The 72,089-nt window shown below is 38.0% G+C and overlaps 2 annotated features.

The window, feature by feature from the left end:
- Window positions 17,620-18,119: an enhancer, noted in NCBI's record as "NANOG-H3K27ac hESC enhancer chr18:39324863-39325362 (GRCh37/hg19 assembly coordinates)". NCBI's record gives its function as "activates a minimal SCP1, AML or CMV promoter by ChIP-STARR-seq in primed H9 embryonic stem cells {active_cell/tissue: H9 hESC(primed)}" and the evidence as "EXISTENCE:reporter gene assay evidence [ECO:0000049][PMID:30033119]".
- Window positions 18,120-18,621: an enhancer, noted in NCBI's record as "NANOG-H3K27ac hESC enhancer chr18:39324361-39324862 (GRCh37/hg19 assembly coordinates)". NCBI's record gives its function as "activates a minimal SCP1, AML or CMV promoter by ChIP-STARR-seq in primed H9 embryonic stem cells {active_cell/tissue: H9 hESC(primed)}" and the evidence as "EXISTENCE:reporter gene assay evidence [ECO:0000049][PMID:30033119]".

Below are 72,089 nucleotides of genomic sequence, written 5' to 3'. Positions count from 1 at the left end.
AGACACATCTCTCATATTCAGGGGGTGAGCCAAAGAGAGGAAGTGGAAGTCCTCAGCATTCCCAGGTGAGCTTTTCTTCTTCAAATCCTGTTCTTGCTCTTTAAGTTGGAGTTGCAGTTGTACCCAGCAGGCACACTGGACTGCAACATTGCTGATCTGATTCCAGCTGTCTTCTTGATCGATCTCAACTAGATCAATACAGAATACTCATACCAGAGGTCATTTCTTAAAGGTATACATTGAAGTCAAATAAAAGAAAACACTATTATACATAAAAATTGAAAAGGTTACATATTTTTAGACACAATGCCATCATTGTAGAGGTAAAACACATGAATAACTTCAAGTAGTGAAATGTATTTATAGGGACATGTAAATCCATAGATAGTTACTATCAATTTCTTCTAGGGAATATTATCCAAAGATGTAACTAATTTGCTGATTTTAGACCAAGGTCAGGTGTGATGTTGTTCTTACATTTGGGTATTAGGTATCCAGGTATCAATGATTACACATCCACAGAGCTATATGGTTACAGGACTTTCCACAGAGAGATGGCGGAGGGGGAGGGACAAGCCAGGATCAAAATCACTTAACCCATTTCAAGTTTATTGTTGTTCTAGTGGTGTGGCTCTTGGTAATTTATGAGACTGTCTGTGGGGTTCAGGAGCTCTTGAGACCTCCCGTCTAATAAAATAGCCATGTCGTTTTTCCTGAGTGAAGGGACCAACATATATCAAGAAGTGCAATTTGTTTGATATCCTTTTATATGGGAAAAGGAAAGGTTGTGGCATTTGTAGGTTAGTAAAAAGAGGGAGGAAGTGAAGGTATATAGGTATGCTGAGAGAGACCTCACAGTTGAAAGTACATGAAGGTCCTTTTGTGTTTAACATCTTGAGGGCATAGGACATTATATTAAGAATACTGAAGTTTCAAGTTGGAGCTGTCAGTTTAAAGACTTAAATGCAGCCCACCACATATTCTTTCAAGTTTTAAAGATACCAAAAAATCTCTTTCAAAGATACACAGAACAGTTCTTTCTTTTTAATAATTGGTCAAGCTACTCTTTACTTGAAGAGGTAAGCCACTCTGCTTTTCCTGAGCAATAAAAAGCCATGACCCTGATTATGAGAGAAAGCATTCTGAAGAGTCTGCATTCCCAGTGAGTGAGTTGCCCTTTTACAATAAAATTCTGCAAAGAGAGATTTTGTAATTGCATATTAGGTAATTTTGTCCAGAGGCTATGTCCCTGAGTGAGCATTCTGACTCATCACTCAGCTACCCGAGGAAGTAAAGAATCATTTAGGCTCTTGTTAAAGTCATAAAATTATAATTTTTACTGAATAAAGGTAAAGCTGTTCTACATGAATTAAGGATTCACATATTGAAGTATCCATGATCATAGGCAACAGCTAGACCTGGATAATTTGATACAGAATATATAACTAGTAATCATTTCTGTATATGTGCATGAGATATGAGTGTGCTCGTGTGTATGTGTACTTGTGAGTGTGTGTGTGAGATACTGAGATTATAAAGCTGAGGATTCTAGGGAATATGGGCCTAACTGGGGCTGTCAGTTGGCATACAGGATTCTAATGAGGAAAATTGAGATTATATGACTAAAAACTGGGAGTTTCTTGTCAACAGGACATAAATGTACAAATGCATGGGTATTGAACCATGGGCTCTTGTAACAGCTTATTGATGACAATGGTGTCATGCATTCAATACGTGGAAAGTTACAGAATAGTTTTATTCAAAAGGTATTTCTTCTCTGGCCGGAACATTTCTCAACATTGCTGGGAGTTTTGTTAATGCACAATTCAGAGTAAAAAGGTCTAATTCTTTACAACTCTGGTCTTTTCAGCCAATTCCTTCTGGGGTCCCTACTGAGAGCAGTGTGGAATCACTGGAGAGTGATTATACGAACAGCCCCAAATTACATTCTTCTCGAGGGTCCCTAGAAATGGATACCCCTGGCTTTGGGCTAAGTACTAGCCAGTAACTTACATGAAGCTCAGACAACTTTGTAGTAATTCTTCCACCTGTCTGACTCAATAGCAGTCTTCAGAGGATATTTTTTATCTATGACAGTTGCAGCTTTCAATCCTAGATTGGATTTCTCCCTCTCCTCCCAGAAGATGTTTTAGTGATGTTCCAGCTTTAGCATATGATTGGTAAGGCCTTGAAATAAATCCCCAGCTAACAGAAAGGCATGGTAGGGCAGGTGTAGAAAAGGACGTTAACATTCACTACTAAATCTAATATCCTGCTAACACTGTTTTTCGGAAAACAGGCATTTGTTCTTCATTTCTTCATTCTTTCTAAGTTTCTTAACTCTCTTCTCTTTTTATTGTCATTTCTTTATGGAAATAATTAATCAGGTCTTCTATCACTATTCTGAAGTTTGTGATGTCTGGTTGCTGTCTGTCAGAGAATTGATTTTTACATCCGAGGTAGTACAGTCGGTGCCATGAACTTCACGGGGTGTGGTTGTCCTCATTGACAAGAACTTACTGTGACCTTGAGCAAATGCCTCTCCTGCCAGGGCCTTAGTTTTCATCATCATAAAAAAACCTAGTTTGTCCTTCAGCCATCTAACAGGTAAATAAGAGACTGGTAAATCAAACTTGAGAATTTTGAACAAATGAGAACACATAGAGTGAAAAAAAAACACAATTATATTCAAAGCAATGATCAATGAGTGAAAGTTTATAGAGAAAAGCAAAGGCAATGCAGAACCAGAAATGTTAGGGAAATGGGAAAGCAGACAGAAGAGATGAGATGCATTGAGAAAGGAGGAAAAAGAAAGGAGAAAGAAAACAAGTGGGTGAGAGTATGCATAGGAGAGGAACAGACAAGAATGAGAAGCAAGACTTTCTGCAGCAGAAACTTTTGGAGCTCCTTGGGCTGGTGGAAACTCTCTTGGTCACAGAGTGACAGATAGCTTGGCCAATGTGCCACATATGACCAGATAACACCAATTCTTCTGGTGCTTCAATTAACTGGCTTCTTTAGGGCTATGCACGAGTGAGAGTTGCCAGGCCAATTGTACCAATTTAAAATGCCTCCTTAGGGACCACCCTGAATTTCTGATATTCTGAAGAGAGGCATTAGATAAAGGCAGGGGTGGTATCTTCTGAAGATTCCATAAAAATTCTGATCACTTGCCTGAGAGTTCTCAAAGTTTTTCATTAACTTTAGTGCAGATCCAACAATAAGTCTGGGCAGTAAGATTGGAGATGCTGAGTATACGATGGGCCTTGCCTTTTTCCAAAATCACAACCTGGGAAGCAAGTTTAGATGTATGACAAAGGTAGAAGACTTTGTGTATGCATGTGTGTGTGAATATGCATGCATGCACACTCATAAACGTGTTTTTAATTAAAAACTAAAAGAAGAGAGCATTATGCATTTGAGAAATCCGGGGTATCTTCAGGGAGGAGGCATAACATTAGAAGAATACGGACAGCTGAAACAGATGCAGAGACATGAGGTGGGACATTCCTCCAGATGAGAAAGGTAGGAATAAGCTCAAAGGCATGAAAAGCCATGGTATGCACAGATGACAGTTGGGAAACCTTAATTATATCAAAATTGAGTAAAAAGTTTCAGATAAGGAAAGGCTTTACATATCAGGATGAAAGATTGGAGTCCTGAGCACACAGGCTAAAAGCAGCCTGTGATTTGATGCTGGATCCAAAGCTGGAGAGCATGCCTCTTCTTTCTTAGTACAGTTTGCTTTGCTGTACTAAGCTGGAGTATTCAAAGTTGGAGAGCATGCATTTTCTCTCAGTATAGTTTGCTTTGCATTTCACAAACAGTTTGCAATTCATTTCTGCTTTAATTGTAGAAAAGGTCCTTTCTTTGAGTATAGATTAACATTATGTGTTCAACTCTATTGATTTTGAAATCTGTGGGTGACAGCTACTCAGACTCTAAGTTGTGAATTTTTTAGATTTAGTCAATTATACTCTATCAGCGAGGACTGTATTCAGCTGCAAGTAATACAAAACTTGATTATGGATGCTTATTATGCAAATATAGTTGAATTTTTCTCACACAACAAAATATCTAGAGTTAAACAGGTACAGAGTCGGTGGTTTAGTGATGTCGGGATTGAATTCTCGTGATTCTCTTAGCTTTTCCATTATTGTTTCAAGCTGGCATTAGCCATTATATCTGCATTCAAGTCAGAAAGAAAAGAGAAAGGAGAATGCCAAGATTGGGCCAAGAAGTCTTGCTTCCTCCTTAGTCAAAGAGAAAGCTGGAAAAGGTGGCTTTTGGCTTCCTGCCAATTCAAATTATAAACCTTTCATCTAAGGTTTATAATTTCAAATAACTTTATAAATATTCACATTTTCCGTTGTGTATCTATTTTTTGGTGAAGCACTGTAATGCCAAATATAAGATTTCTTCCAAGTAGCTGACCAGTTTTCCTATACCCTGTCTTCCCAGCAGTTTTCTGTTTTCAGTCATGATGGTGATTATCATCATCTTTCTAATTGTCAACATTTAATTGTGCTGTTGACACATGGGGTCTCTATATCTATCTCTCATTTTTACAATACTTCAAAGTAGTTATTGTTATCCCCTTTTTTACAAATAAGGAAGCTAAGGCTCAGATAAAAGTAAAATGACTTGTACAAGGCCACTTAGCTGGAAGGTGGCAGAATGAATTCAAACCTACTTTTGTCCATTCCAAAGCCTGTTTTGTTTTGCTTTGTTTTCAGAAGACTGTGCTGATTTTCCTGTGCCATTTAAGGAAGTTTGTATTTGTTTACTTCCCAGATCCTGTTTGGGAAAACTATAACCATGAATTCAGGTATCATTCATACACTAACTCAAATTTGGGTAATGACTATAAAGGGCCAACTCCAAAGATTGCAAAAATTGAAGCTATGCTAGATGAGTCTTTCCTCAATCATTAGGCAGATGATAATGACTAGAGTTTTAATAACTTTAACTATTCTCCCTATCCTCTGTTCCTAGCTGCTTTGTTCTAAAGGTACAGTTTTTATTCATGACAAGATTCTCCATGTCCACCTTTGATTTGCCTCTTGTTTTGAAAGGACTGGCCAAATGTGTTTCTGTCAGTGAACTGCCATGGTATAGCTGAAGCAGTGGTGCTCAACACTGATTATGCATTTGAATGACCTTGGAAGCTTGAAAAACTATGAAAACCTGTGCCAATCCACAGAGATTCTGGTTTAATTGGTGTGGAGTGCGACTGAGGCATCAATGTTTTCCTTTTTGTTGTTGTTGTGGTCGTTGTTTTGCTTATTATTTTTTTTAGCTCCCTGCGTGATTTTAATGCTCAGCTTGAGTAGAAAACCACTGGCCTGGATGATTAATAAGGGTACTAATGGAGGGAAGGAAAGAGAGAGAGCTCCAGAGTGAGTGGCCCTCAAACCTTTTGGTCTATAGACCATTTTATGGGGGTGTTGAAGGAAATAGGTATCTTCAGAATTAGTAGAGATAATTGTATTGCTGTTGATGAGACACCAGTGAGTGAAAGGATAAGTAAATGAGTAATCAGAGGGAAGTTTTGTGCAGAGAGTAACTTCACTGTGTGTTTCCATGACACTTTTATGGTTTTTAAAGTACCATCATCAAAATTTACCAATGGGAAAAAAATGAAGACCCTTTGGGAATAAAAACCTTAAAAAGACTATGTTTTAGTTAGTGGCAAACTTGAATTAGACCTTCAGTCTGCTAGGATCTAGTCCCGGTTCTTTCTCTTTTATTCTGGAAATCCTGGAGGACACCCCCATGTGGTGACCACCCTCTATGGACATTTCTGAGAGATCTCACTGAATGCACAGGTTTGTATTCTGGGGGAAGAATAATCAATTTGACTTGGTCCCCAGATTTCATTCTGCATGCTCTCTGTTCTGCATATTTTTCTCAGAGCATTGAGAGAAGGCAGTTGTGTGCTTTAACACAACGCTGTGCTAGTGTAGATGCTTGCTGTGGCTACTTCCAATGCTCTAGGCCTGATGCATTTCCTTTTTGTTTGGTGGCAGATGCCCCTTTGTTTCCCAAAACTCATTTCTTACACTTTGTTTTTCCGTTTTAAAGTTTGATCCATCTGAAATCTATACATTATTTCACAGACATCGGTGGCTTTTTTCCATGTTAAATTATTTAATGGCATTGTTTTATTGAAGGCTTCAGATTAGGTGCTGATACTTATTGGCAGAAAGAAACAGGTCTTCCCATTGGGATAAAACATATTTTTTTATTAGAGAAAAGAACAACTAAATTGAATTTCTGTCTTTTAAATCTTAGCTGTGGCAAATGAAAACATCTGGTGCTTTCAATGACAACTTACCTTTGTATCAAATTAAGCATCATTCACCCAACATATTTCCCCTGCTTTTCCCCCTCCTTCTCCTTGTTTCCTTTAGCTTTCTCCTCCTCCTCCACTTCTTCTGCTTTCATTCCTTTATCATTTCCCTCTCTCCTGCATTTGATCTCTCTCCCACATCTTTCCCTCCAACTCTCTTCCTCTTTCTTTCCGTAGCTCCACCCCTCCTCTCTTATTTCATTCATTGTTTTCTTTTTTCTCTACCCTGACTTCCCCCTCCTTTGCCTTTTCTAACTTACTCTATTTTGGTTGACTTATCTTCTCATCTTCCTAGCCGTTATTCCTCTAGGCTTGAAAGTTTAAATTCCAAATGCCACTTGTCTTCTGGAGTGAATAAATCAGGGGATCTGAGAGGAAGGAGGAAAAAAAAATTGAGGTTTGATTTTAGCTGTCTTTCTTCCTTTGCCAAGTACTTTCCTTGGGAATTTTACAGACACGAATGGAAAGAATATAAACTTTGCCTTGTTTTACTACGTGGGTGAGGAAATGGAGGCGGGGAGGCCAGCAGCTATCTGGGTGCTCCTTGCCTCTCCAAGGCTGTGGTGTAGAAGTATGTAAGTGCATTTGGGCACTTGTTCACCTAGGGTCCTTTCTAGAGATCTGATCTGCCTGGAATTCCATGCATTGCATTGCTATAGCACACCTTTATGTATTTGCCAAAATAATTTCATAGCTACAATTTGATATTTGTCTTCATGATAATTCCTCTTCATAGCACATTCCCATTTTTTTTAGTTTTGGTCATTGGCCTAAGCATTGGATGAAGCGATTCTCAGCTGTTTGAAAGGAGAGAAGTGCTATGTACTGAAGAGCCTGGAAACTGGGAATAAAAATTAGCAGTGATATCCAGAGACTGAAAATTGGGGGTAAAAATTGGCAGTCTGGAATAGCATCTTTTTGATGCCAAGTTTAAATGGGGCCAGATGAGTCGGGGCAAAGCTGAGGGGTCTGCAACATGCTGCCCAGCAAAGAGGGGAGGAGGAGTGGAAAGGAGAGATCAGGAAGAATTTTCTCAAATATCATTATAATACCAGAGGCTCCTAGAGCCACCTGGGTGTACTTGAAGTTGTGAAAGGATAGCTTGGGCCAGGCACTTTGGGAGGCCAAGGCAGGTGGATCACGTGGTCGGGAGTTCAAGACCAGCCTGGCCAACATAGTGAAACCCCATTGCTATTAAAAATACAAAAATTAGTTGGGTGTGGTGGTGCATGCCTGCAGTCCCAGCTACTTGGGAGGCTGAGGCAGGAGAATTGCTTGAACCTGGGAGGCAGACGTCACAGTGAGCCAAGATCGTGCCACTGTACTCCAGCCTGGGCAACAGGACGAGACTGTCTCAAAAATTAAATTAAATTAAAGAAAAAGGGGAGCTTGGTGAAGGACAACCAGGCAAGGCTACCTCCTATTGTGGGGGTGTGTGTATCCTGAGCAAAGGTGCCTGGCAGCGGCTAAGCAGGGACTGAATGCCAGACACTATGGCTCTCTAAGGTGGGCTACAGCCCTGGAAGCGGAGGGTCTTTGTCTTGGCAAAAGGGTCATATGGGCTTCCCTATCCAGGCCCATTTTGAACAACCAGGGTCTCCTAATTAGTAAGAGCGAGGCTCAAGGCCAGGGACCAAGATCCCAGACTCTGAGATCACCCTCAAGTGTTTCTTCCACCTGCTACTGCCCACTAGGCATCATAGAGTAATTATAAAAAGGATGAAAGGCCAAGAACCTATGTTCTTCTTTCAAAACTGTTTGAAGAGACTTCCTCAGAAATTTCTTTTAGATAAAGCAGGCGTTTTCTCTACCTGATTTAGCCAAATCGTTTTTGACCACACTGTGCTAAAGACAGCGCTTGACTGCTAGGCTACAAGTGTTTCACTAGGATTGCTCAGAATTTGCTTAGCCAGGGGTGTAGTAATTGGACTCAATTATTCATTCCCAACAAATGAGCCGAGTGACTGGGAGTACATGGGGTAGACTTGGTGGGTCACTGCCTCAGAATTGACAGGCAAGACAACTGAAAAGATTCTTGGATGTAAGGAGAAATAGGAGTATTTCAGGGAAGGATGTGTGGTGTTTGTTTTGAAACCCTCATCTATCTAGACTTAGAGGAAAAAAGAGGAACTGGGAAGAGATGAGCTGAGAACATTCCACATGGTATGTCTGTTTAGCACAATGAATTGTAGTCAGATTTACAGCTGAAAAATAAGCTTACTTCAAATATTGATTTGGATGCTGGAATTAGGAGATCTGTGACCCACTAGCTGGATCCTCTCTGTAAATATTAGGTTTCTCATCTGTAATATAACATGTACTGTGTGCATGGAGCTACAGTGGTGAGGTGGGGATGATACCTACTCTGGCTCCTTGCTGAGGCATCAAGAAGCCCAATCGAGAAAATGCATACGAAAGATCATTGCAAAATGTAGCAAATTGCTGTGCAAATAGAGGCATTTTTATAGCTTTTTAATTTTTTTTGTTCCTTGTCTCTTTTCTAAGCCTTCTCCTCCTGTGTCCTCTCTTCTATGTTCAACATTTTCCCGTTTCATGTAGAGCTACATCTGTCTGTGAGAAGTGAGTCACAAACAGATCATAGAGCTCTCATAGACCTCTTAGCTCATCAGGAGAAAGAAATGTTAGGACCATTTGGACCAGCATCATTTATGTGAGGGACTGCAGAGGAACGTTGTGCATTCATTTATATGTAAACTCATTTATCAGATATTTACAGAGGACCCATTGTATTATAGGAATTGCACTAGAGATGCAGGATGTGGTAAATAATATATAGTCATCCTCATGGAGATGTCAGTCCACCACTTTCTGGAAAGTCTTCCTGGAAAAAAAAGTAGTCATATATCCTCCAAAAGTCTAGAAATTTGGGAAACTATAAGGCATCTTCTAAGCAGAATAAGTGTGTTGTTTTGAAGGGATAGATTTCACCTCCCTGGATGTAAAAATGACTACCTGTGTTGGAAGTGCTTTTTGTATTTTTTGCCTTTGTTTTCCTTTCTCTGCCAGGAAGCAGAAGACTGATAACTTATGCATCTTGGGAGTGAACTTATAATTTAAAAAATTTTCTTTGGAAGTCAGTCAGCCACTGGGTTGGGTAAAATTGTTGCCAAAAAGCTAACCAGGTTATAAGCTACTTAATTACATGGTCAACCAAAAAAGGAAAAGGTTAGAGTATGTGTGAGGCCAGACAGGAAGGAAGTTGGGTGAATGGCATGAAGAAGGAAAAACTATGAAATACCAGGTGAGGCAGGACGTGTAAAAAATGAGAGGAGTGTGCATTAGGATATAAATATGTCTGCTGCGGCTAGGATGAGTCTTTAAAGTTACTAAACACAGTATTGAGTAAATGCCTCCTGAGCTAAATTACCATTCATAACAACTCAGAATGTGATTGTAATAATTTGTATCAAAGGGAAGAGATCATTTTTATTTACTTCATCAGAATTTCTACCCAGATTTTTCCTTCTTCTATAAATAAATTAATCAACAGCAAATTAATTCAGCAAATATCTACTGGGAACCTCTCTGTGTTAAGGGCCTTAGGGGTTTCAAAGATGCTAAAAGCCTAGGGATTTTCGAAGATGAATCAAACTTTTGGAGATCTTATTCTCAGAGAATTTATGGAATGGCAGAGTAAATATGACAAGCACAAGCATGACTCTATGGAATGTGCAAATCCATATGAGAGACATGTCTAATATTCTACGGAGGTTCAAGGAAGGCGGCGATTGCTTCAATTTGGAAGTCTCAGGGAGAAACAGGGAAGGGCGCACGAAGGAACTAACATTTGGCCAGGGAAAATATGAAATGATGAGAAAAGGAATATTTCATATAAAGAAAGCAAACTGAACCAAGCAATGCAAGGAATTGCGGCACATAAATAGCAAACTGTGAGCTGTATGGGGGCATAGGGGGAAATTAAAGTTGGAAAGGTCAGTTTGGGCTCAGTTACAAGGTGTGGAATAAGCTCAAAGTCTTAGACTGTATTTTACAGCTAATAGGGAGTCAGTGACAATTTGTGTGTGTGTGTGTATGTGTGTATGTGTGTGTGTGTATGGTAATGTTATAATAATCAGAGCCCTGTGTCGAGAATACTAGTGAAGCTATCAATGAACAGAAATTTATTGAGTATCTACGCATTGCAATGCACTGTGCTAAATACTGGTTTGGTACAAAAGAAATATATCACATAATCCCTGATTTAAAGATCCTACATTCGGATTAAGGAAACAAATGCCATATTCAAAGAAAGATAATGAACTATTGAGTTATTTTATAATTAATTAAATAGTGGCACTGTTAATCCTTATTTTGGTTTCTATTGAGTGAAATCTTGAGTCTTCTATGTTGAAATGGCTTGTTACCAGATTGTCTCTTTGCTCTCAGTGTGTAATCTATTAGCTGATTCTAAGTTGTTGTTTCTAAAAGAGGTATTATATAGTAAATTAGAGTGCTTCAAACCCACTACCCTGAGTGGATTTGTGAAGTGGATTTAAAATTTTCCGGTCTCCCTCTCTCCTCACCTGTGCCGTACATCTAGCTGAATGGAGATTCTTTGTTTTTCTCAATGATTAATTGTATCTTGTACTGTCCTAGAACCTGATATTTAATTATCCCAAAATGCTTTATGAATATAGATTATGTGTCTCCAGAATCATGTGAGTTGGCCAGGGATGTTTGTTGAGTGATTGCTTCTCTAATCAATGTAAATTTTGCCAGAGACAGGCAGTGACTTTATTGTCTGACTTTCAGCCACAGCTACATCATGAAAGTGGAACACTACCACAATGTGCCATTTATCTCAGGCCACAGCTGATGCTTTGACCAATGTCAGCTGTTAATTTTGTTTAGTTCCTTATCAGCAGGCACACATATGTGTGTGCATGCACATAAACAAACACATTGACAATACAGACGACATAAAAGAAGCTTTCTGTTTTTGTTTTTTGTTTTGTTTGTTTTATTTTATTTTTGGGCAGGACCACAAATAAATTGCTTGCCTTTTGCTGGTGGGAACCTTGAAAAAATATCTTCATCTTTGTTTTCATTAATACCATCATCACTACTATCATTATCAACATCATTATCAAAACTTTACTAAGTACTACCCATGAGTAGTGTTTGTGTTAGGACACTTTGTTCTCTATAAAAGGGAGACATTTAGAATCTGTTATGGACAGGAGATGCCATCTCTGTATCAATAGACTATTCTGACAGCAGAAGTGGCTTGCACTCCTGCCCAGCTAACTTTGCAAGATGACTAACTGGGATAAGGAGCTTAGCCTGAGGCCACAGGATATAACACGTGTAAAGTTGGGACCTATACTTTTATATGGGTTAGATCTTGTTCGCTCTGTACATGAATCCACTGGGCTAATTGCCTAGAGGCAAATAAGGACCTGAGAGTTTATGTATTAGGTGCTGATGAAGGCACTGGACATCTCAAAATAGCTTGCTCCCTTGAAACCTTTCTTCATGTATTTCCTCCTTATAGGAAGTCCTCCTCTGTCTTTTTCAGCCATAGACTAAACCAGCCTTAAAATTGGCACAGACACAGGCCCACACCTGGACATTATTAGTCTGCCCAAAAGAACTCGGTCTGTGAACCGATAAGAATTTAAATAAAATGGTTGAAAATCATATTTCTTCCCTTGCTCTAATGTTTCTACAGGTCTTTATGTTTTCTGGGTTAGCAGCCGTATTGCTTAGTATTGTTGAGTATGGAAAGGGTTTGTGAAAATGTTGTGGGCTGACAGATGTTTTGAACCTCTCTATCTCCCCAGCTGCACCAGATCTAACAGCCTGAAAGTGATTTCCCTTTATGATATTTCATACCACATTGCAAATCTAAATTGAGGCCTGTTTCCTAAATACATTTAAATATTAGCTGAATATAAAAATGTGAATACAGCCAACAATCCATGAATACGCAAATGTATTTCAAAACATTCTGCACCCTGAGAATCAGAAAATGGCATATCTGGGACAAGTGAAGATGGATACAAAAGACCAAAACAGCAACATGCCTATCTGTGTATCTAAGCGTTACTATTGTGTCTATCGCCATAGTACCTGGGCCTTTTGTTGAGAAACATTTCTGCTCCTTAATGATGATAAACTCAGGAATATGCAGAACAAGAGAGCTAATTTATAAATAACGTGAATCTCATTTATAACGGCCAGTATCAGGAGGCCATTATGTAGATGCATCCAGATCATTAAGTGGCAAGGTTGGCAACATTACAAATTCTTTATCCAGTGTGCAAAGGTTGGAAGAGAGTGGGAGAAGAGAAAAGGCATAAGAGTCAGGTGTTCTTTTTTGTTTTGGAGATCCAAAATGTGATGAGAACACCTCAGTTTCAGATTTTAGCATCTTGGTTCCTATAATGCATTGCAACACTTTGTAATCGAGGTCTTGATTTGCAGACCCGCTGATCACAGGTATACTTTCTTTCAGAAATTCATTTCTGGCAGTGAAAGAGGTATGGATAGATTGAAAAGAAAGCACATTACTATATCATGGCTTTGTCTTTATTGTGGGTTACATAAAATTTCTCATTTACATAGTTACCAAAGATGCAACAAAATCCATGCCAATACGCTTTGTAAGACATATGTTGAAAGCCATCACGGTTGTTGACTGGGACAAAGTTGAGCCCAATTTCAGAGTATTTCCTTCAACTTTTTCATAAAAAAAATTCTTGTCCTCACCCCTTTTTTTCCCGCTGAGGCTATTCTCAGTGTACGTTACAAAGAATATGAATTTTATAATCAGTCCCCAGTATAGGATAGGTGCCATAAACAGTGATTAGTTGAAAGAGTAATTTTTAGTGGGTTATGAACTACTATTTCACTTAAAAAAATAAACACCTGGCTGGGCACGGTGGCTCATGCCTGTAATCCCAGCACTTTGGGAGGCTGAGCCGGGTAGATCACCTGAGGTCGGGAGCACAAGACCAGCCTGACCAACATGGAGAAACCCCGTCTCTACTAAAAATGCAAAATTAGCCGGGCGTGGTGGTGCATGCCTGTAATCCCAGCTACTCGGGAGGCTGAGGCAGGAGAACCGCTTGAACCTGGGAGGCAGAGGTTGTGGTGAGCGGAGATTGCACCATTGCACTCTGGCCTGGGCAACAAGAGTGAAACTCTGTCTCAAGAAAAAAAGACAAACAAACAAAAACAAAAACAAAAATAAAAAAAACTACCCCCAAATCAAATGCAATTATTGAATAAATCTCACAACTTGAACTATTTTTAATTTTATGTTTCTGTATTATTTTTGATTTTTATCTCTATATTTCATTGGAGATTGTTAGCCAAATAGAAATTCACCGTAAGAGGGCTTATAATGTTTGTTTTTCTCTTTAAAGGATGAATGGGATTTTCTTTTTTAACATATTTAAAATAACTTGTAGATACTTCCATTCTCCTGACATTTATCTAACGTGGTCTGTACATGTACAGAGTCAAGAGGAGCAGATGTTCTTCGTATCTGAGAAATCCAAAAGGAAAAGTGCTGCTTTCCTTTCCGCAGCTCGCTAGATTCTATGCCAAGGTCTAGGAATATAGTAGTGAACACATGACCTGATTCTTGACCTTGCTGTGCATCAAGTCTAGGGCAGGCACAGTACCAGATTCTGTAAAAAGGTGAAAGTTTTAAAACACAGGTGTGATCTTATGAAATTGTCATTTAGAAAGGGAGAAAGGCCTATTCATAGAAACAGATAATTAGCCATGTAATGTAGTGTGTGACATGGCAGTGGAGATATCAAGCACTACCAGTCCTCAGAAGAAGATATTTCATAATGAGACTTTCAAAGAAGACTCTATGGGAGAGGAAGGGACCGACTTGGATGTTGGGGAAGATTTTGTTTGATGAATAAAATGCTGTTATTTTTTGTTGTTACAATTTTTTATGGTAAAATGTTGTAGTGGATGGCCAATCTCGTGCAATGGATGGGGGCAAGTTTCAGTAATGTGTATTCAGAGGGTATTATGCAGCTCAACGCAAATGGAACAGAATTTATGTGGGAGGACAGTGTGAAAAAAGTTTGCCTGACTAGTTTGAGCTAGATGATCAAGGGCTTTGAATCTCCTGTTAAGAAGTTTATACCATGCAGACTATAGGAGTCCATTAAAAGTTTGTCTGAGTAAAATAAAATTAAATGATTCAGGCTTATGTATTGAAGAGCTAATAGGAATCTTGTGAGACCATCACCTTCTAGCCTATGTCCTCATATAACAAAGTATTATACCAACCAGGATAGATAGCATTTCTTCTGGAGCATTCTAATTCCCTAGCCAAGTAGATTACTATGTTCTTTCAATTAAGATGTGGACTCTTTGCAATCCCACTTGAACAGATCACATTTTCAAGAATCAGGGCCTAGCCATGTTTATCTTGGACCATTTATGGGGTATCTTTGATTACCTCAGACACTTGAAAGCCTGGCGTTTGTCAGAGGTTGATATACTGGTCACCCTGCTGAATTTCAGCACATTTTATAATTGCAATACAGGAAGATGAAATGAAGTAATAACACTCCACTTTCTCACATGACACTCTTTCTTACCCATCTGCTCTGATGTCTCTGTAACAATATTATGAAGTTCTATTTGACATGATGATCCAATGATGATCAGGGTGATTCTTACTGCAGTGATTTTAGTCTTATCTCCTGCATGCCTTTTTCCTTCCAGACACTGTGCAAGTTAAAGCAAGGTAAGCATTATTTCCTTTTTAAAGTACATTAAGGATGGGTAGTGGGCAGCCAAGGGGATAAATTAATTGTCTGCTTAATGCAGCTGAGTGCATTATCTTACTCACAAGTGGAAATCTTTAACTCTCAGGTAGCAGCACAATGGGAAAAACCAACCATGTACTTCTTCGAGATTCAACATATGCAGAAGTGGGGCAATCAGGGAGGCCTTGGACAAAAGGGAAATGTGGACATTTGTTGAGACAGAACATGGACCATGTTTGAGACTGTTTGGTACTTACTTCTTTTTATTTCGATAGCTATATCTTTGGCTATTTTCTGGCTCAGAGGTGAGCTGCACTCACTGTTCTCCAAGATACTCATTCAGTTTTACCAGGCAGGTCTCTGTGATCCTTAGAATTTGCAGCATATTTTCCAGCAGAAGCGCTGATATCCTCACCTAGAATACCTTCTCCTAAGTTCTTGCTCTATGTATGTCCCACCCATTCTTGAAGCTCTGCCCTCTCCAGGACACTTTTCTGTGTCTGTGCTAACCCCCTCGCTCATTGGTTTCTCCCCTTAACCACCCACAGTGGCTAAGGTCCTGCCGCGCCATCTGCAATTGCATTTTATATGCTTGTTCTCATTTCTGGCTGCTCAAAAGAATCACCCATGCAAGAATCTTTTTATTTTTTATTTTTATTTTTTAATTTTGAGTCATTGGCTTTCAACTTCACTCCACATCAGAATTAGCTGTGGAATTTGCAAAAATAGAGAAGCTGCACCTAGAGATTGGGATTGTCGGTGGCCTGATCTGCACTTGTATGAAGTCTTGCAGGTGATTCAAAGGCATAGTTAAGGTTCAGAAATTTTGTTTTGATATGTTTTGCATCATTGCCTATTTTTGTTTTATGTGAGTCAATCTCTTTTTTTGTAACTAGATTAGGAGGCACTGCAGTGATGGTGGAGAATTTTCTCTCACAGCATTTGCATTATCAATAGTATAGTATATTGCTTTGGTTAATACATTTTTGCAGAGATTCTGGGAGAAGATATGGCTCTGACCCCAGAAATGCTTCTCTAGGGTGGTTATCAAGCAATTCTTATCAGGACAGACATGCAAAGACGCCCCCTTTTCCCCCAGCTCTCTCAGGACACACACAAGCTCGTGTGCGCGCACACACACACACACATCAAGAGAACATTGTTTTATTAGCAGCAGAAGCCTGAAGGCATTTTTAGATATTTTTATTTGAGAATACAGAATTTATACGCATGACAATAACTCCTGATGAAAATTAAAATCTAGGATGATCTGATCTTTGAATCTACATCTAGCCCTGGTTGTTTGAGATTTACTTCAGAAAAAGGTGGAATTTCAGATTCTTACCTGAATCTCGGAATAGACCAAAAGGAGGCAAACAGCAATGGGTGTAGCCTGTTCTTCAAGCGCTTCTACCCCTATGGATTCTGAAAAGAATTGAAATCAGGTGGCGGAAAATTTCACCTTCCCCCACACGCGCCTTGGTCTTCCCTTTCTATTGCTGTGGGTTGTTTTGTTTCTTCTCATAGTGGGAGAGCATTGCTGTGTACTTCTGTATATGATCTGGAAACCCACTGATTTAGGGAGTGGCGATAAAGATGCAGCCACCTTTGGAATAAGGGCAGGGGACCGTTCTTACAATCTCTTCTGCAACCAGGCTGGTCAGGTGAGCATGGACATGCCACCTCCTGGTCAGAAAGAGGAGCCCTTATTTTCCTGTAACAGGATCCCTTTCGCCCTAGAAAGTGGAACCAGGTGTTTTTCCAAACACTGCCTTCTGATAACAGTGCCCCCTGACCTCCTCCTAGACTCCCAAGAGTCCATCCACTATCCCCTCCTCTTTGAGCTTTGCTGTTCTGAGGATTTGTTAGTCTGGGCTCCAAGAAGTGAGAAGGGCAAAGCAGCAGCATTTGAAAGGCTTTGCCCTTGACTTGCTTTTAGGTCAGAGAGTCTGCTTGTTTGGCTAAGCTACTTTTAGGCCTCCTTCCTTCTTCCCCCTTGGCATGGAGGGTAGGCCTATTTTCACATATGCGCTCAGACATGCAGAAACAAACGCCAAAATGAATTAACTGGAATAGCCCTATTAATTTATGCTTTGACAGTAATGACCTTAAGACACAGAAGAATTATATATTAATTTGTTTCTAGTATATAGCACTGCTAAGTTAACACATTTAGGAGAATCCACTTCCCTGTCTCCAGCTGTGAGGGTAAATGAGGCCGACTGTGGCTGGAAGAGGTGTTCATTTGGGCAGTGCCCCACTAGATGGCAGGGTGGCTTCAGGGATGGACCCACTGCTGGCGGCTGCAAAACACCTTGTTTGCAGTCATTATTTGACACACTCAAAAATCGACAATTTTTCTCATGTTGTTCATTTGGAAATTATATTTAAACTTATTTATTTACATGAGCACATACATAACATGTATATTTACAAACAAATATGCCTACACTGTCCAAGATAAGGGTGTTTAAGAAACAATGCTTTCCCTCCACCAGCCTGGCTGACTTCTCTGAGACTGCATCCTTCTGCAGACCCCCAGTGGCTCCACACCAGGGCACACACCACCACCCAGCCTTATTGAGGCTGGGAAGGGGAGGGATGATTTTTGAAAGTCAAAGGGCATAATCCCTTCCAGGAGGGAAACTGTTTTTAACACATGGTTTGGTCAGTTAGGGGAACTCAGGAAAAAAAAAAATAAAGTGGAACAATAAGCATTTTACATTCATGCCCTCCCTCAGAGGGAAGATTAAAAGTAAAACCAGATTAGAGACTTGAATTTTATTCAAATCCTTTCTCCTCTTTCCTCTCCCTTGTTCTCTAATCTCTCCTATTCTTTTGCCTTCCTGTCTCTCCTGTCTTTGTTCCTATTTCTGTCAAATCTCCCTCCTCTTTCTTTTCCCTTTTCTCCTCAGTCTGAATTTCCACATCTCCCCTTTCTCGGTCTTCATTCTCTCGGAATTTGATGCTGTTGAGCTGCCTCTGATCCTGCATCCCTTTATGCAGCCCTTTCCTGTTAATGAATTGTTAAAATTTCATAGGGTTCAGTGACTGTGCTTTTCTCTGCTCCTGGACACTGCAGCTCGCAAGCTGCTTTCCCTCGGAACAGAAAAGTCACAGCTATGAGCTGGCTGACTACTCCTTGTCTGTAAACAGTTTTCCAGGATTTACACATTCAGTATGCAGGAAGGTCTTTCATTTGTTTGTTTGTTTGTTTTCCTTATTCAAGTTTAAGCAGGATTAGAATTTCAGTTAATGAAGGCTTCTGAAAAATGGTGACTCCATTCATGGCAGAGAAAAGTGAGATTCTAGCAGTCTTCCAAGATGCCTGGATTCTGCAGTTTTCTGCAGTGGAAAGATCTTAGGAAATCAGTGCAAGCCGAGGACTGTTTGACTACATTTTCAGAACGAGATTCTTTGTAGCACCTTCTGCCTCAGTTGCCTAGCAGGCAATCCTGTACCAAAAATTGTAGCTTTTAATGTATTTTCTTTTCAGATAAAATTAAAGTTACCTTCTTGATTGTTCTTTAGTCTAATTACACCCACAGGTTTTTGTGGTTGAATGTGCCATCTTCTCTTTTGGTTGGAGGATTCTTGCCTTAGGAATAATGTGTGGGTAGAAAAAAATAAAACACAAAACTCCCCAATAAATTGCAATCTAGATTAAAAGTGATCTTCTGCCTTAAAATCTACATATAAAATATGTAGGCAATTATATGCAGTTCCGTATCATGTGCAAATATGGTTATGACCCACTTCGATATTTTACATAAAGGTGTGTATTCTTCCGGAAAATTATGTTGTCTTCACATCTCTGACCCACTACAAGTTTTACATTTTACTAATAATATCAACTAAATGTTATTCCTCCCTTTATTACTTTGCAAAATTGTTGTTGATAGTCATTAATATATCTCAGGCACTTGAGATTCCGAAGTTCTTTCAAAAATTTCTGGCAAAGTTATATTAATTGGAGTTTCTTTGTTAAATATCTTAAATTTCTAATAATAGGAAAGCTATACATAGTATGCACATTATTTTCATTCGTAAAGAAATACTGCTTACACAGAACATCCTATTCTTTAAAGATGTTGGGTAACTCGATATTTAATATCCTCCCATCTCTTTTATTTTCCATTCTTTAACTTCCTTTTGTCCTGACTTTTCTCTTTACGTCTTTTCTATTCGTCACTGTGGTTCTTAATGAGAAATTTATGTCAGCAGTTTATCAAATAAAAAAGGAGAACCAGTGAATTTCCTTTTTCATCTTAGCATTTTCTTCAAACTAGAGATGCTGACCATTTGGAAACTGGTAGATAGGTGCTGACATTTTGTAAATTTGTGCCCTTACCATAAACCTCAACGAAGTCCTCTAGATTATTCCAGGGAAATCTTTCTTCTAAGCCAATACTGGACACATTTAGAGATCTAAGAAAAAATAAATTGTTCTCCTTCTGGTCTACTGTGGCACGCTTCCTGTTAGGAGAATAATTGAGCAGTTTATTTTAATCAGGAGCTCTTTTCAGAGCGGGGTGCTGGAGAGGGTTAATTGCTAGGGTGAAACAACTATGGGAGTTCAGCTTACTGGGGTGCTAATTGGGTAATAGGTGAACATAAATAGTGTGGAGAAACAGGAAATCAGAACATAGGAGGGAAAATGTAGATGTTAAGTTCCACAACCCTTATAAATGTAGTTAAGTCATAGGTGCTGCAAACCAGGTAGCAAGCTGTTTTCCTTTTGAAAATTTCAGGCTGCACGGCTTTGGCCACAATAGGCTAGGGAGGGAAAGGGAGGTGAGTTTCCTATTGAGTAAATAACCTTAGCTGGATCAGACAGTGTGGTTTTGGGTCTTCAGCATCATTGACGTGTGTTCAGGTAAAGCAGCTGTCTGTGAAGCTGGGCTTACTCTCAGTTATGGCATGACCGGAAGGCTCCAAGATGACCCCTTTCTGTATCTACTGAGAGTTTGTGCATCTTTTAATGGGCTTCAAAGCTGTTCAACTCGCAAATGAAAGTTAGGTTGAAATCATGAACATTTTTGGAAAAAAAAAACGTGGTGAATTGTTTCCACTTTTAAGTGTACTGAATTGAGAGCAAATCTCTTCAAGACCAGTTTAGAAGGAAAAAAGAAACTAGAATAGTGATCCGCAATCTTGGCTCCAAGCGAGAATCACCTAGGGAATGTTTATAACTCCCTGTGCTTAGGCCAGGCGTGGTGGCTCACGCCTGTAATTCCAGCACTTTGGGAGGCCGAGGCGGGTGGATCACGAGGTCAGCAGATCCAGACCATCCTGGCTAACACAGTGAAACCCCGTCTCTACTAAAAATACAAAAAATTACCTGGGCGCGGTGGCGGGCGCCTGTAGTCCCAACTACTCAGGAGGCTGAGGCAGGAGAATGGCGTGAACCCAGGAGGCGGAGCTTGCAGTGAGCCGAGATCACGCCACTGCACTCCAGCCTGGGCTACAGAGCAAGACTCCATCTGGAAAAAAAAAAAAAAAAAAAAAAAACTCCCTATGCTTCTAATAAAAGTCAGGGCCAGGTGTGGTGGCTAACGCCTGTAATCCCAACAATTCTGGAGGCCAAGGCAGGCAGATCACTTGAGCTCAGGAGTTTGAAACCTGCCTGGGCAACATGGCAGCACCTTGTCTCTATCAAAAATACAAAAAAATAAGAAATTAGCTGAGCGTGGTGGCACGTATCTGTAGTCCCAGGTACTTGGGAGGCTGGGGTGGGAGGACCGCTTTAGCCTGGGTGGCAGAGTGAGACACCGTCTCAGAAAAAAAAAAAAAAAGAATAATGGCTATCTCTTGAGAGGTTAGGTACCATCTGATCTGGGAAGGATGTCAGATGACCTACAAGATTAGTTTTGCCTGTTCTTGAACTTCATATAAATAGAATGACAAAGTATGCATATCTTTATGTGAAGCTTCTTTTGTTCAACATAATGGTTGTGAGATTTTTCCATGTGGGTCCATATCAGTAGGGATTTTATTGTTGTTGCTGCTGTCTATACATTATCCCATTTGTTCATCTATTCTCCTGTTGGTGGACATTTAGGTTGTTTCTAGTTTTTAGTTATTGTTAATGAAACTGCTGTAAATATTATTGTACATCATGTTTCTGATGGTCATATGCATTGGTCTTCCTTGGATATATAAGTGTAATTGGTGGACCATAGAGTTCTAAGACGTGTACCAATAAAGTAATATACCCAAAAGCTCATATTATATATATATTTAAAAAAACACTCCCTGTGCTCCGGCTGTGCTCATCCCAATTAAATTAGAATCTCTGAGGGTGGGACTCACACATCAGTAAACTGTAAAATACTCTGGGTGATTCTGATGTGCAGTCAAGGTTGAGAAGGATGGACTAGAGAGAAAAGCAGAGTTTAGAAGAGAGCATCTCTCCTGTAACTGTATGTGAGATATCTTGGAGGCATATCTTGGAGATATTGCACGTTTGGTTCTAGATCATCATAATAATATGAGTCACACAACTTTTGGTTTTTCAGTGCATATAAAAGTTATGTTTGGCCAGTTGCGGTGGCTCACACCTGTAACCCCAGCACTTTGGGAGGCTGAGGTAGGTGGATCACTGGAGGTTAGGAGTTCAAAATCAGCCTGACTAACATGTTGAAACCCTACCTCTACTAAAAATAAAAAAAAAAAAATTAGCCAGGTGTGGTGGCACATGCCTGTAATCCCAGCTACTCGGGATGCTGAGGCAGGAGAATCGCTTGAACTTGGGAGGTGGAGTTTGCAGTGAGCCGAGGTCACGCCATTTCACTCCAACCTGGGCATCAAAAGCAAAACTACATCAAAAAAAAAAAAGTTACGTTTACACTATACTGAAGTCTACAAAGTGGGCAATAGCATTACACCTAAAGAAACAATGTACATACCTCAATTAAAAATACTTAATTGCTAAAAAATGCTAATAATTATCTCCCTATTGCTTGTTTACCAATTAAATTCAAGTCATATTCTAAATTCTTTGCTGTCATTTCCACAATGTTCATAGCATCTTCACCAAGAGTAGATTTTATCTCAAGAAACTACTTTTTTTTTGCTCATTCATAAGAAGTAATCTTCTCTGCTCAAGATTTACCAAGAGATTTTAGCAATTCAGTCACATCTTCAAGATCCACTTTTAATTCTAGTTCTCTTGCTATTTCCCTCACATCTGTAGTTGCTTCCTTTGTTGAAGTCTTGAACCCTCAACGTCATCCATGAGGGTTGGAAGCAACTTCTTCCAAACTCCTGTTAATAACATTTTGACCTTCTCTCATAATTCATGGAGGTTCTTAATGGCATCTAGAATGCTGAATTTTTTCCAGAAGGTTTTCCATTTGCTTTGCCTATATCCATCAGAAGAAAGATTATCCATGACAACTATAGTCTTATAAAATATATTTCTTAAATAATAAGACTTGAAAGTCTTCTTGATCTTTGGGGTATAGAATAAACACGTTAACAGGCATGAAAACAACATTAATCCCCTTGTACATATCCATCAGAGTTCTTGAATGGCAAGGTGCCCTGTGACTGAAAAGTAATACTTTGAAAGGAATCTTTTATTTTAAGCAGTAGATTTCAACAGTAGGCTTGAAATATTCAGTAAACCATGGCATAAACTGAGCAGCTGTCATTCAGGCTTTGTTCCATTTACAGGGCACGAGCTGGGTAGATTTAGCATAATTCTTAAGGGCCCTAGGATTTTTGCAATGGTAAAAAAGCACCAACTTCAACTTAGGTTACCAGCTACATTAGCCCCTACTACTAGAGTTAGCCTGTTCTTTGAAACTTTGGAGCCAGCCATTGACTTCTTTTCTTTTCTTTCTTTTTTTTTCTCTCACTCCATCGTCCAGGCTGGAGTACAATGGTGCGATCTTGGCTCACTGCAACCTCCGCCTCCTGGGTTTAAGCAATTCTCTGTCTCAGCTTCCCGAGTAGCTGTGATTACAGGTGCCTGCCACCAAGCCTGGCTCTTTTTTTTTTTTTTTTTTTTTTGTATTTTTAGTAGAGAAGGGGTTTCACCATCTTGGCCAGGCTGGTCTTGAACTCCTGACCTCATGATCCACCTGCCTCGACCTCCCAAAGTGCTGGGATTACAGGCGTGAGCCACCATGCCCGGTCAACTTTTTCTTTATAACCGTGAAAATCCTAGACAGAGTCTTCTTCCCACAGAATGCTGTTTTGTCTACACTGAAAATATGTTGTTTGGTGTAGCCACCTTCATTAATTTAGCTAGATCTTCTGGATAACTTGTTGCAGCTTCTACATCAGCACTTACTGCTTCATCTTGCACTTTTATGTTATGGAGATGGCTTCTTTCCTTAAACCTCATGAACCAACCTCCGCTAGTTTCAGACACTTTTTTTCTGCAGCTTTCTCACCTCTCACGGCCTTCATAGAATTGAAGAGAGTTAAGGCCTTGCTCTGGATTAGGCTTCAGTTTTTGGAAATATTCTGGCTGGTTTGATCTTCTATCCAGACCACTAATACATTCTCCATGTCGGTTGTTTCTCTTTCTTATCATTTGTGTGTTCACTGGCATAGCACTTTTAATATCTTTCAATAATTTTTCTTTTTCATTCAGAACTTGGCTAACTACTTGGTGTGAAAGGTGTAACTTTCAACCTATATTGGTTTGACATGCCTTCTTCACTAAGCTTAATCATTTCTAGCTTCTGATTTTAAGTGAGAGACTTGCAACTCTTTCTTTCACTTGAATACTTAGAAGACATTGTAGGGTTATTAATTGGCCTATTTTCAATATTGCTGTGTCTCAGGGGAGAGGGAGTGAGATGGGGGAATGGCTGGTTGGTCGAACAGTCAGAATACACACACACTTATTGATTGATTATGTTTATTTTCTTGAATGGGCACAGTTCGTGGTAACATCAAAGATTACTGATCACAGATCACCATAACAGATATAATAATAATAATAAAGTTTGCCAAAATGTGACACAGAGACATAAAGTGAGCACATGCTGTTGACAAAAATAACTCTAGTAGAGGTGCTTTACACAGGGTTGCCATAAACCTTCAATTTTTTTTTAAAAAAAAAAACGCAGTATCTGTGAAGTATAATAAAGTAAAGCACAGTAAAATGAGGTATGTCTATAGTATAATTGTTTTGTGCTTTAATGTCATACTTTTGAACTCCTCTAAGGGATAAAGAGTTTGCAGGGAATGCAGACTTATTAGAAAGCAATGTAATTATTGTGCTAGTGGCTTAGGGAAAGAGTTATTTTTTAGACTAGAGTTAAGAACTGAGTAAGAAGAATCCTGGATGAGTGAGAGAGGGGACTCAGTCTCTCTTTGTTTAGAGTGAGAAGGGTGAAAATATATGAAAATGTTCTGTATTCTATACCACTGTACCTCTGAAATGTCTAATATGATCACTGGGTAATATCTCTTTACTACTCCTTCTCACCAGGAAATGCCACCCCGATTAATAAGCTCACGTCTTAGACCAGTCTGGGGTAGGTGCATTTGAACTTCAGAAAATCCATTAATTTCTCAAGGTCTCCTTCGTTTTATCTTGGGAGATTGTATTAATTTCCTATGTCTGCCAGTCACAATTTGTTTTCTTAGAAACAGTAAATTTGTTTTCTTACAATTCTGGAAGCCAAAGCCTAAAGTAAGTATCACTGGACAGAAATAAAGGTGTTGGCAAGACCATGCTCCTTCCAGTGGCTTTAGAGAGAATCTGTTCCTTGCTTCTTCCAGTTTCTTGTGGCTGCTGGCCTTCCTTGGCTTATGGCCCCATCACTTCAATCTTCTAGGCCAGCATTTTCAAATCTCTTCCTACTCAGTCTTCACACTGCTTTCTTCTCTGGGTGTGTGTCACATCTCTTTCTGCCTATTCTTATAAGTATACATGTGATTGCCATTATGTCCCATGTGAATAGTCCAGGATAATTTTCTTTACCACAGGATAATTTAATCACATAAGGGAAGACTCTACCATATACAGTAATATTTATGAACCCCAGGGAGTAGGACCTAATATTTTTTGGGCCATTATGCAGTCCACCACAGAGGTCTATGAGTTCTCCTTGCTGCTATGCCATATAAGGCTAATGTATTTGATCATTTAGCTCAGAATTTCCTCATCTGTTAAGCAGATGCCTCCTCAGACTCTGAAACTCACCTGAACCATTTTCTTCCTCCAATTTTGCCTAAGTAATGGGAACGGAGCTTCTGGAAAGTACTGGATGTTGGGATAGTAGGGATCTTCATACCTATTAGGGGAGAGAGTAGAATGTGTGCAGGAAGAAAGGAAGGAGGGAAGGAAGGAAGGGAGGGAGAGAAGGAGGGAAAGATGAAGAAAAGGAGGGTGGGATAAAGGAAGAAGGGGAAGGAGGAAAGAAAGTAGGGAGGGAAGGGGAAGGAAATAAATTTGTACCAATGAATTTTGACAGTTAGTGGTAGTCTAAAGACTATGATTATTGCAGTCACCTGAACTTGAGGTCCCCCAAATTTATTTCTGTAACCCAGTGCATTTTTTTTTGTGGTAATTTGTGACAGCAGCCATGGAAACGAATACAATCTCTCAAGGTAAAATGAAAGAAAAAGAATAAAGTAATAATAGCTGTTTATGAACCTTCTTTTGCCAATAGTTTTAACCTAATTTCTTCTAATCCTCTTCATCTGGGCTTCCAAATAGTATTTATCATTCACTAATCTATTCATCAGCCATCCATCCATCCATCCATCCATCCATCCATCCACCCACCCACCAGAAGTCACTCGTCAAGCACTAACTCTGTGTAAAGTATGAACATACAGTATTGTGTAAGCACTGGAATACAAACATAAATTTTAGGGACCTCAAATTCAGAAGACTGCAATAAACACAGTATTTAGTGTATTATTAACTGTCATAATTCATCGTCACAAATTTCTTTTCTTCCTCTTCCTTCCCTCCTTCCCTCCTGCCTTCCAACTGTCCTCATTTTCATATTATTCCCTTGCCTAGGCAACCATGAAAAAGCATTTATTAAATATTCTTAAATTTGCATCTTTGTAGAATATACATTGTTGATTTGCATATGCAATTTTACTTTTCAAAAATGTTGTGCTATGGAATTGATAATGTTTCTCAGTTTTTAAGCTCAACATGGTGTTAAAAGATTCATCTCTTTTGCTTATATGTCCTTTTGTTGTCATTGCTTCTAATGGCACTGTAATATTCCATAATATGCCTTAACCACATTTTACTTTTTTCTACCTCTAGCTATGAAAACCTAAGTTGTCTCCTTTTCTATGCTACAATGAATATCCTTATAGGTGCCATAGACATTATGCTGAATCATAGACTATAAGTTTACTTAACTTAACGTCTCTCTGCATTCACAGTGCAAGAGGGTACTTCTTTCTCTATAGTCCCAGTAACTCTTGGTATTATCAAACATTCTAGTTTTTTTATGCAGGTAAGTGTACAGTATCTCATCATTATGATTTATATTTATTTGATTATTATTGAGCTTGAATATCCGTTCATATATTTGATAATCAGTTAGAACTAACTTCTGTAAATTATCTGTACATTTTTTGGCCACTTTTATTTAACTTTCCTGTCTTTTTATTGTTGATTTGCAGGAATATCATTCATATATACAGCTATACTATCCATTGTAGTAGCAACTAGCCATTTGTGACTATTTAAATTTAAATTAACTAAAAGTTGAATAAGATTAAAATTCAGTGCCTTACTAACATTAGCTACACTTCAAATTCTCAATAGCCACGTGTTTACTACATGGCTACCATATTGGATAGTGCAGAATATTTCCATTACCATACAAAGTTGCTTTGGACAGTGCTCTTCTAGAGATATTAGTTTCTTATTAGTTTTAGACGTGATTAATATTTTCTCCAAATCTATCAACTGCTTCTGTGATGTGGCAGATTAAAGATGGTTGCCCATTCTTTGACAATCCTCATAATAAGTATAGTGTATATCCCCTCTCCTTGGATCTGGGACTCTTTTTACCAATAGAATAGCATAGAAGTGACATTGTGCAAGTTTCTTGGTGAAAGATACACTCAACTGGCAGCTTCTACTTTCTGTCTCTTGGAGCAATCTCTCTGGGAGCCCTGGGCCTTTATGTCTGACTACTCTGAAACAACAGTGCTGGAGAAGTCACATGCAAGTGCTCTGGTTAACAGTACCAGCTGAGCCCAGTCTACCAGCAATCTCTATTCAGGCACCAGACAATTTAGAGAAGTTCTCTTGGCCAGCCTATATGCTGAGTATGACCAAATAAATTCATCCAATTAATGTGAAATCGAAGAATTATCCAGCTGAGCCCTTCTTGCATGCCTGACCCACAAAATCACGAACTACAATAAAATGTCTTTTTAACTCACTACATTTCAGGGTTCTTTTGTAATGCAGCAGCAGATAACCAGAGTATATGATAGCCTTTAAAAAACAGAAATTCTAAATTTTTAGGTAAGTAATGCAGTTTCATATGCACATGATTGTATAGCAGCTATGAATGATAGAGCCTTAGCAACAGTTAGACAGGAGTTTGGATAACGGCTCTGCCAGTTAAGAGGCGTGGGACTTTGTCAGGTTAGACATATGATTTTCACTATCTTCATCTATAAAATTTGGAAGCGAATACAACACAACACTAAGATTGGGATGAGAGAGAAATGAGATAGCAGATGTTAGGAAAGCTCATAACACAGTGCCTAACTCATGAAGGGAACACTCTAATTAAGGAATGTGCAAGGTACAGATGTAGCACAAAGGATAGATGACTGGCTCTGCTTGGCCAAGTGAGGTGAGAGAAGCTCTCAGGAAGTCTGTCAGCTAGTCTCTCAGAACTGAAGGGTTAGCTGAGTATTAGAGGTGAGACAGGAGTTTACCAGACTAACTTAAGGGTGAAATGACATCCTGGGTAGAGCAGTCATGCTGCACTAAAGCAGGCTCAACCTCATTTGTTTGTTTGCCCAAAATTTCTATAACTATATTTTTATTTTCACATTTTTTTGAAGATTATTTAATGATAGAGGAAAATGCACATCACACTGTTAAATGAACAAAACGAAGGCACAACAGCAAGGTTCCAAATCTGCTAGAAATTGTAGACATTTGTAAAGTTTAAAGAATGGAAGAAAACATCTCAAAGTATTTACCATAATTATCTCTAGGTGATCAAATCATAGGTTATTTTCTAAATTCCATCCTTACTTTTTTGGGTGTCTTGCAAATTTTTTATAAAGTATAACTACTTTTACAATAAAAAAGCCAACACATCTCAATACAAAGACATTCATTTCAAAAATGAACATTTTCAAATGTCCAAAGAAGACTCAAGTAAAGAAGGAGGTCTCTCTGTTGAAATGCTCTGCAGGGTGCATACAGTAGCTTGTGCCTGTAATCACAGCACTTTGGGAGGCCAAGTCAGGTGAATTGCTTGAGCTCAGGAGTTCCAGACCAGCCTGGGCCAAAAGATGAAACTCTGTCTCTACAAAAAATATGAAAAAAATTAGCCAGCTTTGGTGGCATGCACCTGTAGTCCCAGCTACATAGGAGGCTGAGGTAGGGGAATCACCTGAGCCCAGGAGGTCAAGTGAGCCATGACTGCACCACTGCACTCCAGGCTGGATGGCAGAGTGAGACACTCTCAAAAAAAAAGTTGTTTTTTTTTTTTTATCTCACATCTAAACTATTGGGCTCCAACAGGTTTGATACTTTCAGTAGTCTTACAATTAGAGACAGATTATCTCAAAAAATCGTGTCCAGCAAGCAGATTTTCAGCTGCTTAAGTCAGGTTTATGTTTATACTCAATTTAATGAGGACAGATGTTGTGGGATTCTCTGCCAGGGCTTTGTCTGTCTTCTACCCTCTGCTCACATGCTGAACTGTCTCTGATGCTAGGGTTTGCTAACTATGCTCAGAGATCACCCCACATGAGCTTCATATGTTGGGACTATTTTTTTAAATTCCTATATAATTCTATTTTCTTTATTGTATTATCTGCTGGTGTTAAGTTTTGTATCCTTAGAGGAATCAATACGTTTTTTTACAGCTTGACTTGTAAGTGAGTTTCTATTCTTGCCCCTGGTTCTGAGAAGAAATTCCTTTGCTTGTGGGATCCACAGGTCACCACATACATGTCAATGGTGATAGTGATCAGCCTCTCCCTTGAATCCCAGTGAGTCGGCCCTGAGCCCCATTCTTAAAGAAATATTGTATCGATCAAGGCATCTCTGCTAACAAAGCAATTTTAATCTTGGGTCTTGGTTCACAGATGGATATGATAGGATCTTAATGGATACCTGGTTGAATGCTTGAAGGCAACTTCTAAAAGTCATTCATTCTTAATTAGGTTTGCTTTTCATCATCAAATTCTTTCTCAACACTGAAATTCTGGATTCTGGAAAAATCACTGGGAATTATAGTCCTTTGGAAGATGTACTAAGCCAGATGCCCGGAAGTTTCTATATAATTTTTATTCTTTTGCTGTCCTTGGGCCTGTTACATCCCTATACTGTACTTTTAACATTTGTAGACAAAAATAAATCTATATACTTCATGGGGCTGTGATGATGTTGATGATTCTACACTGGTTATTTTTTCTCTGGCTTTTCATTTCATAAAAAATAAGGTCTTACCATCAATGCAGTGTATTTAAAGATTTCAAAAACACAAGCCCATCCTTCATTGCCACTTCCCATCTATCTTTTTCCTTATACTCTCTGGATAAGTCATTCACCAGACTCCTCACAATTTTATAATGAGATCATATATTTTTCAGTCTTAGTCCCATGTTATTCTCTTAGTCCAAAATATCCTTCACTAAGATTCAAAATCTTGGAAGCCTTTCTTGTCCAAAATCTCAGAAATGTTTTGCTCTCCAGGAAGGCTTTATAGAACTCACCATTCAGAATGACTGTCTCTCTGTTCTGTTTCCCTACTGCGTTTTGCTTTTGCATTCTTCCTAGTGCTTTGGCAACCATGCCTATAACATCATAAGATACATACATGTCTGTTTTCTTAGTTAGGTTATGAGGTTTTTGCAGACAGAAACATACATTGACATTTTTGTGCCATCTCTCAGGTTCCACCCCAGTTGCATCTATCACATTGCTGATACAGAATACCAAATGAGTTTTGAATTGAATGGGCAAGAGAGCACCTTGAAAAATAGAAAGCAATGTGCAAATCCAAGATACTTAAAATTTCTTCACCTTCTACTCAGTAACAGACTGTTTCTAATTGGCCTTCTTTCTCTGCTGATAGTCTACCCATCTTTCAGCTGGTTTGACATTTGAAGAAAGTCCATATTTTGTTGTCTTGCTCACCCAGAGAAGAATGCCACTCTTCCTGTCCCTAACCGTGTCTTAAGAAAATTCCTTTCTTTCAGCAGATTCCACCTCCCACTGCACTCACTATTCTGTAGATATTTAGGAAACTTATTAAAGGAAGAAAAAAGAAAACTTTTAGAAAAGCTTATTTTAAAAACAACCCTCTTTTTTTTTCTTTTAACCTTTGGATATATTGACGAGCCGATCAAGCTCTATATGGCAGGAAATGAATCAAACTACAAATATTGATCCAGAAGCATGTTTGTTGCTGATCAGAGATAACATTACTTGTAAAAATGTTCATTTTGGTCAATATTTATTTCTTTCTAAAGTTACACAATTATGTTTTCTTCTCTTAAACTCGATTTGTCCAATTTGCTATAATGCAATTTCCTGTACCTATGTATAATTTATTTATATGATTAGTGTATCCTCTGTGGAAACTTAAACTGATATAACTTCTTTTGAACAACATATCTGGGGCAGTTATGATGTGTTATCATCAGCTAAGGGAAATACTTTGCCCATGACTCACAAAAACAAATGTGAGCAAACAATTGCTTACAGTGATCAACTTTCATAGGGTAGTTCTAGCAAGGGCAGAGATGGACAAAATTTATGCTAATCATGTAACTAAATTATCCCAATATTAAACATAGCTAAATCTATTCTTTGGTAATAAGATAATGGTAGTTAACAAACTAAAGGATTTTAAACTATTGTTTATTATCTTTGGCGTATTACAATCATTGACTGGTTCACATAATGAATATACTGTTTATGCAGGTGATAGAGAGGCTAAATAATAATCTAGTAACAGTGAGCATAGGCAATCTTTGCTCAAAGAGCATTTACAAGGTGTCTGGGGTATGTACAATACTGTGCTTGTTGTTGAGAGAAACATAAATAAGCTAAAATGTGTTTCTGTAAAGTTTATACCAATCCATATACAGAGCCTAAAATAGCCCTGTGATATGTAATGTGCTTCAATTTTCTCACCTAACTCTATGTAAAATGAATAAAAATAAGTCCTAGGTTATTTCAGATCTGAGAAATAAGGGAAGATCTGATGGAAACAGTTGAACTTGAGATCATCTGTAAAAATGAATAGTACAGGCATGTGGAGAGGTTGTGAGAGGCCACGGCTAGAGGAGCAGTTGCAGCCTGAGCAAGTTCAGGTTGCTGGAAACAAAAACAGTGTTAAAGTGTTAGCCACGCTGATGAGAAATCAGACATGTTCATTGGGAGAAACTAGAAATAATGCCAGAAATATAGACTGGGTCCAGTTGATGGACCATCTTGTGGTAGGGTAAAAATAATAACACTATTATGAGTTTGGAGTTAGTAGAGATTATTTTCAATAACTTTCTGTGGATTTGAGCAAGTCATGTAGCTTTTGTGTGTCTCAATTGCCTCATCTATAATAGACATTAACTTTGAGAGATAACTTTAAATTATTTTTAAGTATAATAAAATGTATTTAGTTTATGATACTCCTATAATATATGTCAACTTACATGGGGAACGTAACTCTGCTAAGTGCTCACTGGTACTTTATAAATGTACTATAAACTCTATGCATTGTAGAAATACAAGTTAACATAATAATCATCACTGTTGTCATTATTATTAATAAAATTCATCAGTTGAGGAGGTGTTTTTTTTAAGTAGTAGAGAACAAATGAATTTGTTTTACAATAGGGAAGTGTCTGAAGGAAAATAACACTGTAGCAGGAGTGACTCTAAAATTTATGAGGATGTCACATTAAGGAAATATTTGTAACATATAAACAAAATAATTCACACACCTACTACATAAGAAGGTCTTATCCCTCTCAAAACAAATTGAACAAAGGACATGAACAGAAAATTCACAAAGAATTTCACGTGACTCTACTGGGCGTCTACCCAGAGGAAAAGAAGTCATTACGCGAAAAACATATTTACACACCCATGTTTATAGCAGCACAATTCGCAATTGCAAAAATATGGAACCAGCCCAAATGCCCATCAATCAACGAGTAAAGAAATAAAGAAATTGTGATATATATATATGTACACACACACATATATACATACGTATATACATATATGTGTATACAAGTATTTATATGTATATACATATGTATATATATCACAATTGTATATATGTATGTATACATGTATTTATACACAATATGTATATATGTATGTATATATGTGTATACATATATGTATGTGTATGTATATGTATATACACATATATATATGCCATGGAATACTACTCATAAGAAGGAATGAAATATTGGCATTTACAGCCACCTGGATAGAACTGGCGACCATTACTCTAAGTGAAGTAACTCAGGAATGGAAAACCAAACATCGTATGCTCTCACTCATAAGTGAGAGCTAAGCTATGAAGATGCAAAGGCATAAGAATGATACAATGGACTTTGGGGACTCGGGGGAATGGGTGGGAGTGGGGTAAGGGATAAAAGAGTAAAAATTGGGTACAGTGTACACTGCTCGGGTGATGGGTGCACCAAAATCTCAGAAATCACCACTAAATAACTTATTCATGTAACCAAACACCATCTGTTCCCCAAAAGCCTATGGAAATAAAAATTAAAAAATTTTTAAAAACAGAAAGAGGTACCAAAAAAAAAGAATTTCAAGTGACTGATACACTTAAAAATTTATGAGTCATAAAAACTTGTTTAACTTATAATGTATAATAATATAGAAAGATATGTAGAATATACAAATGCTGTTTCAAATTTAACTCCACTGTGTTGTCTATATCTACAGGAACATAATCACACATAGGCATAGAAATAAATATAGGCATGAGTGAAAGTACATTATAATGTTATAGAAAATGTGTGGATGACAGGTTTATACTCCTATTTTGTTTATTTCTTCTGAACTATCTTTTTCAGATTTTCTGAACCAACTATATATTTTGTAATAATACAAAAAATAATAAAAACTTGGTGGCATGGATAAGATCACTGGATGTGGCTCCCTAGGGAGAGGAAATTGGATCACCATGGTGAAGTTTTTATTCTGGCTTACTCTTAGGGTGCACATGAAACTCATGACTTTTGACCTACAGCAAACTCAGAGGTTTATCATCTATTGACCTGTATTTGATTTTCTATCCTAATGGGAGTTCATTTGAATTTGAACAATCAGTCTGTTATTTAACTACCTGACTCTGCCTCTTCAAAGACAAAATAATATCACTGAAGTTTGTTTTGCAGTAATTCTCTACACGTTTCAAACTTTCATGATAACGTAAAGCCTTAAAAGCACTAGAAAATATTATTGTCATTTTTTGACAATGCTGTAATGGAAATTAACTCAATGATAAAACTTATCTGTTGAATATGTACTTACTATATTTATTCGTACACTTTAATGGTCAGTTAACACTGCCTCTTGGCCAGCGTGGTCATCTGTTCAAAGAATTAAAGTTAACACAGTTCTGTTCTTCCAAACAATTGACCTTGTCCCACAATTGTTAAATTGCTACAGATAAACAAAACTATAATTTATAAAAGACTTTGTTCAATCACACCATGGTACCCATGCTTAAAAAGGGATTTTAAGGTCAGTCTCCCTGTTCAGCCCCTATGCTTCCTTAATACCCCGGGAAGGGGTAAGGACAGTTTGTGGTTAAATGTTTAACAACTGGTTTTCTCCAGAGGAAATACAAGTGCTGATTTGTAGCATTTGCCTGTTCTTGTGGTGTAAATATTGTCACCATAGCCAATTTCAAGATCCCATTGTCACTGAACATGGTTGGAAAGAGAAATGCAGTTAGCTCTCTCAAGTCAGTACGAGCCAGCTGCACCCCTAGCTACCTGCACTGCATGCTGCACTTACATCTTTCATTGTATAGATCACAATGTGTTCATTATGCCTGTCTCTTTCCAACATAAGAGGTTATGAAGTTATTAAAGGAAAGAACAATGTCTTGTTCATTTTTGTTTCCCTAGCACATCAAACAATGGTGGGCATATAGTAATATTTATTGAAAAAAAATTCTTTGAGCAATATCATTTTTGTGTTAATTAGAGAATGAATAGGGAAAACTAAAGAATTTAACAGTCTGAGCTAAAGAATTGAAAATATTTTTATACACAATACTTTGTTCGTAAGTATTCAGGCATCAGCCTTGTTTACAAAAATGCAGTAAGTACCATTTGACGAGGTAAAAATATTTAGTATTGTTATTTGGGAGCATTTGGCTTAAGAACATAAAGGAAAGGAGATAAATATAAAGACATAGTGTTAGTAAAAGAGGAATATTTCTGTGGCTAAAGCTAAATACCTGGGAAAAAAGCAATTTAGTTTCCCAATATTAATTATTGGGCCATATCCTGCTATTGATTTGAGCATGTAAAAATCAATGCTAAGATAAGGACCTTCATAATTGACAGGAGTAATTTTGAGGTATATACTCATTGACATTCAAAGAGCCAAGAGACAATGAAGACATTATGGATGAGCAAACTTTGAATTCATCTGAAGTTTTAATAACTACTTCTCAAACTTTTAAAGGAAGTGGGAAAGGGAGAGGATAACAGAAGCATATTACAATATTTTATTCCCTATTGTTTCCTGGTTTGCGATATATGTGTATACATATATATATAAAATACATATATATAAAATACATATATATACATATATTATACAAATACACACACATGTTTAACATTTAACAGTATCTTACATTCTTAAAGTGTATTTTAATTTTAGAGAATTCTTTCACATTCATGTTTGAGTCTAATTTAACCTGTGGGTTTCAAGCTATGGATAGAGGCCATGCAGGTATTTTTCTCATTTTCTTTTTTCTTTTTCTTTTCTTTTCTTTTTCTTTTTTTACAGATGAGGAATGAGAGTACAACCCTGGAGTCTGACTTTTACTTATTGCTTTCTACTTTTTACTAGAATGAATTTTCTCCCTCATGTGTGTTTGTGAGTATACTGACTTCTTGCTTGGAAAGATAAAAGTATGGAAGAATTTATGAGGGAACCCTAATAAGCTTATATCTTCTGGTGAAAAACAATCCTTTTTCCTCCTATTTGTTTCCCTTGTGCCTTCTCTTTTGGCTCATGATGACTGTCTACTTGGCAATCCAATGGGATACTTGCAGCAAGTAAACAGCATAGCCAACAAGAAAAGAAAATCCACTGGTTTAAGACTTTTTTTTTGCCTACTTGGATTATTTATCACTTCAGCTAGGTGCAGGGCACAACAAGACTTCTTTATGTAGCTCAGGACTCATCTGACTTTATCTTACCCCATATGTCAACATTCAAATAACATCCTACTTATTTTATTTCTTTGAGGGATAACATTTACAAATCTCTCAACTTCATTTTTTTCTTTTTTCATCAATCTCTAGATTTAAGCACTTCCATTTCCTTGTTATGCAAAAGAAATAACATGCAACTCTCCTTCCCTGTTTACTTAACCTTAAGCAGTGAATAAAAAATTTAAAACTAAAATATTACTATTTGTATAATCTTACCCATAATTTTTGTCTTGTACAAAGTTTTCAAAGCTGTGCTGGTATAGTGTGGTTAAAAACAAGCTGGACTCAAAGAGAAATGTGATGAGAACCTACAGGTGTTTCTTAGTCAAGGAAGACTTTGCTACAAGGAACAGAAACCCACTAAAACTGGCTCAAATAGAAAAGAACTTTAATGAAAGGCCCTAATAGGCATTGTTGCAGCTAGCAAAGTTCATAAAATTAAGTCTTGCTTAGGCATCGATGAAAGGATTGGAATAGGCAAGATGTGAGTAGAACCTGTTCGCTCAACTACTGGTGGAGCCACGTGGTCTCTGCTTCTATTAGGCCCTTTGCATCCCTAAACCGTTCTGTTACTTGTTTCACCTGGCTTACAACACTAATGGCCTGCCTACTCCCCTTAACTTCCTTCTGTGCTTCCCTTCCATTTACCTTGTTGGTTACTCTTTCTTAACAACGCAATTTCCCAATGTAAGAGCTAACTACCTTCCAACTGACTTTTGTCTAAATTCTGACAAGATACAATTTCATTGCCAGCATGATCTGGATATTCATCCCCGGGGCTAGAGTTATGAGCTGCCCTTTCCAGGTTCTCAGGAGGAGGCAACTTCCCTAAGAAGTGGGTGAGGTGGGAGATGCAATAATTTGGAAATTTTAGCACACAGGGATTAAAAGGATAGATGACAAAACTGGAAGCCCTTGAAATTGAAACCTTCTTCAGTGTACTATATTGAGAGTCATAAGTAGGGAAATAAAGTCAGTTAAGAATGAAGATAGTTTGAAAATGTATATTATTGTATTTTACCCCCTAAGAAATTAGGGCACTTTGATAGGTTTTGATTTGGGGTGTATTGCATGCAAGAAATATCCTAAGAGAGTTTTATGGGATAAATTACACCCTGGGGCAGTAGATGTTTAGAATCATAGAAGGGGAGGCCATTAGCATATCAAAATTGTATATATGGTATAACTATTATGTAAAAGGTAATTGATAACTGCATGTTGTGGCTTTTTATGTTCCCTATTTGACTCCACGTGGCAGAGGATATTTTCCCCCTCCCTCCCTCCCTCCCCACCATTGAAGAGAAATCACATTGTCTTCCTAAATGATTGTGTATAGCTTGAGTCATTTGAAAAAATAGCATACATCACATCATTTTGCCCTATATTTACTTATATGTTAAGGGTGTTTCTGTTCCCCCAGTATAGTATACATTTTTTGTGGATATGATATTGTATTTCTCCCATCTTTGTATCTTTATCATCCTTGAATTTAGTACAGTGTCTGAGACATTTTCTCAATAAATGATAATTATCTTTTCTATTCAGGGAATATTTTGCTTCCACTTAAAGAAATCTTCCAACTGAATTTAAAGAAGACCACACTGTGATTAAGAGGATGTTGGAGTGTAATAAAGATGAGAAGACAGCAAGAGATGAACCATATTTGGGGGTACTAAAACAACCTATAAGTATGGTCACAGAGCCTCTCACAGGGTGGATCTTTGGGTCTCCATGGAGAATGTAAGAGGTGGTAAAGAATGAGGGCGGGTTCTCACTCATAGGTGGAATTGAACAATGAGAACACTTGGACACAGGGTGGGGATCGTCACACCCCGGGGGCCTGTCGTGGGGTGGGGGCGGGGGACGGATAGCATTAGGAGAAACGCCTAATGTAAATGACGAGTTAATGCGTGCAGCAAACCAACATGGCACATGTATACCTATGTAACAATCCTACACGTTGTTCACATGGACCCTAGAACTTAAAGTATAATAATAAAAAAAAGAAAATTCAATTAGAAAGAATTAAATTCAAATATATAATTAAAAAAAGAATGAGGGCAGGAAGAAAATTTTTCTGGGTTGAGGAAGAGAAAAACATACATCTTTGAAACTGTGGACATCCAGCTTAGGCCAGCCCTGAGTTATCATGTAGAGGAGAGATGGGACTTACTTTCTGTGGTTCCAGCTGAAAAAAAAAATACCTAGCACTTAGGGAGATGAATTAAAGGAAGTTGAATTAACGAAGGAAGAAATTTCAAGAGGTAGAAGTACTCTGAATAAGGTTGGCTTTCAAATGAACTTATATTAACAAAAAGTATTCACATAGAAGCTAACTCTCTGAGAGAAGACATAGGGATTCTTTTATTGGTTGGAAAGTTGTACTAAACTCTGAAGACCTTTCCAAATATATTTTTTTAATGGTATCATATTTGTTGAGTTGAATCGGATCCTCATGTCCCTTTAGGATACAATCTACAAATATGGTGATGTCTATATTCCTTTGGGAAAATTCACTAATCAGATTGAATAGCTACTTCTTTGATACATTCATATGATTTTTTTTCCTCACAAAAGTCATGAACAGGAATAAAAATAACATTTTAAATCATCTTGCACCTTAAGAAAAATATTTTCAAGAGAAAGAAATGACAGGCTTGTTAAGAGTGAGGAAGGCTCCCAAGAAGATTAGCAAGTATAAATCATGCGTCAAGATCAGAAGGGTCAGTTCAATAAGGCAAGCTTTAAAAAGGTCCATTGGTCCGATCCCCAAGAGACAGGTTATGAAATGACTGATGCCAATCAAATTTCAAGTTGAAGGCTCTGTGTGTGTGAGTGTGAGTGAGTGTGTCTGTGTATTTCAACGGCTAAAATGTCAAATCAAAACCAACGTCAGTCATCATGGTGTCAGTGTGGTGGAGATGGAGTTGACATGTAGCTGGAGATTGGAGGAAGTGAAAGGTCTCTTTAAATGTTGAGAATTCATCTTAAAGAGTATTGGCAAGCAAGAGACGATTTAAGACATAGTATATAATTCTCGGCATGTTTTTGACTGGGAAAGTTCTTATGTTAATCATAAAAGAATACGCATCTATCATAATACTGAGCACCTTCCCACAAACAAGCTCTAATTGGAGGCTTCTCATTTCTCATTCATTTAAGCCAAGTATTATTCTCATCCTTTCATTTTCTCCCTCACGACTCTTTACTATTGAATGTAGTCAGCCCTTTTCAAAGTTCTCCAAAGACATAGATATCATGTCTTCATGTATTGCTTCTTCCATTTATAAGTGTTCTTATACCTCATTTCTAGTTATTTATTAAAACTTAAGATTTCAAAAAACTCAAAATGTACCATATTTTTAAAGTGTTGAAGTATCACAGCATATCATATCATGGTATATCATTCATTTCCAGCTATCTAGGCTTATTCCACTTCCTACCCCGAGCTGTCCCAAACATTCTTGTCCAAAACTCCCTCTGTTCACTTACTTGCTCCTGAGAGACAAGCTGGCACCTTCAAGAGGAATAACAAACAGCATAATTAATTTTTTCAGCATTTGTGTTGTAATATCAGTAACTTTTGAGTCTAGTACATTTCTTACAATTCTCCCATATTTCCCTCTAACATGACACTTTTGCAAAACACCACATTAAATTCCAGCTCAATCATACTAATATTTTAAAGTTAACAACAATGCTGTTGAATTTAAAATATGTGGTGTGAGGTAATAATTTAAAACATCCACTCAATGTCTTTATTTTATTCATGAGGCTTTGCCTGTTTCATTGGGACTTGATGGAGTGGGAGTTTATCAAAAAGCAGAAGCTATGACTTATTTAGCTCTGTGAGAATAGTACCTTCATAGTAGCCAGCATGTAAAAAGTACTCATACATTCATTTATTTTGTAAATATTTTTGAGCCTTATTAGCACTGTGCTAGGCACTGGGGGAACATCGGTAAAAAATAGGACAGCCTGATTGCTGCTATCCAAGGCAAGCAACCTAGTATATTGTTCAAAACAATGTGAATTTGAATACTAGTTCTACCACTTAGAATCTGTGTAACCTGAGAAAATTACTTGAGCCCCAACTTTCTAAAATCAGAAGAGAGGGGAATCTTATTGGTGGGGAGAATTTATTGAATTCATGCAAAGTGCTTTGACCCCTGTCTGACCTACTACATATTAATGATTTTATGACTATCTTTTTTTCTCCTTTTTTTTTTATTATACTTTAAGTTTTAGGGTACATGTGCACATTGTGCAGGTTACTATCTTTATGACAATTATTTTATGACCATGGGGTCTGTAAATTCTAGCCAAAGGATCTATAATTTAAAAATAACAACACGAAAGTGTGACAAAGGTTATGAGAAATATAGTATGGAGTATTATGGAAGAATCCCACAGAAGCACCTGACCTAGTCTAAGGCTCAAAATTCCTTCTATCTGTAGGAAATCAAGTTTGCTATGAGTCCTCATCAATTAATGCCACTGAATGAATGCCAATAGCAAGCTTCCATTCCTTGTGGGAAAACTTTCCAGGTTTTTCCCATTTGCTTCTCTTAATTCTTTCCCTGTTAGCAGCAATGGTGGCCATTCTGACCTTTCATACTCTTCAGAAGTTACTGCTTCATGGATGATGGGTACTGCCTCCCGCACATGTGTGTTGTTTAATTGCTGTGTGCTTCTCTCAGTTCATTTTAATTGATAGTTTGAGTGGTTTTAACGAAGCACGAGAGATGCTGCATTACATTCCACATGCGATGAAGGAAACGCTGGAAACCAGATATGGACAGCCTAAGTGTTCCAGATTAGAACAGGGCTAAAGCAAAATTATAGAATACATTTATCTTCAGTGCTGTTAGTCCTCCCTTTCCAGAACTTCATAGTAGGCAAAGACCCATGGTCCTTGTGTTTCTCTAGAGTCTCTACTGTTACTGAGAAGAACAAACTAACAGACTGTTTGAAAATACGGATTTTATTGAAAATATGGTTTTCATAGGGTGAGTATATAATTTGTTATTTAATGTAACTTTCACGAATGAAATGAATTCCTATTAATTATTATAAGACAATAGACAAACAGAGTGTCTGGGGCCAGGCAGTGTGTTTGGTCATCCTAAATTTTAAAGACTAAATATATAGCCTTTTAGAGACACTTCAGTGTACATTTAATAAGAGCTACCTCTAGATTTGAGCCCTTTTAACTCACAAATAAAAAGACCAAATGAGAAGACAATGATTCACCCAAATTGACACATCTCTAGTGATAGAATTTTAGATACTTTATTCTAGGATGTAGAAAATATTTATAGGTAGATCATATTACCAGTGCCTGTTGAATTATACACTTCATAAGTGAATCTAAACTTGGCGTATAGATAACCTTTCAGGAACACTGGGGTATGTGTGTGTCCATGGGAATATACAGCCAGAAAAGTTGGCAACTTGTTTTTATTTCAGTTCATACACACCAAGACAACCCCACAATTAGGACTAGGATCAAAGCTAAAATATAACCAGTGGTAAATAATTCATAACACGCTTCCCTTTCTCATCTCCCTTGCTTAACCCAAACTGAGACCCATTTTGTGTTCCATTGCTCCTTTGAGAAATAATCACTCACCACCTCAGCCCTTTTCCCAATTTCTGTCTTTCTGACAATGTCCGCTGTTTCAAAATACCTCATTATCTCCACTCTCCCACTGAGCCTGCAATGTGATGGCATTTGCCTTGCCTGAGGAATGAAGAGACAGTTTTTTCTCTCTCAACAATCCTGCACGTTGAGATCTGACCAGAGCATTCTCAAGCTGATTCCAAATGCATTCCCTGGAAAGGGGATAGCAGACTTGCTCATCCCCACTGTCATCGAGTGGGGGAATGTTCTGCCAGGTCTCCCGACAGATTTCCTAGTCAAAGAGAAAAGCTCTGTAGTGCTTAGAAAACAAAGCTATTTCAGGTTGCTTGGCTGTGAGCTGATAAACAAGGCCTGGGGTGAGAGATGCAAAACACACATCCACACTCACTCAGACTCTGGTCAGTTGAAGGCAGAACTGACATACTTAGCAGTCAAGCCACATTGCTTTCTTTCTGACCTGTTGGCTACATACTCAGTTGATAGCTTCCTGTTACCTATCACAAAACAATAAAAATCTTTTAAGAAGACAGCCCAAATTGCTCTAATACCTTCTTTAAAGAGAACAAAAATGCAGAAAGTTAGCCTGTAGGGACTTCATTTTTCATAGATATGCAATTTGCGGTGTTTAAATATAAGCTTTTGATTTTAGGTTGAAACGATCTTGTCAAAAATGTACATGAAAGACATTTATGCTGGGCTCTTTTCTGCTTAGGGTTATAGCTGTTCCTTTTCTCATCTTTTATCTGCAGAACACTTGACTGGCACCTGACTTCACTTTAGTAGCTGATTCAGGGTAGGATGTTTTCTGTTTTTTTCTTTCTTTCCTTCCTTCTGTCCTTTATTTCTTTTTTGGTCATGAAGAAAAATGGATTTAGGGCTGGGACTAGAGTGAGATGAGAGTGAGACAAATGCACTTGCCTCAAACACATTTAAGGGAGCACCCCAAACCCTAATAATCAAAAATCATGTTTTAATGCAATATTTTCACAAAAATCAATGCCAAAATCCAAGATGAATAAAATATCAAAAATTTAAAGTAAGACAGGATCAGTATGACTGATTTTTCCTTTTACCTCACGGACCAGTATGGCTCTGTGTGGTACCGGATGGATTGCAGTGAAAAACTGGAGAATGGGGTAACATTTCTGAGGCAAGTACACATCTATTTCTCCATCCTTTCTGGGAAGTGATTGGCCAAGGGCATCATGGATCAAAGTCAGCTGAATCATGAGCATTCACTAAGCAAGAACTCTCTTTAGCTCTCAGATACCACCATCACATAAAATGGCCCTGAAGGTACAGTTTTGACTTAAGTCTGAAGGGAGACCTGAGAAAAGGCAAACTGGTTAGACAAAAGATTACACATCTGAATGGATCTACTCACTGGATGGGTAGGAAGGGAGGAAGGAATAGGCAGTTAGACTACGGAGGAGATCGTGCTATTGTGGATGGTGTCATGGTATGACATAGACATAGACTAGTGTTTATGCACAATACCCTTGGCAGTGCTTCTGTTGGTTTCCCAGGAAGGATACTGGAAAGGAATCATAAATTGCATTAGACCTTAGACAAGTTACTTAGCCTGCCTGTGGTTCAGTATTGTTATCTGAAAAACGGGATTTACAATGTCTGCTAATCACAAGGAAGTGACACAATGTCCCCATGATAAATGATTATAGTTTTTATCTTCAGGCTTCCTATCAAAATACTGGAATTGACTCATAACTTAGGCCTGTGAGTCTCTCCCCTAATCTCCCTCAACTTTTTAAAAAATTGTGGGAAAATATACATAATATGATATTTACCACTTAACAATTTTTAAACTTATGGTTCTGTAGTATTTAGCACGTTTGCATTGTTGTACAGCCATCACCACCATCTATATCAGAAAATTTTCATCTTCACAAAGTGAAACTCTGTTCTCATTGAATGCTACCTCCCCATTTTCTTGAACACTACCTCCCCATTTTCTCTTTCCCCCAACCCCTGGAAACCACCATTATACTTTCTGTCTCTATGAATTTGATGACCCTAGTACCACATATAAGTGGAATCACACAATAATTCTCCTTTTGTGTCTGGCTTATTTCGCCTAGCATAACGTCTTCAAGGTTCATCCATGTGTAGCATGTGTCAGAATTTACTTCGTTTTTAAGACTGAATAATATTCCATTGTGTATCCATTCATCTGTGGATGGACACTTGGGTTGCTTTCCCTTTTTGGCTACTGTGAATACTGCTGATAAAAACAGTATCACAGGAACTAGCCAAGGGGGATTTAACTTATTATCCAGTCAAATGAAAAGATTTAGCACTGGAATGTCTGGTAAGGCTGAGCAAACTGAGACAGCCCTGCTTGGTGGCTTCATAACTAAAAGAATACATAAGGGTTTTCATCACAGTCTGCTCTTTATATCTTACTTATCCTACATGAAAGCTATAGGTGTAGACAAAATGAGAACATTTCAGAATTTATATATGGAGTCTTCTATACATATAGGCAGCAGCAGCAGATACAGAGTCAGGACACATACACTGACCTAGAGTGAAGGATTTGGGAGGAGCCGTGTTATTTTGTGTGTAGTTTCAAATTATCCAGTTTTAGCAGGACCTCCAAACATACTTGAATGTCAGATTATGTGATGCATACCATATAGAGCACAGACTTATACAAGAGAAGGAATATGACTGTCTGCCTGCCCAGGCCACAAGCTCAGGGCCTTCCTTACTGTTTGGTCACCTGCCCACCTCACCATCTGGGCTCTTGAGCTGGTTTTGCCTATATTGGTACCCCCTTTCCTGACCTTGTGCTGCATTTTACTGGAGCCTGGCTTCCTTGATTTTTTTTTTTCTTTTGGGATAAAAACTATATTTTTCCTTTGTTTTGCTGGGTAACAGAATCCTCTCTGAAAATTTATTCTGAGCCAAAGCATTCAAGGGACCCTACTTTATAGATTATTATACCCATAAAAATTGGCTTTGATCAGGGCCATTTAAGGTCTTGTTCTAAAATGGTTAATTTTATGATGTAAATGCTAACACCTGTGACGGGGGAGCTTGTGTGTGGGATATCTCTTGAGATGGATGATGATTTGGGCTTCTTTTCTCCTATCAGGAAGTGAGTATTCACAGTAAGAAGGGATGGCTAGGGTAATCAGTTGGCCAAGGATCCAGCTGAACTGGACTTTGCTTTCTTTCCTGGGGGACAAAACTGGGGAGGGAAGGGAGGGGAGGGAGTTGGGATTGCTTTGGATGTTTGAACTGATTCCCCCTTGCTAGTTAAGAAATCACTCTGGCATAGCTGTTTGCTGCGGTATTTTTCACACTTTATCTAGCATTCTGTGTCTCTGTTGCCTGAGAACTGTATTTATATTTACACTGTGAAGCGTGAATATGCTGCCGTCCTTTGGGGAAAGGGATTCATCAAATAATCCTTTTGCTTGAGTATTATTAAGTGGACCATGGCACTTCCTCTGCTTGTTTTTGCTTGGAGCCCTTGGGACATGTGAGGTGGCCTTGTCCATTTCAATGGGTTTCAGCAGGGTGAGCCAGGTTTAAAGAAACATAAATTCAGTTGAGAGAGAAGGCAACATGGCATAGCTGAATAATGGGCTTTAATAGGCAAACCAAATAGTTAAATGCAAGATGTTCACTGCATGCTAAAACTTAAGGAATGCATATTCAATGCAATGCATTATTAAATACAACATTGAGCATATGGGTACCCACAATTAATGTATATAAGTAGCTGATAAAATTGCTCAGTATTAGAAAGCTAGCGGCAAAAATGACCTCATATGTCAAGCAGACAAGTAGGCAGCTACCATTTTCTTTGTACACCTTACAGATGATAAATTAGTTTTATGGTCTGCATGGGGTTCTTATCACACTACAGCACCAAGTGCATGATAAAGAAAAAAAATGCCTTGGCTCAAAAATCGAACTGGAATTTGGAGTCCCAACGGAGCTCATTTTTTAAATGTAAAGAATTTTAGCTGCTTCCTTTGGGGAAGATTTATTGAGGCCAAGAGAAATGTAGATCTTGGTTATGTGTTTTGATTAAAACTTGATTTTTGTTTTTATTGACACCGGCTAGAATGTGAATCCGTCATAACTGGCTGCCTATTGATTGAGAGCAGTTTGGTCCAATGGACACAGGACAGGAAAAAGAAGGGGAGTCCTGGCTTTTATTTCCAGCTCTACTACTAACAGGTGAAGCTGACCTTGGACAAAACTTTGTAACTCTTTGCTAGCTCTGCTTGCTCTATTTAAAACCCCTCAAGGCTGGTGAACGAACTCTCTGTTTTATCCTAAATCTATAGAATATAGGAGAGCAGCTACCTCCTATAGAATTAAAGGGAATGAACTAATTTGCTCTAGCATTATATGGAGCAAGCAATGCCTTAAAAATGGCATTATTGTACAGTGTGTTTGTGTGTGTGTGTGTGTGTGTGTGTGTGTGTGTGTGTATGTGTGCGTGTTGTACTGGGGAGCCATTGATGTCTATTTAAAAATCTTCCATGGAAAGAAACACAGAAAGATATCAGGTTTGTTGCACGATTTGTGTGTGGTTTCTCAGCCTTTATAAGACTCCACCTCTCTTTGATAAATACAAAAATCTTATGCACTACTTTCCTACAATTTGAAATTTAAAAGAAGCTAAACTCAATTACTGTGAGGGGACAGAGAGCTGCTTTGCTTTCAAATGGCATGAGACCCTGTCTCCAAACCCTGCTTCCCTGGAGTCACTGCTTTGCCAGCCAAGGGTCTTGTTAGCATTATTTTCATATCAAACCACATCAGCGATCAGTTGTTTCATATCCGAGACAAGCAGTAGTGTGTATCTGTGATAGGATGCGTTCCTGTGCCTCTGGGGTGTGGCTGAGACTTCAGAGGTGATTAAATTCCTTGTTTTAGGACTAGCATCATTCAGAGAGCTGTGGTGTAAGAAACGGTCTATTAGAGATACATAGAGGGGTAGCCTGAAGAAGTGAGAAATTTTTTTCTTTTTCTCTTCTGTGATTCTCTACCCTTGTGGGTTTTTTTTTTTTTTTATTCTTTTTCTCAGGTCTTCTGGGAAAATACTCTTCCCTTTTTTAAGTTATAAAATTAAAAAGTTTTAAAAAATTATCTTTAATTTCTATGTATAATTAGAAACAATTAGAAATGGTGTTTATCTTATCTGTTTTAACTTCCCACGTGGTAATCAGAAATGACACGTTTGGACATTCTGTGAGTAAGTAGCTGCATCCTTACAGGGAGAAGCTGCACTCTGGGATGTGCTAAGGGCAAGTCAGAGGCAAAGCCTTTGAGCCCCATTTCCATTAAGGCATTTTCTCCATGGTCTCAGCAAAGCTTCATAGTGCAGTTTGATGTCTGATCTCCACTGAGATCTCTGGTGTAAATGCGTGCTTTGCCTCATAGGATTAGTTTTGGTCCCTTTTAAGAATTATGGGAATGGTGTGTAGGGGAGCTGGTTATCTCCCTAAACCCTGAGCAAAGTAAGCATTTCTTCCTGGTCATTATTATTCCTAGGATCTCCTGTATGTCCTGATATTTCATTCATCCATGCACACATTCATTTGACGCATATTTATTGAACAATCACTCCGTGAAGAGCCAGTGATGCAACCCAATACTCCTCATGAACCAACCTGTTACCTCCTCACCCCCATCTTCATCCCCCTCACCACCACCACCATTTTCCCATGCCCATGCTATGTTTCAGCTCTACCAACATCATCCATTTCTTGAATGGGTCACATGCTTTCTTGTATCTGAGCCTCTGTACGTGATGTTTCTCTGCCAAAATTATCTTTTGCCCCTCCTCTCAACTCACATGTAGTCATTCTTTAGGTGCCCACTGAATGGACACTTTCTCCAGAAAGGCTTAACCTAGACCTCTTTGAATAGATTGGATTTTCTTCTGCTACAGTCAGTCCTTGTAAAGCTTTACTGCTACAGCTGTTCAGTTGTGTTTCATCCCTGCTGGTTCCATGAAAGCAGAGGCCATCCTCACCATTATATTCCCAGCATTTACAAAAACACTGGTACATAGAGGACACTTAACAAATACTTTTAAATAAATGAATGAAACTGCAATGGTCTCTGTCTCATACCCTGAAGAAGAGTCTGAGACTAGAGTTTTAAATTCTCAGAGGGGCAGGTTTTACCTCCTCCTGGCTGTTACAGCCTAGGAGTGCGTAACTGTGCTGTTTGAGATGACAGAGAGATTCAGAGGACCAAGAATCATGGAGAGGCTTTTAATTTACTAAATATTTAAAACACTGTTACTATTTGTAGGGCTCTGCCTGGAATTGATCCTAATGTATATTTATGGTATGTGTAATTTCATGCCAATATCATTGGCTATATAAATAACATTTTGCACAGGTTTATTAGTCAGGGTACACACTGTGAAATTCCTGAGGATGATAAGGAAGAAAGGGCTGTCTAGCTACTCTTCTTGAACTGTTAGATCTGGGAAATGCTATATGACACCATGTGGGCACTCTTATCTATACTGTTTACATAACTGCTTATGTAGTTCCACATGGCAGTTGTCATTCTCCTTGGCTGGCAATAAACTTATCATTACATAGAGGAAACTAATCTGGATAGGTGATGACAGGGATGAAAAAAGTCACTTTGTAGCTGAGCAATGATGGCCATTAAAAATAAAGTAAGACCCTTCTCAGGGGGTTGTTAACCTTGCCAGCTACTAGGTATTGTTTAGATCAGAGGACACTTAGCATTGTGTCTGAACAGAGAAGAAAAACAGCAGGATTTCCCAACATGCTTTTATAAAAAGTTTTACTTGAATTTATTAACTGCAGTGGAGCTGATTTAGAATAAAAATGAAGTGGTGCCCACAAGTGGGGTCCACCCGAACCATTGTTAGCATTATAGTGTGGGACAATTGTCAGACATATGTGTGCAGATAACCTTTATCTCAGCTTAGCTCATGAGTCTGTCCTCTCCCCTCCCAGGAAATATTTGGACTCTAGAGATGCTTACAAAGGGACAAAATGCTTTGTCCTTGTTTTTTGGTAAAGTCACTGTGGAAAGTGCCGCTGACAAAAGGGTTAGGGATTAGTTTCTTTTCACAGAGATTCTAAATGAGTACATAGACATACACACAAAAAGTAGGATTTATGCCTCTGAATATGGCTTGCAAGGAGGGAGTAAACCTCCTGAATTTAGCAATCAAATTTGTTAAGGCTTCTCTAAAGCCTAAACTTCCAATTAACAAGCAAATCATCATCAGACAGCCAGTGAATGGCAAATTCATTCCATTCAACATCTTTTCAAAAGTGGATTTTGTGCACTTATCTCTATGAAAACCCAGCAGGAAGATTTTCCCTGGGAGTGCTCCTACATCTGCCTGTTTTTAATGATGGTAATGGCAAGCAATATTGTACAATTACTTTGGCGATCTCATTTCAAGCATGCAAATCATATTATTGAAGAGCCCAGCAAAAGCCATTTGTTCCTTGGAACCACCAGATAAGTTTTTTGGGGTGAGCAAATGCTACTTGAAGAAGGCCAGGCCCTCTGTCTCATAACCTCAACTTCACAGTGGTAGAATTTGCCCAACACATTTAGAAAAGGCAAACTAAATAGAGACATCAAAGGAGAAATGAAACAAAATTGTATACCTAACATAAAGAAGTTCTTCTTTTGGTTTTATTCATAAAATATTAGTTTTGTGACTCATTTATTAATTAAAGATGATGCCATTAACAACAACAACAACAACAAAGAGAAAGAAAAAACACACTGCTGATAAAGTCGATGAAGTCAAAGGTACACAATTTTCAGTGCACCTGACTCAAAAGTGAGAACTTCCTTAGGTATCACAATGGTCCTAAAGCCCTTTCCATTTCCTCTCTTTATATCTTACTCATTTGGACCATTAATATAGTCAGGAAACAGTTTTATTATACATATACTTACAGGCAGTGTAAATGGGGCAATCTTATAGTGCTACTGCATAAAGATCCTTCTACCTGCCTCCTTTTTCCAACCCCAAGATATTTGATAACTTTTTTTGGATGTGATGGAAGCCATGATGTCCAGATGCCCCTTCCAGAATAAAGGATTGTTTATTTCAGCTGGTAAGAGTGCTGTTGAAAGGGAATATTCACTTGTCAGTCCCTCTGGAGATTGTCTCAACCTCTGCTTACTGGGTTGTCAATGACTGATCAATAAGGGATATAAAGTCTGGTCTTTTCACACCAACTCACAGCAACTTCTGGAAGGACATCACATCTTCATAACTCCCTAATAGACAGTCTGAGGTTTGTATTGAGACCTCATCAAGGCTCGACTTCTCCCTCTGCCCAAACCTGCTTCCTTCCCATCTGTTTCATATGTGCCATTCCCAGGAGCACTGCCTCCTAAACCCCAGGCACACTAATGTCTATCTCAGAGTCAATGCGGCACGCGCCCTTGGGAAAATCTGGTGTTTCACCATAAACACTTCACTCTTCTCATGCAAGACCTCTGCTCTGTTTTAAAATGCCAATACTTGGTGTTATTTTTAAGCCAATACTTGGTGCTGTTTTTTTGCCATTTATACTTTTTTTTTTTTTTTTTTGAGATGGAGTTTCACTCTTGTCGCCCAGGCTGGAATGCAATGGCGCTTTTTGGGCTCACTGCAACCTCCACCTCCCGTGTTCAAGTGATTCTCTGCCTCAGCCTCCTGAGTAGCTGGGATTACAGGCATCCGCCACCACGCCCAGCTAATGTTTTTGTATTTTTAGTAGAGACTGGGTTTCACCATGTTGTCTAGGCTGGTCTCAAACTCCTGACCACAAGTGATCCGCTGGCCTCAGCCTCCCAAAAGTGCTGGGATTACAGGCATGAGCCACCACACCTGGCCCTAAGCCATTTATACTTTAGTGTAAATGAGTTTAAGATTTTTTTCTATGGGAAATTTCTTGGCTATAAAGAGTAGGAAGCAATAGCCATGGAAGACAGAGAATACGTCTGCATTAGGACAAAGGCAAAGAAGCAGACATCCGGGGACACCACAGACAATTTCTAACAGCCTTGTGTTTTTTTCCAGGAATTTTAGCTAAGCTTTTTGGCAACAAATGATGCCTTCTTTGAAGAATGGGGCAGGGAAGTTTGCCACTTTAAAGAGTCTTTGGGGGTTCCAAGGGATATGTTGTTTCATAGACATCCAAGAAGATCCATTCAGGGCAGCACCTCTCTGAGTTTGGAGCTCGCAGATAGTTATAGGAATTAGGTACCAGGAGTTTTCAAATTGCTAAGTTACCACTCTGCCGTTAATGGGATGTGGGTCCTCACTGTATAATCCCTCTGTTCTCCTGCTGCTATCGACTGAGCTTTTCTTCATAACACTTGCTTTCCCAGTTTATGCTTCTGTATAACTTCAGCTGGCTCACAACTTCACATGGGCCCTATTTTACTTTACAAATTCTCTCTAGGCAAACTTTCAGTTTTATTTCTTCCTATTAACTGCCTGATTCTCTCTCAAAGGCTCCTGAGAAAGAGAATCTGAACCTCAGCTCAGGAATTTTTCCACTGGTTGCTGGTAAGTTCATGAACTGGCTGCTCTGTGGTCCAGTCTCTACCCCAGGGCAGCCAATTGTCTGTAACTTCAGGGGTTGAGAGAGTAATGAATTAACAGGAGATGCGCCAGCTTCAGGCAATTTATTCCAAGGGGTTGGGGTTGAATTTCTCCTTAGGCAGGGCTATAGGTGCAGAAAGTATAACAGCCTGCTCATCTTACACCTCATCCTTGACCTTGCCCTTCAAGATTTTGGCCCCAGGAAATCTTTCTTATATAAACATGTAAGCTTTATTAAACTTCACCTTTGTCATGAGATGGCTTGTCTTTCACTGCTCCATTTTGGCCTAAGCATTTCTGAGAACTATCAACAAAGTAACCTAATGAAAACCCAACTGAACCAAAGACTGAACTGTTGCAAAAATCTTAAGTAATGGTTCTTGTTCTCAAAGATCTTACATATTTCTGGCAAAATGAGATATACATACATGCAAAAAAAAAAAAAAGATCACAATGTAGTAGCATTTGTATAACTTCAGCTGGCTCACAACTTCACAAGGGCCCTATTTTAGTTTACAAATTCTCTCTAGGGAAACTTCCAGTTTTTAATTTTAAAGATTAAAATTTTATCACTTAAGATAAAGTATATTTTATCTTAAGTGATAAAATTTATTTAACAAACATCATTATGCAAGGTTTGGTGGGGAAAGGGCAAAGATAAACCAATACGGTGACTTCTCTTAACTGGCTCACAATTGTTAGAGGATGAGAGAAACTTTAGACTGGGATGATCAAGAAAGATGTTATGCAAAGGTAGGAGTTGGGTACCAATGGAGAGAGAATATTTCAATAAGTGATAAAGACTATAGGAGGATATTCCAGGCCTGAGAAATTTTGACCTAAGCCACAGAGGGGAACTAAGCTTATTTTTATACAACTTATGAGGAAAGTAGAGAGGAATAGTGGCAGACAACACTGAAGAAAGAAAATGAAGGCCTCTGTGGAAGTCCCTTGTTAGTGCTCCTACAGTGTTAAGGGCACATTTTGTAGTCAATGCTTTTTACATAGTTTTATCCATTTTGAATACCAAGATCTTGGCTCCTGTCTTAAGGAAGCATCCTATTGTTTCAGATGGCTCCTTTAACACCCCTTGAGAAGGTTCTATAACTTGGAGCTTCCTAAGAACACACATAAGTTAATCTGAGATTAACAAAATTTACAACATAATATTTGAACTCTCTTAATTTATTACTCATTTAAGTTAAGCAGAGAGAATGCCGTAATCTATACATAGGATATAGCACAGCTCTGATATTAATTTCTGGTTTCCTCTCCAAGAAAAAAATTGTGAGAGGCTTTAGCCTATTATAATTAAGACATTTTGTTTTTCTGTTTAGATTCGGTCTGAAATTTTCAATGTTCAAATTCTGCTAATCCTTTTCTGTGCCCTTGTCCCATGGCACTTTATATTGGGTACAATTTCTTGATATTGGGGTCCTTTTCCCATAGGCAGGAAAAATCAATTGCAGCATAAGTAAAAATGCCCAAAGTTGTTTGCAGGTAAAGCAAGGCTTCAGGGGGTTTGGCTTCTTTGTGACATGTTATACAAATGCCTGACAGGAGAATGCATCTTTTTTGTTTGTTTGTTTGTTTGTTTGTTTGTAGGTGCTGTGGTTCACTGTTGATCCCTCTGTTGCAGGTACCCTACATTTCTAGGCAGATGCCCATCTATTTTGTCCATATGTGCAAATGAAAGGCAGGGGTGCTTATATTTTGTCTTCCTATAGAAATAATAACTCAAAAATTGAGTTTTGCATTGCTAAGATTTCAAGTGTGGACAGCATCTTCCCTCCTGTAAAAACTCCACTAGAAACTTCCTTGACTGCAGCAGCTCAGAATCATTTGTGTTCATTTCTTTCAATCCCTCTTTCTTGAACAAAAGAGATCTTCAGTAATGTTTGTTGACTTGAATACAATTTTCGTCTAAGGACTAGGAGTTTTTTAAAATGGAAAGGTTGTTTAAGGTTTCTGAGCAGAGTGTTTTGTGAGGATTTATCTGGAAGCAACCAGCAGGATGTAATAATAACAATAATATTCATAGCTAACACTTAATAGAGTTATCATATTCCAGGCCCTGCTTTGAGCATTTTACTCATACTATCTCATTTAATCCTTAAAACAATCTTGTGAAATAGGTATTGTTATTATCCTCATTTTACAGATGAGGAAATAAAGATGCAAAGAGATTATCACACATATATTTAAATGCAGGTATCTGGCTCCAAAATATATGCTTTTTAGTGTACAGAGGACATATAAGAACTCATCAAAATAGTAATAATATGAAGTAAAAATGGATCACATATTGTATGTTTCCTTGTGACTCTACCTACTATAGCAAAATAACCCAATAATTTGTTGTAGAGCCTTTGCTTTTAGGAGACATGAGCTGTCGGTGTTATAAGGCACTATGTCAACATATCAACCATGCTGAGAGTCTGGCCCCAGAGATTTTCCCAGACATATTAGAATATCTTGCAGCATCTGTCTTCTTGGTCTTTGAGCACCTGAGTTACATTCTGAGTGGTCATAGAGCAAGTCCTTCCGTCATCACCCATAACTGATTACTTGAGAGGTACAGTTAGGGAAGTGTTGATTCCATTCTCCTAAAAGCAACTTCAGTGAACCCACCGGTTTTTCATTCCTTGCCCTCCTACTCCTTGTGAGCGTTCCCATAGCAATTTTCTAAAGTCCTTGAGGATTAAGAGTAACAACATTTGGTTATAGAAGAAAGGTAACTGAAGGTATAAATGTTCTCATTTCACTTTTCTTCTCAAGACTCAGAGCCAAAGGCACAGTTACTTTCATTAGAAGCTACAACTTATTGAGAAGACAAGAATATCTGCAGTGCCCGAGAACTCTGCTGTGCTCTAGGAGCCACTTCATTCTGTCTTTAATGGGAACCAATAAATAATCTGAGTTAAAACCATGAAGGCAGAGAATGCAACAAGCTGAAGACCGTAGACATTGTGTCCATTAACTAAGGCATGGGCTAATTAGACATAGATTAAATGAAGCAGGGGTAGGTGGATGAGCGACAAAGCCCTGAGAACTAACTCAACAAATACTCATTGACCAGCATTAAATGACTTTAAAAGGAATTTCATGACAGTGATTTAGAGTTTCTTCTCATTGGCTGTTTTTGGAAATTATCAAGTTGGGGAAAAATCATCCTCTCTATTTCTAACTCCAAAATTTGACCACTTGATATTGACTTTAATTTGGCCATACTGTGCCTTGACACATGGTGCACATATTAATTGTTCTTTTCTTTTTATTCTCTCACTGCTTTTGTTTGCTGGGGGTGGTCAGGAGCTAACCTTGCTTTTAGACTCCCTGAGTCTGGAAAATGATAGTATCTTATCTGAAGATATAAAAGATATGGAACTCAGGGAGGAGTGAAGAATAGAAAGTCAAGAAGGCAACAATTTCACTAAAGCAGAGAGGAGAATTTGAACAAGTTGCCCAACTATGGAGGTAGAAATAGATATTGATAGGCAGCTTGTCAGGCTAAAGAGGCAAGCAATCTGAGAACAAACCTGGGCAATAATCCGTAAATGAATTTCTATCTATAGCTGGCCTTTGTCTGACTGCTGTGCAGGAAAGGGACAAGATGTGCTGGCAATTTTAAAGGGCTAGAAAAAGGAGAGCTATTTCTCCCAAACTGGCCCGTTTCCTCACTTTACTATATTTGGTATTATTCACTCAGCCTTTATTATTTACTACATTTGAGGCAGGAGAATAGGGTCTGGAGGCAAGGAACCTAAGGGCAATTCACGCTGACTTCGTGGAACTAAATCAAAAGGAAAATGCTAACTTTCCACACCTAAATTACAAAAGGACCAGAGGCCACTCCCTTTGCAATGTCCCCACTCCCCCTCCCCACCCCTTTTTCTGCGTGGCAGATGGAAAATTGAAAGTATCTCTGACTGGTTGCTTTCTGTAATCAATCAGACCTTAGCATAGGAGTGTAATTTTGTAACTTCACTTCAGCCTCTGATTGGTTGCTTTCTGCAACCAATCAGACTGATTGCAGGCCACTACTTTATCTACATAGGGTGTACGCCAAGTAACCAGTGGGAAACCTCTAAAGGGCATTTAAACCCCAGAAAATTCTGTAAAGGTGCCCTTAAGCCCCTATGCTCAGGCTGCTCCCACACTGTGGAGTGTACTTTCAATTTCAATAAATCTCTTCTTTTGTTGCTTCATTCTTTCCTTGCTTTGTTTGTGCGTTTTTTCCATTTATTTGTTTAAGATGCCAAGAACCTGGACACCCTCCACCAATAACACATTGTATATAATTAGCTAGCTTTCATGTACACATACCTTATTTTCCTATTCTATTGTAAGCTCCTGAGGGCAGGGGTCTTGACGAAATCTTCTTTGCATTCCACACAACTTATAAAGATTGTCTTATACATCCCAAGGTGAATACTTGTGATGGATTGATCGAGACAGGTCGTTAGGACTCACTGCTGTGAGCTGACTGTAACTGCTTTGAACAGATGGTAGTGGTTTTGCTCATTTCATGTGGACATAGTATGAGAACAGAAACTATCCCAGGCATGGCTGAAAGGTAAGCCAATGGAACTTGGACTCCACATTATGGTCACCTCTGATCACAGTGACTCATTCACAAAAGGGAACTGTATCTCTTATTTAGGTAGCACTGAGAAGGCATTCTAGTAAAGGCCCTCTTGGTCCATTACCATTATAATATGATGAAATGTCTTAAAACTTAAACCCATCTCATTAATAGTGGTTTTTGCTACTACCTGAAATCTATTGGCAAATATCTCATTTTTGTGATCAAATCACTGTTATAAAGTAGATAATTCAGTCCAAAAAGTTTATTATTTAGATAAGTTTCCCAACTTATCTATTCTTATGCTATTAACTAGATTACTGTTTTATCTCTATAGAGTTTCTGAAATCTTTATTAATACTTCAGCCCATACTGGTTTCACTCTGATTTGACCTCATGTAATACATATTACCTGAACCACTCATTTTGACATTTAGTTATATGTAATTGTATTTGTAGTATATTATAATCTTGTACATTACAGTAGATGGCACATACTATATCTTGTGTCTATTTTATATCCCCAGAATCATTCAGCACAGATTAAATGCAATAAGTGTTCAATGTTTCATTTTTGAATTAAAATAAATAGCAAACATGGATTAAGTTATGGGAGTCTTTACATTTGTTTTGAAGCCTGCACTAAATTAATTGCTCCCTCTCACTTGATGGCAAGCTTCTCAAGGGCTCTCCCTCTGTTCAGAATATAATTTTTCATAATTCCAAAGCAATAACCTCAAAGCATTGTTGGTTTAGTAAATATTAATGGCCTATGAAGACCATGGTTTTTAAGATGAGGGACTATCTAGAGACAGCACATTGAATCTAATAAATACAGAAATAACACACTAAGCTAAAAAAATGGGAGCTGCAGAGCACAGGAAATGATAATGGGCTGAGGGGGTCTCTTGCTAGTTGGTTGAAAATTCGCAAGTATCGAGTCATTACCTTCTGACACCACAGTTCTAATCTTGGCTTCTATGAGTTCAACTTTTTTAGACATGGGAAAAATGGGGAGATATTGGTCAAAGTGTACACATTTTCAGTTATAATATGAACACGTTCTGGGGATTTAATGAACAAAATAGGTGGTGACAGATGTGTTAATTATTTTGATTTTGATCACTATTATATGACATATATATACACATATCAGATCATCACATTGAACATTTTAAATCTTGGTCAATTAAATATTTTTTTAATAAAGCTAAAAACAAATAAATACCATGAAAGAGATTTTATTGAAGATCCTTTACATGTATTGTGAGTGGCACTTGTATCAAATGGATTTTTAAAAAATAATAAAATGCAATTGTTCTTCTAACCCCTTAACATACTCTTTAGGTCATAATAAAAAATTATCCATAAAAACAAAACAACAACAACAACAATAAAGCATCTTTATCTTTTGATGGCTGCTTCATTGTCTGAAAAGAAGGCTTTAGTCTAACTCTTAGCTAAGGGGTTTGTGTATGTGTACAGGGTGGGGGTGGGACATCTCATAGCCATATTTTTAAAGCTAACTTCTTAAATATCACTATCTAATTGGTTGCTGTTTCTCTGAACCCAGTTAACATTTCTGTGAAACTTCTATTATATCTTGAAGATATAATGGAAGTATGTATGTTATACATTTCTACTTATTGACAAGTTGCTCTTAAATTTCATACGTGAAATCCCTGAGGAAAGAGCCATTCACAGTGGTCTCTCTCTTCTTCTTACCTAGGGCAAAGTTTGTGTTCAATCAATATTAATACCTTTCTGACTCCCTCATCCTCAAATGTCTGTTTCAGCAGAAATCACTGGTCCATGAAAGAGTCCGTACAGAAATTAAAGTGTTAATACAATCGGAACTCTTCTGTCCTTTAATTTCTACTTAGCTCTCTCATGCAGTTGTAGACTACTTGACTAGTTCTCTCTCTCTCCCTAAAGCATTTTGAGGCTGACCTTAAAGCAAACAGATTATTCTTGAAATTCCAACTTCTCTGCATCTCCCAGAAGTTGTTCAGTAAGGTCAGTGCTAGGGCATCAGGGCCCAGCTCCTCCCAAATATGGCCATTGTGTCTCTCAGTTTCCCTAGAGTGAGGACTGTCAATTCCTTAAAGTTGTAAACCTGATAGTTTTTAACAACATTGATGAAAGCCACCGAACAACAATGACAAGCCCCTAAAATAGATTCACAGGGTTTGTGGTGGCTAAGAGCTGGGTTTGCTAAAAATAAAGCTGCTTCTGCTCCCTCCATCATCTTTTTTCTGCCTGACTATAATTAAAGTCCACATCTGAAATTCTTATTGAGCAGCAAAGTCCCATGAGTGATTGGCATCTGGCATCCAAAAATATTCTGCAAAGAATAGTGTTCTCAGTGGCACATCTGACAGGCTTGGCTCACTTTCAGTGCTCCTGGCTTCCTGATGAGTGGCAAACCAATGGATGAACAGGAAGATTGTTTCAGCCCAATATCAATCAATCAGTTGATTCTTCCATCAGTGACTTGAAGCAATTTCCCATGCCTACCCTCACTTACCCCACACAGGCACATGAGAGAAGAGTGATAGGGAAAAAAATCAGCCTCACTAATTGGAACACTTTTTGCCTCTGCCAGTGCTAGGAAAGAGGGACCCAGCTTGGTTGGGAAAATGCAGTCCCCTGGTGAGATGGAGGATTGCACTTGCCTGCTAGTCCAAATAGCATTAGTTTTTGCACAGAAATTCTACCCAATTAAAGGACTTTTATTTGAACCTGAGATTTGTTGTCCCCCTGGAATGAAGAGATTAATTTTAGAGAGGAGGAAAATAAGCCTTTCCTATCATCTTGTTTTTCGTGCTTGTGTCATTTGCATGAGGACTAGACATTGTGTGATTGCACATGGGTTACTCCTCATAGCATCCTAAATAAGAAGATGTTGGACAATGAGAGGCATTTTTTTTAATCTGAGCAGTCAAATAAACCTAATCATATGAATATACAATGAGATAAAACACCAATCTTGCACCAAAAGGTTTTATGATTTTAAGTAGACTTGTGCTAAGCTCTTATCATGATTGTAATTAGAAAGAGCAGGCCAGTTTCCTGCTGCTTTTGCTCACATTTGACATGTGAACAGTATGAGGGTAGTTGCCTGAGCTGAGTTCTTGATTTGCATTAGTCCAAAGTTGCTGTTTGTTATGTGGCAAGTAAAGAGGTCATATAAAGTGATACTAACTCTGCTAAAAACAAATAATCTTTCTTTATTTGCTAGAGACAGCCAGTATTTCAAAACTTTTATTGTGTAAAAAAAAAACCCGCTTAGTATACATTATATTAAATAATAGAATTATCTGACAAAGGAGACCCAGGTATATAAGAAATATAAACTTAGGATAGAGGTAATGATCCAAATGTTTTGAGATCCATGTGACTCATCTCATGGAATGGGGGCTGGTGGCATGGATTCCTGCAATTGATTAAGCCCGTTTCCTAGATCTTGCTTTATCACTGAGAGTCAAAGTGGGAGAAACAAAACAACAGCCCTGACTGGGAATGAGTCATGGAAATGACTGCAGAAGTGAGCAGAAAGAGAGTGGAATGTCAGTTAGAAATGTTTTCTACAGAAGAAATTGATGAACCAATATATATTGACAATTTGTACTTCAATTGAGTCTTTTGGTGAGTTTCAGATAGCCTTTGAAGATATTATAGATGGCAATACTTGACACAAATGCCAAAGGCAGTTACTTGCTTGCTGTTGCGCAGCTCATTTCTCTATCCTTAGACTACTAGAAAAATGGACATTGGAGCTGGAAAAGCACCTCCGATATGCTATAGTTCTTTTTCCTCAGATGAAGAAGCTGTTAATCAAAGAAGGTTAAGGGATGGACATAAAGTCCTACAGCTAATCATGGGAGATCTTGAAGACTGGAAGTTTGGACCCTTGAATGTAATCCAAATGCACCTTAAAGTCTGGCCAATGATCAAAGGTATGGCCTGAATGGAATATGAGAAATGAAGCAATGCTTCACTCACTTTCCACGAGTACCACTATAGGTACGCTTAGGTCAGTAATGTGGTGAAACTGGCTTGTTTTTGTCTTAGAGTCTCAGCTCATGAGAATCAATTCACATATTTTCAGAAATTTTGTTAGCTGGTTGATGTCATGTTGGAAGCTTGAAATTGGCCATGGTGGAGGAATTTTCAGTAAGTAGTACTAATACATGGAATGAAAAATGCAGTGTTTGCTTGTGCAAATGTACCAGGCTAAAACTATATGCCAAACATCTATTCAACATAAAAGAAACACTTATTGAATTCTACTCCTTCAACAGATGCTCATAAAAATGGCACCATCTATTAGGGACCTAATAGAGTAACGTTATGATTGTAGAGATGAGTTCTGATCTGGAAATGGAGAGAGATAATTCCTGTTCTTCATACTGAAGAAGGAATACGTCAGTCTCTCTTAAAAAAACCTAGGAAGGAATTCCAAAGACGAATTTCCTAAAGTGGAAAGTTCAAATTTGTCCCTGATAGTTCTTGAGTATATTTGTCACTATGAATGATATTTACAGAATAAATCTATTTTAGGGCTCCCTGGAGAGATAAGATTGTACAATATCTTAAAACAGAAAAAAAATCACCCATAGTAAAGATAGAAGTATATTCAGTAGTGAGCTGGAGTTGCCACACACTGGCTCAAGGGGCTACGTGTGCACATCTCTTCTCTTTGTGCTTTATATTATCACTTTGGAAGCTTGAAATCAGCCATGATGGAACAATTTACACCATGGAAGCTGGCAAACATTACAAATCAGGTTTTGATATTTTTTGTTTTGTTTTATACAGAAAGATGGCTGTTAAACATTTACCAGATATCACTGGACATTACAGTGCCCTAACATTAAAGCCACAGACAATAACAGTCATTTTATACAAAAGATGTTTTTTCTTTTTTTTTTTTCTGTTTTTTGACTCGGAGTCTCTCTCTGTAGCCCGGACTGGACCAGGTCTGGAGTACAGTGGCGCAATCTTGGCTCACTGCAACCTCCGCCTCCCAGGTTCAAGCGATTTTCCTGCCTCAGCCTCCTGAGTAGCTGGGATAACAGGCGCCTGCCACCACTACTGGCTAATTTTTCTATTTTTAGTACAGACAGGGTTTTGCCGTGTTGACTGCTCTCAAACTCCTGACCTCAAGCGATCTGTCAGCTGTGGCCTCCCAAAGTGCTAATATTTCAGAGGCATGAGCTACCACACCTGACCTCCTTTTAAAATTATTCTCAAAAAATCATTTCAGCAAAATACATACTTATGAAACAGAGACATGGCAATTATAGACCTATGAAGTGAAGCCCTTATAGGAGAATGAGAGAATCTTTTCACCTGGGAATATAAGGGGATCTATTAAAATAAATAGAACCAAAGTTAAGAGAATTGGACTAATAGTCCCCATTCATTTAAAATATTTTATATAAAACTTAAACTATGCCCACAAATATGATAGATACTTTAGGAAATGCAAAAGATATGCAAGCTCACAATTTGAGAGCTTAGAATGTAACTAAATAGACAAAACCTGAATAAAATATTAAAGGAAAATACAATAAGTAGAATAAAATTGCAAACAACAACAACAACAACCACAACAACAAAAAAACCAAAAAACAACAACAACAAAACATTAACATTGGGTAGAATTAACAGACAAGGTCCCGGTGAAGGTAAAACTGAGGTAGAATCTTGAAGGACAGACATTATTTGGGAAATATTTAGAGCACCACAATGGAGAGGTGATTGTAGACATGATCTAGGGGCATGCAAGGAAAAAATCTACAGGAAAGTGCATGGCATGTGTAGACTATGTTAATTATCTTCCTAGGTAGAGCAGAGGGGGCAGCTGGGAAACATGGCAGATACGGTGGGTTACAGAAAAGGGAAGAAAGAAAGGAAGAGAGGGAGTGATGGAGATAGAGCAGGAGAGAGGAGAGGCAGTAAGTTAAAAAGTGAAGCAAAGGAAGAGAAACAGAAAAAGTCAATTACTCAACACAAGGCATTGTATGAAATAGCTCTTATGTGTATCACATCAGGTAGTTAGCAAACATCACTGGGGGCAGACATTATCCTCATTTCACAGATGAAGACACCAAGGCTAAGCCAAATAGACTTTCTAAAAAACCATAGTTACTAAGGGTGGAGCTTGGTGTCCAGTCCAACTCCACTGGCTCTATATCCAGGGTTCTTGCATACCACCACACACCCTTTTACTTGATTTCTTGGAAACTCCAGTAGTTTCCCTAACGCATTGTTTTATTAAATGCTGATAGGAGAGGGAAAGAGATCATATGCAGAAACTTGGGGAGTTGAACCACTTATATCCCAGGCAATTAAACATTTAATAAATGGCTTGGTTTAGTATGGAGTCTTCTTAAGTTTGGGTGAAGGTCAAGATTGTCAAAGGGGTATGTTTTCACATGTAGCTGAAAATACACCAAAGGGAGAATAGGCATAACTTATGGAAGGAAAGAGTTTCCAGTCATTGAAATGGGAGTAGACAGAAGATTGAACTAAAAAGAAATACTAAATCCTGAGCATTTGTTATGAGCTGTACCTCTAAATCTTTCCCAAATGGTAGAACTACTGCAAGTTAGCTCACCAGGGCCTAAAGACACTTTTGACAGAACTACAAGATCCCCTGGTAAAGATAAATGGGGCGTAATTTAAGTAGTCTCAAACTTTTCTGCAAGCTTCAAGATCATTGCACATTGTTGGATCTGTTCATAATGGCCTGGACTGTATCCCAAAAACACCAGTGGGAGAGACTCAAGTGGACTGGCCAGGGTAGAAAAGGGAAATGAAGCCATTTGGACTTGGCTGAGGCTATGGATGATCTGACAGTTTGCAATTTATAATTTTTTTAGTCCTTTTAACATTCTTTATCTGCCTTTATTTGCTCAACAGCGCTTTGCTCAAGTTCACGCTCAGCTTACCACATTCGGTGAAGCACACAGCAGTGGACAGGGGAATTTAATCTAGAAATCCGCCTGACTTGTCTTCGAAATGTAGTTTAGCTTCCAGAGCTGTGCTAGGAGGATGCATAAGTAAGAGCCCTGTCTAGGTCAGGTGGCCTGAGAGTCCTGCCAGCATCCCTAACAATGCCTTTTAGGCAATGCTGTCAAACAGACTCCCGTCTCCTTAACTGACAGCGATGAGCATTTTAATAAAATGAGGTTCTGGTTGATTTGAAGCATGAAGCCTAGTAGAAAGGAGAATCTGATCAGCTTTTGCCATGGCTTTCATAATTGTGAATCCTTCCATCTGACTGCCAGTAATTCGCCTTCCCAGACCTTCAGAATAGATCATCCTCACTTCAAGCTGTCTCCGACGCATTGCTCAGGATTCTTTCAACCTGCCTCGTAGCTTTCAGGTGCTAAGATGGCAGGTGTCCAGTCTTTCTGAAGAGAAAGCCTTCATTGTTCATTGTGCCACCGTATCTTCCAACCCTTTTTGTTATATCCCGGAAACCTATTTGCTTTTTAACTGCTGCCACATCCTGGGAAAACATCTTTATTGAGCAGTCCTCAATGCTGTGGCTTGAGTCCTTTTCATCAGGGGGCCTGTAAGTCCCTAGCTGAGATGAAAAGTCAGAATTTTTCCATCCACCTGGTTTTCTTTATGTTAAACCAATTCAAATGGCATTGGTTCTTGTGCTGCCTTGTTGCTGAAATTTTTCTGGAATTGTCACCATCTTCCCAGAAGGAAACTCAAAACCATTGGCAAATGTTTTCAAATTAGAATTCCTTATAGTTGTAAATACATGCATTACTTAACAGTGTTCTATAAAAGGGTCTTTCCCAATGAAATAAAGAAGCTCTTGGTCAAGCATGCCACAAGAATGGATACTTGTCCACATTGCCATAAAAACTGTATAATCTGTCTCTCATATTGCCTAAAATCTCATTTTCCGTTCAACATACAAAAGGGCTTGATTTCTACAAACTAAAGCTTAACTTAGATTCTAAACATACCCTGTGATTCAACATATATATTTTAAGCATACCTTTTTAAAGTATGTATAATCCTGGTAAGATCAAGAAGGCATCACTCATTCATACCTTAGAAAAATGTGTTAATTACATCACTTCCCTTCTGATGTACAGCAGACACCAGCTACACTGAAAAATGCTGTTAATCATGTGAGGCAATCTTGTATCCTTTGACCAACATCTCCTTCTAAGTGTCCTCATCACATATACACACACAGTAGTAACTATGCATGGTAATGGATGTGTTGATTAATTTGATTATGATAATCAATACACAATGTATATGTATATCAAATCATCACAGTGTACACCTTGAATATTTACCATTTTTATTTGTCAATTATAGCTCAATGCATCTGGAAAACAATCAGTTGGGCAAGAGGAAATTAGGAAGAAAGCAAAAAGTTGTTTTGTGCAAGTAACTCTCTAAGAAAGAAAACCAAAAAGTATTCTCTATACAAAGGACTATGAGGGTACTGAGTGTCTGGAAAAATATAGTGGTGAGTTCACTAGAAGGAGGGAGACGTGTGTGGAAATAGAAAAGGGGTCACTCCAAACCAACTTCTGAAATTTCTCAATTTGGAGGAGGACTATAGGCATTTGGGATACCCTAATCTAATTGATGTAATTAAATTAGTTTAACTCTGTCCTTTCCCCCTTGGAGACTATTCCCAGGGGAACATTGCCAGCTTGGTATATGCAGCATTAAGCTTCTCCTATCTCCCTCCACTCCCTGGGTAGCACATCCTCCAGCATCAAACCTACTTTTCTTTTTGATATGCTGTTTTCTGTTTTCCTCAGTTACTTGCTCAGAGGGGAAGCAGTCCCAGTTTTCACAGAACATATATTATTTTGCAGGTATAGCAAATAAACATATTTGGTACCCACTGAATGCTATGAGATTCCAAGAAGGGACAGAATCTTTGCTCAATTGAAATTACTAGAAGCCTTCATGGAAAAGGTGAGCCAACTCTCCTATGTAATTATATCTGTAGAATAGCAACCACATCTCTATTCTCCTTCTGAACTTAAACAATGTAAGGGTTCATATCATACTTTGTGCTTTTTAATTCTTAAAACAGTGCCTTGCACAGTGTGTTGATAAATAACTAGTATTTATTGAGCGATTCCTGTATGTTAGACACAGAGCTAAATGTGCTGTAGGAAATATTTAATCCTCATGATAGTCCTATGACTTACTTGCTATTATTATTCCCATTTGGCAGATGTGGATACTGAGGCTTGGAATAGTTTAATGGCCTCTCAAAGGTCTTATCCTGAAGTATGAAGACCAGGATTAAATTCAGGTTTGTCTGACAAGGAGTATCTGCTGGACTTGTGAAGGAAATAATTCTATCAATTCCTTATGCTGAATCTGTGGGGAAAACAAAAATTTGTGAAGTTCTGCATTTACAGGTCTACGTTGAAGCCTTTTATCAAGAAACCTGGATATACAATTCATCTGACACTCCAATAAATACTGGAAATTACAAGGACTGTCTTAGGAATGTACAAAGCGTGTATTTAAGATGTCTGTTTTACCCTTCTATCAAGAAGGCTTCAACATAGAGACCTGCAATAGACCTGTAATAGACATTGCATTTTTTTTATACAGACTTTACTATTCTCCCTGCCTGTCTACCTTCAGGATCCTGCTGAGGATGTCCATGAGGGTTCAGGTTGTGAGTTCAAATGTTCTGGGTTATAGGACCTGTGCCATTTCTTACTAACTGCCTAACTTCATGTAATCTATTCTAAACTGCTCTCCTGATCTGTAAGTAAAAGAAGTGATGGTATCTGACTCACAGGTGTAATGTGAGGAATAAATGATGTAAGACACTTAGTATGAAGTCTGGCATATAGAATGTGTTCGGTAAATATTACTATTATTGTTGTTGTGTTTATGTCAGACCACCTTCATCATTTTCTTTGAACCTACTCAAAACTAGTACTTCAGTAGCAGTTCTGTTTTATGTGTGCTGTTTTATTTCACCAGCTAGTGACATAAATCCCCTTGATGACAAGGAGTAATTGTATACAAAATTGTGTACAAAATTGGGGATACAAAATTTCTGTGCCCACCTTATCCATAGTCAGAATGTGCCTGGGCAACAGTAGGCTGGCCTACCTAGGTGAATGTTTTTCAGGCCTTGAGACATCTACAAGTAGGCAGAGAGCATATGTGACAGATCAGATGTCAAAGAGGAAGTCAGCCTTACCCTGGGGTTAAACTCACTTCTTCTGCATGATGATTGGAGTTAGTGTCTTGCTTACCTAATCTCCAAGAATCAAGATATACATTTTCTTTAACCATAGGCATGGTGATTGCTTCAGACCTTTGAAGACTTGAATTTTGGCCTCCAGACTTTAACTTGCTCATGATAATGTATCTTAGATGCCTAGTTGCAAACTTGCCTATGGTTCTATTCGCTTTGAGAAAATGGCGGGGTAAGTTGTAGAAGAAGGAGTCAATGTCCTCTGCTCAAGTATTTTTGTGTGTGTATGTGTGGTTGTTATTGTTTTTAACAGTATGTGTCTGTTTTCAAGGAATTTCTAGTTAGATTATGTAAAAACACTCCTTTGTGCAACAAATTTAATCTGTTCCTTAGCCTCTTGCCTTTCACAACTTGAAGTAAATACTTGACTAAACATCCTGCCCTGAGTGCCCGGTAAACTATGTTATGTCAGCCTAAAAAGGGGAGAGGGAGCCAGAAATTGCATATATTGAACAACGCCCTCCTTCTATTTCCCCAGGATCTACATCCCAAAGCCTCAGAAATAGGAAAATCTTCGTCGAAATTTATAGGTGATGTTTACAGGGTGTTAATGAAGATACATAATTCATCTGACACTCCAATAAATACTGGAAACTAGAGGACTCTTGTAGGAATGTGCAAAGCATATATTTAAGATGTCTGTTTTACCCCAAGTTTTATACTACTTTAATCTGCTGCAAGTGAAATTGTACCCTCTGCTAGAGGAAATATTAAAAGGACTTGGAGACTATCTGCATTCCAGTATGGTTGAGAGAATGAAGCATCATTAAGCTAAATTTTAAAAAGTTACTGATGAGGGAAACCAGAGATAAGATTAATCTGAAACAATGTAGAGAATTCAAAGTAAATAAATCACTTGTGGGGCAGGGAAGAGAACCAGGATTATATTTAAACATGCATACACAAAATACAATTGCCAAAACCTCTGTTGAGACTTAGCAGGGCCAGATTTATGAATGAAAGGACATAATGTGTTCTTAAGATAGTTTAATGTTTAGAGAACAGAAAAAGTTTTATAGCTTCAAAATGTCTATAACTGCAAAAATCAATACAAATGCAGTGGTAGAAATGATGGGGAGCATTTGAACTAAAATAAGAGGAATAAAACAAAGAATCAGTGGTGTAGGAGGAGTATTCTGCAAAACTCATGCAGATAAATTAAGTAGGAAATGATTTTCAAATACAGAACACAGAATGTCTATATCATGGATGCACATGTATGTAGAGTAACTTATTTTGCTAAAAGTAGAAACTACATACTTAACATACTAACCATTTAATTTTTATGAGATGTTAAAGGAAGCTGATATTCTAGGCTATTTTTGATTTTAAGAAGAGTAACAAAAACCTTGGGACAAAGGGATCATGGCATCCTGGAATTCCTAGTAAAGAGAAAAGAAAGACAATATAAAACTGGAAGTACCAAATGTGGTGGGGCAAAGTGAAAGTAAAAGTACATCAGAATCACTCAGAGGGCATAGTAGACCACACATACATTTCTCTTGCTTAACTGATAATATATCTGAATTTCTGGGTTGTCAAAGGGCAAAAGAAAGACTTGAAGGTGAGTTCTTTCTCCCTTAGAGATTCCACAATGCCAGATCTCTCTGTCTTACTTATTGAAGCTACAACAAGCACTTGCTTGGAGATACCTAGCTTTAGATTCCTGTACAAACAAAATAAACAAAAGAAACAATGTCAGCATTAGGTTTTATTAGATTCCAATGGGAGTGCAAGTTGGAATGATCCACTTTTTGGACATTCAATACCCTTGGGCATTTTTAAACTATTCAGTAGGAAAAGGGAACCTTAAAACTGAAATACTGAATTTCTTTCTATGCAAGCATGTTGGAAGTCTTTAGGATCCTCTCTATTTGAACATATTTGTAACCTGATTTTTTTGGATCTATTTATGCCAGTTAGAAAATAAATTTGATCATCTACAAGGGGAGATAATTTGGGTAGAGGGTTGGTAAACTAAGTTTTGGACATAAGAATTTTAAGTTGCTGGTGGGGCATCTAGGCAGAAACGGAATTAGACAATATTGCCAAGGTAGAGGGCACATCAAGGACGAAGATAGATCCAGGATGAGCAGCTGTAGTCATTGTTGCTGGTGTTGGAATATCAAGAAAAGGAGAAAGCACAATTAGAGAAAAAAGATGGAAAAATAATAAAGCAGAGAAGGAACTAAAAGTGTATCTTGATACTGACCAAACATCATTGAGGAATTTGTGTGGGTAAAGAGGAGATGGAAAAGCCTGAAAAATAAAATTAAGATTATACATTCTGAGCATGAAGATTCTTTTAGAAAAAATGTAACTTTGCTGGTTTTAAAATCAGATGAAGCCCAAAAGTAAATAGATAGAAAAAAAAATGACTAAGAACAAATACAACAGAAAACCATAAAATTATTTTAAAAAATACCAAAATACGTAAATCCCAGGCTAAACTGAGGCCGAGAAAAGCAATATTTTAAAAAATAGTATACATGATTTTTAATGCTGTATACAAATCAAGAGTAAGAAAAGAGCTGATATAAGGCTTGGGGACAAAAATAAAAAGGCAGTAGGTAGCAAGAAAAGATCAACTTTTCCTCAGCTTCTATTTGCCTTTCAGATTTTTTGACTAGCAGATTCATTCTTAGACTCACTCCTTAGACTATGATCTTCAGTATAGTGACATAGCCCCTGTCCTTGTTTTGCTGTGTTCAATACCTTTATAATTGTATGTCTATACAGACTTTTTTTTTATAAGTAGAGGTGTATAGATATATCATTATATTTGCAAGCATTCACTATCTTTGGTGTACATTTCCTTAAATCCTTTACAGATCAAGGTCAGCAAGTTGATGTAGCTCAAGGTCACCAACACTGCAATAGCTTGAGTAATGCTTTGACCTTTATGAATATGCATCACACTTATTTTAGGCTTAATTTTTCTTTCTTTTCTTTTTTACATTAAAGAACTAAAACCCTAGGAAAAAAATCTGAGTTTCTTATTTTAGTCTGAATGTGATCCAAAGGTAGTTAACCTTGGAAGGAAGGTAGAAATGAAGACAAACTTTCCTTCTGGCCTCCTGATGCTTCCGTGTAAATTGATGGATCCCTCAAGGATGAATGCGACACCATGACAAGTGTGGAGGGAAAAGTTATGCTGAAGCTGACATTCACAGGGTGTATTAATTATAAGTATCCATCTCCCTAGTGATCACGTACTTTTTTTTCCCCCCAGGAAGCAAGCTGACCAAGAATTTCTCTTTTGATGGAAATGAAGAATGTTTGGAGTTCTTGTTAAGTTTCAATACATTTAAGTTAAATTCATCTTCACATTAACTTTAGAGATCTGCATATCTCAAACTTATGGATAAAAAGAGCAGAGGTGGAAAATGTGCTCTTTCTTTTTCTCACGGAACTTCACAGAACTTGGGGTGAACCCAAAGTTCAGTTAATCTGTATGGGTAAAATTTGGACTTTGGTGGCTGAAAGGAACAAAATTTCTTAGGATAGAATCAATATTTTTCTTTTTATTAAGCCGGAGGAGTGTTTCTTTGTTTAAATCTTGCATGCTGAATGTATTCATGATTATGATGCCAAAAAGGGAAAGGAAAGTCAACTGAAAGTGGCCATTATCATCTCTGTAAGGTGGAGCTTCAGAAACAGGTATTGGGTTTGTGAACAGACCAAAGGAGGGGCATGACCCTCCTGCAGATCCTGAAACAACCGTGCTCAGCTACCACCTAAAGACAAACAACTGTGTCTGGGAAATCCATTCAGTTTGACTGATGGTTATGTTGTGGGCCAAAATATAAAAAGAAAATGGTGTTGACAGTCTGTTCATGAGAAAGTTCTATGGCAACAAAATACATATGTATTTATTTAATCTTCTCTTACTATTTGGTGATGTGCAGACACAGCCTTAGGCAGCCCGTCTGGCTAATTCAGGTCAAACTCAATGCATTTTCTCAGCAGGTTCTTTTGCATGAGTTAAGTGCAGCTAACATTTCACTTGCACACACATATTTTAGTTCTTCTGATTTCCATATCCACTGGGGGTTCTGAAATTATTATTTAACTAAGTTGATCCTTTATTCCCTGAATGGATTTTTGTTGCTGCTCCTGTTGCTGTTATTGTCATTTGTTTGTTTCCTTCCAGGTAGCTTCACAAGAACAAAGAGCTGACTTTACTTATTTTGGACATAAAGTTTTTTTCTTATCTGAAACTACTTTGTAGCTTTTAAAAAAACTTTAATGAAAGCAATTATCTCAAGTGAATAAGCATATGCAAAAACGCTGAGAGGTAAGCCAGAAAGATATTTCTATCTTTTTAAACCAATCACTTTTCAGGTGTTTTCTATATATAGGAAAGAACATAAAATCTGCATGGATTTTCCTGAATTGGTAAATCGCCATTTTAGATTGCAGAGTCCTTATTCTCCAACATTTTATCTAACTGTCCATCATTTACTCATAGCTTTACTCATAGCACTGAATTTTGCTTCCTTTACAATATGAATTTTATAATGTTCAGAAGCTCAGGAGCTATTTTCTTATAGTCAAATGTTTTCCTACTGGAAAATGTCACCACATAGATAAGTCACAATAAGATCAACTCATGAATATTCACAGGGCATATTTTGAGTACTGTATTACCCACTTAATGCTCCTTTACTGGCTAGATCACCCATATTCCTGATTACTTTCCCTCATTAAATCCTTAATTGCTATTTAAACCAGGCAATTTTTCATAGTAATTCTTGCCCAGTCTAGTGTCCTGGTATTGCCACTTGATATTACATATGACACATAATTTCCTCTCATTCTTGAAATTTACGTGTGATTCATTTCTTGCTTTTTCAAGTAGGGATGTTTTAATTTTTGCTGAATTCATTGTCCATATTTTACCAAAGAGAGAACTACTGAGCTATTAGAAAGCAGATTTTAATGTAGAAGTTCTATAACATCCCCCCTTTATATGAAAAGACCTATGTTATTATAATCACTCAAAACCCTTCATTTCTCAATTTTGAATAAAGTATTTTGCACTTTGATATTTATTATACTTGGTGCTAGACATATACTTGTGCCATTTTGAGCTACTTTTACTCCCTAGGAAGTCATAGAAGGTAGAAAACTTTTTTCTTAGAATTAATATTGAGCTCTAACTACTACCTCCACTACTTTTGTTATATGATTTCTTACTTATTAGTTATTGAAGATATAAAAAATCTTTATTAAATGGTTGCATAAATACAACGTCATGTGTTATCTTTTTTTTTAGGCTTTGGTTGATGGTTTTGGAGGGGTAGGCAAACTTTGAGAAATCTTGGCTGTGTTGGTGAAGGCTATATCCATAGAGCTCAACTTGCCTGTAAACTGCCTTGAGAATGAGATACTTAAATTTTCCCTTTAAGCATACAGTTTCATTACATAGAATTATCAATGTTCAATCTGTTTTGACCCATGAAAATATGATTAGATATATATTTTCATTTCTTTTGAATATTTAACTGGTATGTACATATGATTGTGTTTATTTAAATAATTCAAGTAATTGTCTTCTATAAGGATGTTAGCATATTCCATAATCTCTATCTGGTTTCAATTCTTAATTCTTATCCTGAGTTCTGAGGGACAGTCTCTGCTACACTTTTTAATATTTTGAATCATTCTGGTTCAATGGGCCAGTCATGGCCCGATACTCTATGATGGGATTAGAAGGATGCCTATTTTAGTGTACTAAGCTTATTGTCTTATCCCATGAAAACATTCCTTAGAGACATAATAAATTAAAAGACACAGTTCCTTTTCATTTCTGTGGAAATAAGATTTTTAAGGATATATGAAGTCATTAGAATATAGCAATTTTGGTGTCAAACAGACTTCAGATTTGGCCCTGGAACTACCTGTTTTTTAAATGTATGTCTTTGAGCTAGCTACTCATTCTCTCTATGTCCCAGTTTTCTCATCTATCAAACATGGATAATAATACTTGTAGATAAATGCTAACCTTCCCAAGCCTGATCCCTTACAAAGCAGTTGGCTGCCTTCAAAGCCTCATGGAAACCGGTTATGGACCAGTGTCATATAACAAGGCTGAGGTCCCAACAACTGCTCTCCCTACCTCCATCCATCTTACCATGACAGGGGCTGTGTTTCTGCAACAAAGGATTCTTGTGTGATGAATCCTGTCACTATCTTAGCACAT

This window comes from Homo sapiens, chromosome 18 (genome assembly GCF_000001405.40).
Source record: "Homo sapiens chromosome 18, GRCh38.p14 Primary Assembly".
In the NCBI taxonomy this organism is placed as follows: Eukaryota; Metazoa; Chordata; class Mammalia; order Primates; family Hominidae; genus Homo; species Homo sapiens.
This window is presented reverse-complemented; position numbering and strand designations above follow the sequence as displayed.